The sequence below is a fragment of the Mustela putorius genome, unplaced genomic scaffold, assembly GCF_011764305.1.
Source record: "Mustela putorius furo isolate JIRA1106 unplaced genomic scaffold, ASM1176430v1.1 tig00003850_pilon_pilon_pilon, whole genome shotgun sequence".
Taxonomy (NCBI): Eukaryota; Metazoa; Chordata; class Mammalia; order Carnivora; family Mustelidae; genus Mustela; species Mustela putorius.
In genome coordinates this window covers 4,558,968-4,631,056 of record NW_025422002.1, presented here as the reverse complement: position 1 = coordinate 4,631,056, position 72,089 = coordinate 4,558,968, and the positions used below count along the sequence as shown (strand labels likewise).

Genomic DNA, 72,089 nt, shown 5'->3' with positions numbered 1-72,089 from the left:
ACTCTTACCTGACAAAGTTTTCAGGGTTGGGTGGTGGAAGGTGCTGGCTTATGACCCAAGACTAAGGTGGTTTCACATTTAATCCTTGGGCTGGTGCTTGGTTCAGGTGTTGTCATGTAACTGACTTCTAGTAATAGCTAAGCTTGGGACTTCAACTCTGACTTTTAGGGGAAAAGAAGTACTTGATAGCATTGAAATTGAACCTAGTCACCCATCACCCATATTGGTGGCAGTTACCCATGTTGCATCATGTGGAACCTGAAAACTAACAGAGACAGGGCAGAGCATAGCCCAAAGGTGACATTGTGTTATTTCCTGAACTTAGCCTCTCCTGCCAGGCCAAAGCCCGTACTTTGCAGATAATTGAGTCACTGTTTTCTCTTTGGAAGATTCAGTTTTCTGTTACTACTACCAAAAGATAATATGAGATTAGGGCGCTTTTTTTTTTTTTTTTTTTTGGCACAAATGCACACAATCTCATTGAACAAGTAGTTTCTTCAGGATCAGGCCTTGAATCATCTTTAATTATTGTAGGAAATATATTATTATAGTGGATGAAAAGGTACCTAATTTGTCATGTTATAAAATATCTGTTAAGTGGTACAATGAAACTTAATGACTCTCTTTTGCCAGAAGGCTTCCTGATCATTTGCTTATTTCCAGAAGATGTTAATTGCTAATTGTCAATGAGCATTTCAGGAAAGTGAGCTGTTGCTTATGGTGTCTGTTAGCTCTACCTGGCAACTCATTTCTGTCCCCTCCATTTCTTCATGATTTTGAACTTTGAAACCAAAAATCATTTAGGTTAAGGCCGTATGACTTGATTGAATGAATTATTTCTGTACTTTTACATAAGTCATATTTTATTGAAAAATCACAGAATTTTAGGGTTGGAACAGACTTTTAAAGAACCGCTTTTCAACCCCTAATTTAGTAGATAAGGTAAATGGCAGGCAGACATTGGCACAGAGTCACACAGTAGTTAGAGGTTGTCACAGACTAGAATCAAGGTCTCCTGACCTCAAGCCAGGATGATTTTCACCACATGACACCACTTCTCCTCCCTGTCCTCACATATTACATGAATACAAACTACAAAAGCCCAAAAGACATGGCAAGTAAGTACAAGTCTGCCCAATAAGAATTCACCTCATTTAATCTCTGCATTCTCTATTCCAACCACCTCTATTCTTTTTTGGGACAGGTTAAAGGCAGCAGAAATGCCATTAGGGTACCCAATCCAGTCAGGAAGTCAATGTAAAGTATGGTACAATCTTGTGTATTTTTCCCCAGAAATTAAGGTTTTGTGCTCAGAAAAGAAAAGAATTTTCTAGAAAACCACTTATAAACCGATTAATTTTGAGTTTTCATTGGAGAAGATTTGATCTTTAACTCTGCTTGGGAATACTTTTAGAATTTCAATTTGTGTTATTAAATACCCTTGAAAATAAGAAGATCCCAATTATTCATTATATTCTATAAGTTTACCACTTTCTCCATTTCATATTCACTCTGTGCACCAAGATTTTAACCATGTAAGGTTTATTGCCAATAAGAGAGAATATTGAATTATTTTAGGATCATGGAATTCACTGCTGACTAAAGCCCCTTGGCAGTTAGTGAGATGCAGTAATATTATCCTAAGTTTCCATCATAAGGGATTTTCTTTCTTTTATTTTTCTCCCCATAGAAAGTTAATTTATCGACTGCTATCAGAGATTTGTCAGAAATAAAAAAGAAAAGAAAAGAAAAGAAAAACAGGGAGAATCACAAGGGAGACCAAAAGGAGTCTTAGAAGCTTTGAAACTTCTTTGGATTTATAGGGACAACTTTTGAAAGGTGGCTTTCACTTTAGGGACAGTAAATAACTAGAAGTCCCTGAGGTTGGTTAACCAGGGCATTGGCTGTCACAGTCTTTTGGAATGAGGAGGGACAGCTGCAGAAATTACCTTTTGAAAATGGACAGTGTGAGTGAAGGCCATTTTCTGTTGTTTCTGAAAACTGACTTTCATTGCAATTCATCAGTAGAACACTAAAAACACAGTTTGGGATCTTTGAAAATTCTAGCTTTTGATAGATTGACTTAATAATAGAAAGTGAGGGGTGCCTGGTGGCTCAGGGGGTTGAGCCTCTACCTTCAGCTCAAGTCATGGTCTCAGGATCCTGACTGAGATTGAGCCCTGCATAGGGTTCTCTGCTCAGCAGGGAGCCTGCTTCCCCCACCCTCTCTCTGCCTGCTGCTCTGTCTACTTGTGATCCTGTCTGTCAAATAAATAAATAAAATTTTTTTAAAAAGTGAAAACCTTGGTTCAGAATTAGAGATTTATAAAGAGATTTATAAAGATTATAAAGATTATAAATTATAAAGATTTATAAAGATTATATTTATAGAGATTAGAGATTTATAAAGCAAACTTTGATCTTTATAATAAAAATCACATCATAAATATATTTATTGTTAGTAGCATTAAGGCCATCAGAAGAAGAAAAGTAACTGGGAGATATCAAAATAAGACCCAGTATAATCTCTCCTATCATGGATAATTTGAAGGTGATCATACATTTCTCTTAAACAAAACAAAATGGTACTACTGTTCCTGATAAGCTGGATTTTGTTTCTTTTTAAGTTATTTATTTCTTCTTATTATTTTTTAAAGATTTATTTATTTGAGAGAGAGAGAGAACCCATGAGCAGAAGGAGGAGAGAGAATCTCAAGCAGACTCCACTCTGAGTGTAGAGCCTGATGTTAGGCTTGATCTTACAACCCTGAGGTCATGACCTGAGCATAAGCCAAGAGTCAAATGCTTACCAACTGTGCCACCTAGGTGCCCCCCTATAAATTGGATTTCTAAATGAAGACAGTCATCTTAGGGTCCAGTTCTATCTTATGTAAAAATTGTTGGGAGCTTAGTGAATGCCTTTTAAAAAATGTTGAATCCCTGTAAACAGTTCTGCCAAACAAAGAGGAAAATTTCCCACTCTCTGATAGCAGTAAAGCATACTTTATGGACTTGAACTGTTAAAGGTGAATGGACAAGTTCACTGCTAATATAGTGTCCTACTTCTGCCATTTTCTAAAGCTGTTCATAGTAAGGAAAGGAAGATCTATTAATAGGAATTACCCCCTTGGAGTCATAGTTGAGGATGGAAGGAGACCTGGAGACTGAGCCAGGATTTGGCCATTTAACAAAAGTTGGCTGGCAGGACGCCTGGGTGGCTCAGTCAGTTAAGCGTCTGTCTTTGGCTCAGGTCATGTTCCCAGGGTCCAGGGATCCAACCCTGCATCAGGCTCCCTGCTCGTTGGGGAGCCTGCTTCTCTCTCTGCATCTGCCTGCCACTTTGCCTCTTTGTGCTCTCTCTCTCTGGCAAATAAATAAAATCTTAAAAAACAAAAAACACAGTTGGCAGGTGTTACAAAGGTGGCTATGCTAACAATGTGAAAAGGCCCTCCAGAGCCTATGGTTCTTTGATTTCACAAAATCAGTATAACAAAATAATCACAGCCTCAGCCTCCAAGACAGCGAAAGAAGGGAGAAGAACCAGATGATAGGCCCTCAATCACATCTGACAGGCAGGCAACTCTTCTTGAGCACCCTAACATCCTCCAGGGCCTTTCAGGGTCCGTAGTCCTTCAAAACTAAGTCATGCCAGAGTTGGCCTTTATCTGAGGTCTCGGTAGTTGTGTGGACCCATATCTGAACCCTTCTCTAAGGACTGAGAATGCTGAAGTTTGAAGAGATCTACCCCTTCCAATTAGTTTTGAAGAATAAATAATGAATGAATTCTTCAGCAGATACTTACTGAAACTCTACTGAGTGTCAGACTTCTTTGTCTTAGAACCCAGAAGAGCTATTTATTTATTGAACAACAACTATATTCCAGGTATGATGCTAAATTGAAAAGATGAACATAGGTCTTAGACTTTTGAAGTTTTTGGTCCAGTGAGGAGATAGGCAGTAAGCAAAAAAACAAAACAAAACAAAACCAGATGAAGAATGTATAAATTATTGTAATTATAAAGAAATATATTATTGTAATATTATATTATTATATGTATATAAATATTATAAAGAAATAATTATTGTAATTATAAAGAAATATAATTATAAAAAAGAAAACAGACAAGTACAGTATAAGATAATAATAGGAAGAAGGAAAAAACTGGGTATGAAATGGATCATGACTTGTTCTAGGCCACTCAAGAAGTTAATGGTTGAAAGGAATTGCTTGTTGAATCAAATCCATAAGTAATTATTGATCCTCTACTATGTTCCAGGTACTGTTTTAGGCACTAGTGATATAGCACTGAAAACAAAACAGACTGAAATCTCTAACTTGATGGACCTTAAATTTTATTTGAGGAAATAGCTAATAAATAAATGAGCAAACAAAACATAGAATATGTTTGAAATTTCTAATTATCATGAAGAAATTTAGAAAAACAAAGCAGGGAAGGAGAATAGGGAATACCAGATGGGGAGTGACTTGCTATACTAAGTATCTTGATCAAAGAAGGGCTCACCAATAAAGTGACATTTGGGCAGGTAAGGTGAGAGGTGAGGAAAGGAGCCATGTAAGTTTGTCAGAAAAGAGCACACTACACAAGCTCTAAGAGTGGACACTAACTACAGATAGCAGTTTACATTTAAATTGATTAAAATAAATACAATTAAAAATTCAGTTTCTCAGCTGTGCAACTGTATTTCAAGCACTTAATAGCTACAGTTTTCCAGTGGCTACCATATTGAACATCACAGGTTTAGAACATTTCCATTGTCACAGAAAGTTTTATTGGATAGACAGACTTATCTGTACGTGAAGACCTTCAGGAGAAAGAGAGGGCCTGGAGTGTTTGAACATAAGCAAAAAGACTGGTGTGGCAGGAGCAGAAGGTTGAGTATGGGTGTAGGAGTTGGGGGAGGTCATGGTGGTAGTTGGGAGAGTGATAAGAGCTCATATTGAGCCTTACCGGCAATCGTCACCCTTTCACTCCGAGTGAGTTAGGAAGCCATTGGAGGATTTTGAGCTAAGGAATTATGTGCTCAGTTTTGTATTTCAAAAAGATAATTCTTGCTATTCTCTCAAGAATGGAGTGTAAGGGATGCCTGGGTGGCTCAGTTGGTTAAGCAACTGCCTTCGGCTCAGGTCATGATCCCGGCGTTCTGGGATCGAGTCCCACATCGGGCTCCTTGCTCGGCAGGGAGCCTGCTTCTCCCTCTGCCTCTGCCTGCCATTCTGTCTGCCTATGCTTGCTCTCTCTCCATATCTCTCTCTGACAAATAAATAAAATCTTAAAAAAGAAAAAAAAAAAGAAGAATAGAGTGTAAGAGGCAAGGCCAGGAGCAGAGAGGCCAAGGAGCAGACTCTCGCAGTCAACCAAGGAAGTGATTATAGTTATTTGACTCAGGTGAGAACCAGTCAGGCTTCAAATATTTTTGAAACAGACCCTATAGGATTCTCCAATAATACAAGTAAGAGGTGATGGTGGTGTGGATTGGGTTTGTATTGCTGGAGGAAGCAAATGTAGCTGCATTCTAATTTATATTGAAGGTGAAGCCAATGGGTTTTGTCAGTAGAACATGTAAATGAAATGAGAGGAAAAGAGCAGTCTGGGATAATTGGAGTATTGAGGTTTGAATGAATGGAGGATGGAGTTGCTCTTAACTGATATGGAAAGCTTTTGGGGTACAGCATGTCTTGGAGGAAGATTCAGAGTTCAATTTTGAACGTTCTTAACTTTAAAATGCCTGTTAGGCATCAGTACAGAGATGTCAAGTAAGCAGTTTTATGTTGAAGACTGGAATTCAGTCTGAACTGGAGATGAAATTTCAGAGCGATGAATGTGCAAGTGACAATTTAAGCCCTGAGACTGGAGTGTGGATGGAAAGGAGTATGAGAACTGAGCCCTGGGGGTACTCCATTTTTTAAATTAACATATAAGGTATTATTTACCCCAGGGATACAGGTTTGTGAATCATCAGGCCTACACATTTCATAGTGCTAACCATAGCATATACCCTCCCCAATGTCCATAATTCAGCCACCCTATCCCTACTCCCCCACCCCCCACCAACCCTCAGTTTGTTTTGTGAGATTGAGTCTCTTATGATTTGTCTCCCTCCTGATCCCATCTTGTTTCATTTTTTCCCTCCCTACCCCTCGCGACCCCCAACCCTGCCTCTCAAATTCCTCATATCAGAGAGATCATATGATAATTGTCTTTCCCTGATTGATTTATTTTGCTTAGCATGATACCCTATAGTTCCATCCACATCGTTGCGAATGGCAAGCTTTTGTTTCTTTTGATGGCTGCATAGTATTCCATTGTATGTACGAACCACAACTTCTTTATCCACTCATTGTTGATGGAAAACTAGGTTCTTTCCATAGTTTGGCTATGGTGGACATTGCTGCTATAAACATTCAGGTGCCCCTTTGGATCACTACATTTGTATCTTTAGGGTAAATACCCAGTAGTGCATTTGCTGAGTTGTAGGGTAGCTCTATTTTCAACTTTTTGAGGAACCTCCATACTGTTTTCCAGAGTGGCTGCACCAGCTTGCTTTCTGTACTACATTTTGAAGAGGTCAGGGAGATAAGGAGAAATCATCAGCAGAGACAGAGAAGGACTTGTTATGGAAAACCAAGAAGGTATGGTGCTGTGGAAACCAAGGAGGAAATAGTTTCTGGGAGTGGGAGGTGATTGTTAGAAGGGGGGTGGGGGAGGGACCATAAAGTATCCTTCAAATGATAGGGTATTTTGAGACTGAAAAACCAAACAGGCAACTAACTCCACACGGTTTACACAGTTCTCTTCAGGGCAATTTACTGACAGAGAGGGTCAGAAAGCTGTACAGTTGTTCTTTGTAAAATCTGGACCATGGTCTGCAGATTTTATCTAGCAAGAGGATATATAGGAGGATGTTGTGGTGAGGTCAAAGGGTCTGCATACACTTAATTGAGAGCTCACATTTAATGGACCTCGTGGTGCATCTGTGTGTCAGGAGGAGGGCAGGGAGCAGAAACTATATTATCTCTAATAGTTATCTGAACAAATTTAGAGAAGACCTAAGAGTAAGCCTCCCTGTATTTCAGTCAGGGCTTACACTAATCTCCAAGGGGGCTGGAACATGTAGCCCTGAAGGAGGTCATTGTGTGGACATGGACAGGGCAGCAGGTCAAAGATGGAGTTTCTATTGTCAGCATTCCTACAGTGGTCAACTATGTCAAAAGTTGCTCACTATTTAGGTAAGAGGAGATGTTAAAATCAACCATTTGATTTAGGAACATGGAGGCCATTGTTGTTTTTTGTCAAGACTAATTTCAGGGAGGCAGATTCAGAAGAGAATGGGAGAAAGTAGAGAGGAGTTTTGCTGTAAAGTGCAGCTGAGTGAGAAATGAAGTCGTAGTTTTCAGGGGGATGAGTGGGTCAAGATTGCTTTGTTTTGTTGAGAGGAAAGAACTTATAGCAAGGATAATACAGTAGAGAAGGAAATTTTCATAATGCATGAAAGATGGAATAATTACAAGGACTATTATCCAAAAGTAGGCAAGAGGGGATCTATACTATACGATTAGAGGGAATAAATTTAGGTAGGAGCAAGGAGAGTAATTCCAGGAACCAAACGGGAGTAACATGAGGAAAAACAGAGCATATGGACACAGATGCAGATGGGTGTATAGATGTGGTGGTGAGAACATAATGGAGTTTCTCTTCTGATTGGGTCTGATTTCCCTGCAAAATAGGGAGGAAGGGCATTAGCTAAGAGTGAGGGAGTAGAGGAGTGTGGGAATGGGCGAAGAGAGAAAATAAAAAATACAGTAGGATTACAGGTGACCACCAAGATCCTTTTAAGGGCCTGTACTTTGAAAGGAAGGTTTAATATGCAAAACAATTTCCAAAGACCTCTAGGTCCATAAGACTGACAAAAAAGAGAGGAAGGAAACCAAGGAATTAAGATGTTGTATGATTGGAAGGGTTAACACATATGGATATTAAAGTCATCAGGAATTATGATAGGAGTTGTATTGGAGAAAGTGATAAGTGAGTCAGGACTTAAAATCTCCAAGAATAATAGAGAGTGACCTGAGTGTCTGTAGAAGCCAGTAACAAGAAGAAGTGGTAAGTGGTATAGCCAGATGTTGGGGTATTTTATAAAGGCAGGAAGGAAGGAGAATGGTCTTTAAGTAGAATGAAGCATCTACCACATCAGAGCCCTATTCTTTTATGAATGCTTGTGTCTTCACCTAGTTCCCATAAATAAGAAGTTCCTTCTAGGTGAAGGAAAAAGGCTAGGTTCTGCTTCCCACCAGACAGAGTTGGCATTGTTCATGATTTTTGTCAGTTGAGAACAATAACTGTGTGTTATACATTCTTGGGTCCCAAGGTTAAATAAACACATGATTGTAGGAGACGTTGGAGGGAACACAGCCCATTGGTGAAAGGTTTCATTTCCAGAACTAGAGAATCCTGTATTCAAATTCCTCTTTCTCTACTTATTAACTATTTGACTTTGGGCAAATCACTTAACCTATTTTTGTCCTCCATGTTCTCATCTGTGTAACAAGAGTTAATAGTAGTATCTGCTTTATCAGATTGTGATGAGGATTAGAGGATCAAGTATTAAATCTAAGTTAAGGGCTTTGAATGTACTTTGTATTGGATGAGTTTTACTATTATTAATATTCAGATTATAATGTTTATTTTTACTCAGCAAGATTTATTTTACAAAATGCATTCCTAAATTGGGAATTGGTTCACTCCTTTCAAAAACTGTACTTGTAATTCAGGTAGGTGCGATCAGAGGAAGTGAGGGCCTATTAGATTTCCCAGATACACCTCCCCAGGCTGGCCTAGCTAATTATATGTCCTCTATTGAAGATTCAAGAATTCACTTCTGACTTTGAGCAAACCATTTAATCTACTGCACTTTAGTTTCTATGTCTGTAAATTGAGGTAATGACACTTCTTTTACCAAATACAGAATTATACGAAGAATCAAATAACAAGTGTTTATTACAAGGTAAACCATATTGTTCATGTAGATATGAGCTTTATACTGTTATTATAACACTAGTCCTTCACTCATTTTTAATGAGTTTTCCCTCAAAAATCTAACAAAACTAATGTTTTTATAACTTGGGTTGATCAAATTTTGCCCTTATCCTCATGTGAAAGCATTATGTAGATCTCAAAGAGACAAAAACTCTGATGGCAACCTTGTAGCTAACAGTTCACTAGAAGACAAGTGCCATGAGGACAGAGACAATGTCTGTCTTGTTCCTCATTTTATTTTTAGTGCTTGGCATAATATCTAACACATAGTAGGGGCTTAATAAATACTTGTTAAATCAGTCAATCAGTCACTAAACTGATCAGTCAGTTGCTCAGTACTTGGAGGAAACCTACCTTTTCAGCTTGCCTCTTTTCGCACTGTTCCCCATCTGGAAATCCATGCTCTTGTCATACCCGGACTATTTGCATTTCTAAGAACATACCATTTACTTTAATCCTTTTGTACTTTGCTTCCATTGCTCTATCAACTGGCATTTTACCCCAGCTTTTCCAAATGGCAAAATTCTACTTTGCTTTAAGGACCAATCATAAAATAACCTTTTTAATGTATCATGTGACTAGATGGATTTATTCAGACACTTTAAGACTTAACAATGACAACAAAAACAAAAGCTAAGTATAGTTTCCATTGTACCCAAGAGCTACAGAGGGAAATGGGGTGTAAAATAATATCTCTATGTGGTTGGCAGTTCCGCCTTTCAGGATTATTGATTGTTCCACTAAGTGGGTAATTAAAATGAAAACCTAAGAGCAGATACAAACAGATGCTTATTTGAAATTTCATAAAACAAAAACATTAAAACACCTATTCTTCAGCATTTCTTTGAAGGAAAAATGGGATTCTGAAACTTGGTACATTCCGCTCGTCAAATTTACAGACAAATACACGCTGCTCCTGGAGAGGAAAGTAACAGGGGCAGGAAGAAAAAAAGACAAATATGATCAGATCAAAATTGTGGGGCCTGATCATTTCTCAGAATTTTTAAGAGATTGGCTTGTTATTTTTGTTGCAACTATCATAGTTGAAGAATTTGTGTTGAAATTGTACAGTCCCTAAGCAATGAAAAAATTAAAGAATTTCCTGATTAACCAATGGGATGGAGGTGGGGACTATGACATTTAGAACAAGAAATGGTAGCCATAGGATTAATCTCCTTTTTGAAATATTCTCCATTGTCTTTATTAAAAGTTGTTCACTCCCTGCTTTCTCTCTCCAAGGTATTCTAAACATGCAGTTATGCTTGTATTAACCATATGTCATATTATAGTGGGGGAGTGAGGGAATAAGCATTTTCATTGTTCTTTATGAGCAAGATGAGTCTCATTATGACTGTATTCTCAGTGGTTAGTCCAGTCTAAAAAATACCTCAAAAGCAGTACACGCCTGAGAAATATTGGCTAGGTATACAGGTTGCAAGTAGGCTCTGTGTGGATTATTTTATATGTACTATATTTCACATTTTTACAGTAGTATCCTATGGGGGTAATTACTATTATTATCTTCACTTTTAAAATGAATGAAAAGACGCAAAAAAGTTAAGTTCTTGTCCAAGGTCTCAGTTAGTAAGTGGCAGAGCCTATATTCGACTCTAGATAGTTTGACTCTGGAGCCTCTACTTCTGAGAACTTTGCAATTAAAATGAACGTTTTAAATACAGCACTCTTGTCTTGAGTGTCTCAAGTTCATGTTTCAACTGCCAACTTTGCAGATCACTTTTGTGAAAAATAGGATTTGCTGAAACTGTGCAGTGCAGAAGTCTGCTGTCTTCTCTTACATGGCACAGTTACTGCTGCCTCTCAACTTTATTTCTATAGGCAAAATTGAGTCACTTCTTTTAATCTCTTCTTGAAAAGTTAATTTTCAACTCCCAGAAGTACTGTGTTTCTGAAGAGTCAGGGGAAAAAGAGCAAAGCATGAAGGAAAAATTAGAAGAATAGGGTAATTAGCATATCATGTAGCTGAGCCTGTTTCTATGTGTACAGTTTAGTATGAAGCAGATTCTAGACGGTCATAGAAGAAACTTGCTTGATGTTTTCTTTGCTGTTTTGAGGAATTTTCCCATCCATTCTCTCTGTCTTTGAATTACGATGTCGGAATCTAGATTACACAATGTAGTGTTTGACTTTGTATTTTCTAGATATTTCTTACCTGTAAAATTTTCTAAAATTCTAAAATTTTCAAGAGGGAGACTATAAGTGACTTGCCTAAGTTCATGTAGCAGGCAAGTGACAGAGCTAGAATTGGAAGACAAGTCTGCTTGTTGTTAGATGAGGAATTGGACCACTAGATCAAACTACCTCCTGCTTCCTCAATTCGATTTTTAAAAACCTCTTAAAATATTTGTTCTTGCATTTAGCTAACATTTATAGAATGTCTCCTATGTGCCATGAGTGCAGTAGATACTGAGGTACAAAGGATAAACAGTGGTGCCCCCTCAAAGAGTTCAGGTGCATCTTCACAGGTGGTGAGCATTAACAGAGATGTATACAGAATTCTCCCAGGGCCTCTGTGTGTGCCCAGACAATGACCTGAGCAGCAGTTTCCCAGACACACTGGGAGGTAAAGAACACTCTGGCAGAGGGATGGGCTGGCAGTGGTGTGCTGCATGAGAGGTTGGTGTGAGGATGTGGTGGGTCATCTAGAGGGGGGCAGCTGCTTGGGGAGTGGTAGACAAAGAGGCTAAAGACTGTGGTCAAGGGTCAGAATGTGAAGGGTGTAATATGGTATACCTAGAAGGACAGACTTTATCTTTAGTTACTGCAGGGTTTTAAGCAGGAAAATAAGATGATCAGATAATGTTCCCTTTACTGTTTTTAAAACCATCACATAGAGTCAGGTTGGTGCTGCGAATATAAAAACACGAAGCTAATGGACTTAAAAACAGAAACTAGATCCAGTGATAAGTTACCAATGATGTATGTATATTTTCTTTCAGGAACTTCTGGAAAATCAGATACTTTATTAAAATTAGCATTGTTTTTAGACAACTACAATGCATTACACATGTGGTATATAAAAGCCACAGACTTGAAAGTAAAGGCATAGTTCACTTATTCTCTCTCATTTTTTTATGTTTTTATTGAGATATAATTCATGTACCATAAAACTGACCCTTTTAAACTGTCTACTTCATTGGTTTTTATTTGGGTATATCCATAAAGCTGTGCCTCCATCACCACTAATTGTAGAATATTTTCATCAACCCAAAAGAAACCCTATACCATGAGCAGTCACACCCTATTCTCTGCTCCCTCTTCTAGCTCCTAACAACCACTAATCTACTTTTTGTAGATTTTTTCCCTAGAAATTAGCCTATTCTGGACCTTCATATAAATAGATTCATACAATATGTAGTCTTGGTGAATGGCTTCTTTCACTTAGGTCCAGCCATGCAGGAGCCTGTGTCAGTACTTCATTCCTTTTTATGGCAGAATATTATTCCATGGTGCATGTGTGTGTATGTTTGTGTATACAGTTGGCCCTTAACACAGGTTTGAACTGTGTGAGTGCACTTATACATGGATTTTTCATAATACAGTACTGTAAGTATAATTTTTCTTAAGTTTTTTTAAAATTAAAAAAATTTTTTTTTTAAGTAGGCTCCACATCTAGCATGGAGCCCAATGCAGGGCTTGAACTCATGACCCTGAGATCAAGATCTGAACTGAGATCAAGAGTTGGACTATTAACTGACTGCCCCAAGATCTTCTTAATAACATTTTCTTTTCTCTATCTTACTTTTTTTGGGAAGAATACAGTATGTAATACATGTTACCTACAAAATATGTGTTAATTGCTTATCTTGTTGGTAACACTTCCAGTCAACATTAAGCAATTAATAGTTCAGTTTTGGGGTTGTCAAAAGTTATGCATGAATTTCTTTTTGTGTCGGGGGTCAGCACCCTAATGCTGCATTGTTCAAAGGCCATCTGTGTGTGTATGTATGTACACACACACACACACGCCATATTTGTTTTATCCACTCATCAATTAATGGACATTTGGGTTGTTTCTACTTTTTGTCTGTTATGAATAACATCACATCTCTATATAAGTTTTTGTGTGGACTTATGTTTTCAATCTCCTTGAATGTGTGCCTAGGAGAGAACTGCTAGATCATATGCTGACTCTGTGTTTAACTTTCTGAGGAAATGCCCAATAATATTCCCCAACATCTGTATCATCTTACATTTCCACCAGCGACATACAAAACTTTGACTTCATTGTATCCTGGCTAACACTTTTTATTATTTTTCCTTCCTTCATATGCAGTGGTCTCCACATGGCACAAACAACAGAATCTTATTATAATACTGACCTACGTGCATGCACATAGATGAAGTAGAAAAAGACAGCAGGGATTGATTAGTGGAAAATGCTCACAAGGAACTTCAGGGATACATACTGAGCACTTAATAATCAGAGGATGACAGTGGATATTTCAAACTCACCTTGGCCTTCATTTCCCTTTGTGTTATTTCCTTATGTACTGCTTATGCTTATATCCTACATTTCCTTTTATAGATAGTGCCGTAGAGTAATATTCTCCAATTTTTTTAATTCTCCAATTTTTTTAGAATATTTTTCTAGAGTTCTTTTGTGATTATAGTATAAATTAAGATCCTTTATTTTTCTGGGGCTTGTTCTGTAGATGTTTTTCGTCTTATCTGTGATACTTGGATATTAAACATCACAGGGGGTGTTCCAAAGCTAGGTTTTATAAACAACATCAATGTATTATAAGCCCCTGTCCTTATCTGGGGCCTTTTGCAGATAACAGATAAGGCCATTTATCTCAAATTGCCAAGAATCCATAGCAAGAAAGTAACAGTCTAAGATGAGGTTCACAGAGAGACATCAAAGTGTGATTTTGCCTCTTCCAATAATAGTCTTCGTTGCTTACTTAATGATTGAATTGCTGTGGCAAAGAAGAGGGTGTTTGCTGCTCTGGGAGGAAATTAGGAAATAAGCTGCAGTTTGGTGATATAATAGAGGCCATTAGTGTTCCTCCTTCTGTGTTGGATGCACACCAGCCTGAGGTATAGATACCTATACCTATATCTCTTTGCCCGAAGGCTTTTCTCACCTTAGTTCACTTACCCGCCACCAGGCCAGAAATACTGGAGAATTAACACTCCAGGAATAGTCCCTAACCAGTGAGTTGGTATTATGTGTTAGTTTCCTCTTCCTGCTATAACCAATTACTACATACTCAATGGCTTAAAACAATACAGATTTATTATCTTACAGTTTTGGACATCAGAAGTCCAACCGTGGTCCCACGGGGCTTAAGTCAAGGTATCAGCAAGGCAGTGTTTTTTCTAGAGGATCTAAGGGAAAAATCTATGTCCTTACTTTTTCCATCTTCTGGAATTATTTGCCTTGCAGCACCATTTCATTTTGACCTCTGCTCCCATGGCCATATTTTCTTCTCTAACTCTGATCCTCCTGCTTTCCATTTATCATGACCCTTCTAATTACTTTGGGTCTGCCTGGATAATCCAGGATCATCTTCCTACACCACTATCCTTAACCTAATCCCGTCAGTGAAATCCCATTTGCCTTTTAAGGTATACAGGCTATGGGAATTAGGATGTGGATATCTTTGGGCGTCATCATTTACCTCACTGTATAAACATCCTAGTTTCCTCACTCATTGAGTGCGAGAACTCTAAGCATATGTTCTACACAGTGCCCAGAGTTTCCCAGTGGGATTGAACTCTAGCTATCCACGTTGGTTACTAGTTCAATGATAACCTCTTTTTTAGTTTTCTTCCATTTCGTGTTTCACTGCTCCCCTATTTCCTGGAATATTCTCTCAGATTCAGATACTTGCATTCAAGTCTCCTTCTTGTAGCTCAGTTCTTTAGCTTCTGTAAAACCTTAGGAGAATGAGTATCTTTGAATTCTCCAAGAATGATGGGAACAAATTAAAAGGATACAAGAAGAAGCTTGAAGGAACTCCCACTGATCAAATTGGGGACAAATGGAGCATTAAAATAAATATTGATCATAAAGGATTGCAACCTATTGATAAAATATGAATCCATGAATCCATTGACAAATAAAAGTAACAACAACAAACAAAAAGTGGAAACTCTTCATTATGGTCAAATGTAATAAATGTGAAGGGAGGACAGAATTATAAATCATTATTTGGCAAATGCAGTAATGACTGATTCAAGCAAGATTATTCAATAGATGCTAAAACCAGGGAGTGAAAGTGGGAATAACAGAAGTTAACATAAACTCACAGTATTTTCCTACAAGATCACTATAAAGGGTAAATGAGTAACTATATGGTGAAAGAACCTGTTAGAAATTACCTTAACCAAATGATCTGATTGTTTAAGGCGGTATATTCATAGCATGTGCCTTCTGATATAGTGAGAAGAGCTCAACATCTCTTCTATGGCATTCCAGCCCAAAGTGTGTAGCTTGGATCTAATCATGAAGAGAGGGATGTTTTATAAAACGTTCTATTCAAAATTGTGCGTGTCATGAAATGTAAGGAAAGATTAAAGAACTATTCCAGATTAAAGATGTGAAAAACTAAATGAAGCATGTGATCTTGGATTTTTTGTTTCGCTCTAAATAATATTATTAGGACAACTAGAAAAATCTGAGTAAGGGCTATAGATTTATAGTATTTTATCAACATTAAATTGTCTTGATTTTGTAAATTGGGCTAAGATCATGTACTAGAATATTCTTATGTTTCTATGTTTAAACTACCTAAAAGAATATTCTGATTTTTAGGACATGCATACTGAATTATGTAAGGATAGAAGAACATCACATCTGAAACTTAGCCACTAAAACAGTTCAGTAAAGGAGGGTTGGGATATAAAACATATATAATAAAATGTTCTCATTTGGAGAATCTGGATAAAAGTATCCGGTAATTCTTTGTATTATTCTTGCAACTTTCATATATGACTTAGTCATGAGAAAATTTTAAGTTGGAAAAAAAGTATAAGGGCTTTAAATCATTGAGTCATTGCCCTGCTTACCTGCAGGCTGCTATTTTGTCATTATAAATAAAATGTCCTCAGCATTCCTTTTTTAAAAAAAATATTTTAGTTTAGTTTAGTTTTTAAAGATGTATTTATTTATTTTAGAGAAAAAGAAAGAGAGAGTTTGAGCAGGGGGAAGAGCAGAGAGGGAGGGAGAAGAGAAAGTAAATCTCCAGCAGACTCCCCACTGAGCATGGAGCCTAATGCAGGGCAGGCCCCATCCCATGACTTGGAGATTATGATCCTGAGATCATGACCTGAGCTGAAATCAAGAGGTGGATGCTCAGTTGACTGAGCCACCCAGGTACCCCTAAAATGTCCTCAGCATTCTTAAGTCACAATGTTTCTTTCTTCCCTGTGTCCCAAGGATATGTTCACTGTTGAGTAGAGTTTCTGATACCTTTAACAGAGCACTGGATTTAGAATAAAAAACCTGTAATTTGAGTTCTGGCTCAATAGTTGTGAGACCTTAGAAAAGTCATTTTAATTTCCTTGGCTTCAAACCATGTCTGGAATTTTAAAGGTTTGAATTATGTGATTCTTCTTCATCCCTTCCAGAACACTCTATGAGTCTCTCATGTCCTTTGAATATTTAAGTAGCTGAATCTATTCTTCGGGATGTGGTTCATGATGACTCTGCCTTATAATAAATTCCACTCAATGTGGCTACTATGAATTTCCATCACAGGAATTTCCAATGTAAGGTTATTTGTTTGTCTGTTGTTGTAAGGAGGATAAAGCAAGCTGAAACATTCAACAAAATTATTCAGTTTGTGATTCCATTTTACTAGATTTCTCACATAGGAAATTTTATAAGTTTAGGTAAACAAACTTCATATTAATGACTATTGGGAACAATTTTCTTGGTGTAACAGATAAGCCCTTTTGCTGAGTTGGGATTAAGCTGGTTTGCTTCCAGAACCTCCAGGCATGCGTGAGTTGCCAACTTATGCTGAAGGATAGAATGAATATTCTAGCGGAAAAAGCTAGGAACAGGGGCCCTGAGCTCAGCTACAGCATCAGCCCTGGAGCTGCTTTGTTCCTTGATATTTGGCTGGTCATTGCCCTTCCTCTTTCTTAAATAGATGTAATGAGGCTTGAACCTCTCTCTTGCCTCTCAGGAGTGCTGCGGTGATGAATGAGCATGCCATCTGCAAACTGCTGTGAGTCCTTTGCTAGGGAGATATTTAAGTAACAAAGCATCCTCATCAGAGTACAGTTAGCTCTCACTACAAAGCCAACACCAAGGGATTTTTCATATTAGCGTGATCTAGATTGTACTGTAGCTAGTCATGCAGGAAGAAAGGAATGGACTGCTCTCTGCTACACCAGTTATTCTTATCTCAGTCTTTTTTTTCTTCATAACACATATCATATGTGTAATTAATTAACATATTCTTTAACTTAGTTATTCAACTCAGCTTTGTTCTTGTGTCCCCAGTGCCCAGCAGGGTGCCTGACAAATAGTAAGTGTTCCATAAAGACTTATTAAGTGGTCAGTGAAAGAATTATGTAATACATGATACAATCTTGCTATTCCTTTACGACAGGATTTGAGCTTTCACATTCCAATAACCAAATAGGCAATTTCCCATTTCTGTGGTTTTAAATATACTAGTTATGAACAAGAAATAGTTGACACATGATACCTAATAAGTGGGCCTCTCATACAGCTGTGGGAACCTCTTGAAGAGCTTTAGCCTGTATAGTTGGTAGCAGTAAAATGGATAATACAGAACGTGGGTTCTTTTTGGTTTGGAACGTAATTTGTATTATCTCTATTTTTCGGTGAAGAGGCTCTCAAATTTTATTTTGTTAAGTTGCTATAAAAAGTGCATCAATTTTATGTAAGTTTTGATAAGCTAAAACACTACGGAAGGCAGAAAGGTGGTGAGGAAGCAGTAGGGATACAACTTGGGATTAATCACTTGCCCTGGATAATTCCCAACCAGTACGCTTCTTCTATGGGTGATTGACTTTTGCTTCTATACAGCTTTAAAAGATGAGACAGTCTGTGTGTTTAACCTTTTAACAACCACCTGTGAGGATTTGAGTCATCTGTCCCTATAGCTTTCATTGTTGTGGTGCCCAAAGCCTGATGACCTGAAGCCATGCATGAAATGGGGGTGAGGAAAGATGGGGGACTCTTTTAGTGACTGCATCAATTCCTTAATGGTAGCTGAGACTGGGAAATAGCCGTTGTTCTCGAAAGCTGTACTCTCTGTATAAATTCTAGGGAGATCTTTTTGTATTTATTTTGGACACACGATATATGGTCACAGATCCCTTTGTCTTCCTGAAGAATGATGTTAATTATGACATTTTCATTGTTCAGAACCTTTCACAGCTCTCCCACACTTGCAGAATAAAGTCTCAGGCTTTAACTCTGGCACTCAGTTTTTCTCCTAATCAAATTTTAGGATAGTGCTGTGGTTATGAGCATAGATTCTGGAATTAAATATCTGATTCTGCCTCTTGGGCGACCTTGGGTACATTGCTTAACCTATTATCTCATGAGAAAATAATGGAACCCAGCTCATGGGGTTGTTTTGAAGATTAAATTAAATTATGCATATAGAATGCTCACTATTGTGCCTAGAACACTACAGAGGCTCAATAAAAGCTCATTTTTACCACCTCTCTCTCCTGATCCAGCAACTGAACTAATTACTGTGGCAAGCACTATTGCAAGTACCCCATAATTTACATTTTCTTTAAATGTCTTTGCCTCATGCTTTTCTTTTCTCCTTCCCCATTTTCCAAGTTCAAGTGTTCTTCATTCTCTGATGCCCTGTCACAGTGCTGCCTTCTCTCTAAATGCATCCACGCATGTAATTCCTACTTTTTGCTCTCCACAGTTTTAAGTGATCTCTCCTTTCTCTAAATTCCCTTGACATTTTTTTCTGAGTTTGAAAGTGGGTATCCACTTGAATCAAGGATGCTCTTCTGGATTCTCACTTAGGTAGTTGAAATCTGGAGCAAATTTCTTCCTTTCTCATGCATCTCAAGGGTGAAGTAATGTCAGTCCTTCCTAGCATGCTACTTGACCCTAACTATAAACACACCCTTCCTGTGATCATGTCCAGCATATAGTACATGCTCAATATGTATTCAGGGAAAGGATCTTATGGAATGAAAGGAACTTTTTGGGGCTATTACCTGTACCACTCCAACAGAAGATCTCACTTCAGCCTAAATTGAAATTCCTCAGGAAGTGTGTATAGTAAGATTCTGAGAGCCTTTGAGCTTTGAGCCTGGGAGGATTTGGTGACACGTCAGATACAATTTATGATTCATGAATTTAAGTTGGTTTTGGGGATTCAGTATGAGAGAGCTGAATCTTTTTGGATTAATAGTTCTTTTCTCTGTGACAGCTATCATTTACAGTCATGGCCCAGGGTAAAAACCACTGCATGGGAAGCAGAGGGCTTTGGTATTTGAAAAGATTATGATGGATTATTTCTGTCTTGCCATCTTTTTCCTTCCCAAGATGGCAGAACAAAATTAAGTCCCCCTGTATTTTGAATAAATGTCTCTTTTTAAGAAGAATAGAAATGGCCTTAGGGAGGTGCTGCCTATGGTTATGCTTAGCACACTGATTTGCACAAGATGTTGAGGTAAAAACAGAAAGAAACGTTCCACATATAGTATAGGAACCAAAAGTAAGATTTTCATAACAAGGACTATATATCACTGCAGATTATTCATCCTTGACAGACTAAATTAAATAAACCTGAGGCAATTATCCTGATAATGCAAGGTAGGAAGATCTGGGGGCAAATCTTGGTTTTCCTATTTCTGAAATTCAGTTTCAGTTTTTCCACTTACTGGTTGGGAGATCTTGGCCAGGTTGATATCTTTTTAAGTTTCTCCAACTATAAGAGAAGGGTGTTAAAACTAAATTGTCTCTGTTCCTTGAACATTCATTTCTCACTAAGCCTCCATGAGATGCCATCAGGTCAGAGGCACCCATTTGATGAAAGAGGAAAGCAAAACTCCCTTTATATGTCATTGGGAAGAAAGAGTTCATAGTGACAGCTGGCTAATTGTATGTACCCATCTAAGCAAGCCTCCCATCCATGCAGGACTGTTGGGAGCTAAATTGTATACCCCCCAAAATCATATAGTGGAACCTAACCCCCCAGTATACTTCAGAATGAGTCTGGATTTGGAGACGGGGTCTCTAAAGAGGAAATTAAGTTCAAGTGAGGTCCTTTGGGTAAGCCCTAATCAATTCTGACTGCTGTCCATATAAAAAGACAAAATTGGGACACGGACACACAGAGAAAGAAGACCACGTGCCTAAGTGCTCAGTCCTTGACACAGAAGTTGGACATATATTTACTCATTATTTGGTTGGGGAGGAGAGGAGAAAACAGCCATGAAGATGCTGGAGGTTCACTAGTGAGTAAGGGCAATGTGATCGCTCCCCTGTATTTATCTTCTGGTGGTACGTGAGGCCAGCAGCCTTCATGATTGCTGAGAAGGGAAAACAGACCAATGAGAGAAGGCATAGCAGGCTGAACTAATTTATCCCGAGGGTTTGGGGAAGGCTTGTCTAAAGAAGCTGCAAGGAGAGAGGGAAGAATAAGTAAGGAAAGAGGAGGAGGTATTTAAGGCAGGGAGAGGCTATCCTATGTGAAGGTGGGAAGGTTTGACCAAGGATCTGAAAAGCAGTATAGTGTGGCGCAGTGCTGAGAGCAAGAAGCAGGAATGTGAAAGTTGAATCTAGTGAGTTAGAAAGATCAGCAGCTTAATGCTTTTTATAAGAGGAAGAATCCCAGACTGCGGGCTCTTCTAGACCCTATCATTCATTCTCTAATCTCTGAGAGGAATAGCCAAGGGATGCTCATGCCAACCACGTGCATTTTTATAGAATTCATGGGGAGAACTTTTGCTCTGGATTTTCCTTTTCATATTTCCTGGGGAACTGGCTGGTGCAACTTAAATGAAATGTAAAAATTAGGAAATTTCCTCCACTCTTCCAGGTCTGACTTGAAGTTCTCCCCACTCCCCAGAGTACACTTTGCCTGTGAAGGATGGTATCCAAATGAGAGAAGGGTTAGAAGTAATTGCAGGAGCAGTAGACAGTTTTGTTTTGAGAAAATGAGAAATGGAGAGGGAAAAGATCAGTTTAAAAGGCTCTTCTTTCAGGCAACTTTAAATTGTCCTTTCTCCAGTCCTGCCATGGTTGCATGGTACAGAGTTTTTAGGGAGGGAAGAGGGAGGGAGGTGTCTGTCTGCACTCTGCCTCTACAAAGCTTTCTGTTCCTAGTGTCTATCATTTCTGCAGTGGCTACAGGGTCTTTTCCCCAATTCCTCCCTTAGTATCATTACTCTTCCCAAAACTCCTCCCCAACGGGGTCATTGGCAGTTATGGAATGTGTGAGAGATTGGGTATGAATCCCTGCTAGTCTTTAAAGTGCAAAGTTTTTCTGGGGGAAAACAAAGTGCTGTTGTGAATAAAGCTTTCAGAGTTTGGGGATTGGGAAAGTGTATTTCACTAAATTATAAAAATATGCATTCATCTGCATAGGGAGTATTTGAGGCTACCATACCTACTGAAAAATTGTTAGATGTCCAGAAAATGTGAACTGTTGTGTCGTGTGTTCAGAATAGCACCTTGGGGGCCAAACACAAATCCCAACACAACATTTGTGGATCATTAGGAGTGGCTCAGCCCCACCAGATGTCCTGGGTTACACGATTTCCATAAACTTGGACTGAAGTTAGGGGAAAATTTCCCAGGCCTCAATACAGAAGGAAAAAAAAAAAAGGAAAGATGCTGTTTCTCAAATCAACCCAATGCCAGCTTGCTCTCTGTAGCAGTCTAAAAATCTATTACTAGACAAAACAAAATCTAACTAGAAAGATGAATCTGCTTCTAGCAAAAACTTGTTATTCACTCCAAAGTCAAAGTTATGAATGACTTCATTCATTCAATAAAGCTCTATTGACTTTTGGATGGTCCAGTGTTTTTCATTGTCTACAAAACGGCTTGTCTCAATTTATGTTCCTAGTGGGAAGCTAACTGTAATTTACATTGTCTGTCTGGGGAAATGGAATAGAATGCAGATATCTGTAGAGTGGTTATTTGAATCTTTGTACAGAGAGAGACCAATACTTCACAGGGTGGACTGATGGATTCTGAAAACAGGCTTGGACAAATCTCCCAAAGGTAAAAATGGCACCAATATATTCTTGTATGTTAAAAGCAGAATTAGGAAAAAGACACTTTTGTACTAGTTTCTTCTTGCTACCATGGATTTCTATTCTCAGGAATTAATCAAATTGAGAATCCAAAAGAAATCCTGTAGGAATAGATTCTACACTGAGAAGCACTTTGTATTAGGTTACACTACCATGTCTTTGACCTATTTTACTTTTGGGGACAAAGAGGGCGCAGTGTGTGAGTTTGGGAGTAGATGCATCAAAGTATGGCTCTTCCTTTATTGCTGTTCCCAATGTAAGATCTTGTTATACTACTAAAAAAGTCAGATTTTTTTTTTCCAAGTAAGTGAACCAGAAATATTTGTATTTAGTAAGCAAGGAGCAAGTGAAACAGAGGATTAATTTGTGCTTTAAAACTTCACATTATCATCAGTTTCCATTTTCTAACCATGCACTTCTTATTTTTTGGACACTACAGATACCAAAGGAAACCTATACTGACTGCAGCCCCCTGCCTGGGGTAGATGTAAGCAATTTGGGCAATCTCTCTTCTGTTTACAACTCAAGTTTTACATATTACCACAGCTGGGATTCCACACAGAGGCCCCAGGGCTTGGGAGGTTTATCAAATGGCTCTCATAAGCTTGCAAGCTTCGTTTTTCTCACCAGGGTGGTACTTCCCCAGAGATTACATTGAAAGGCTAGTAAATAAATAAATAAATAAATAAATACAATTGGGAGCAAAGTGTTCTGGGACCCCTAGCCTCCTTGAATTACTCAGCCTCTCCCTCCTGTCTTTTCACAAAACCATGCTCTATCTTCTCTTCTGTGTCAGCTTCCTATGTAGTTACTCTGTATTTTTGGTAGTCTCTTCCCTGTCACAGGAATGTCTCCAGAATCTCCAGTTTCTCTGGGAAGATTTCTTCCATGTCCTCCAAAGCTCTGTGATCAGGGGTATTTGCCCCCTCTGCTCAAGATGCCTCCCTCTGGATGTTCACTTGGTAAACACTCACTTCATCTTTTAATCCTGAGCTTAAATTGTGAGATTTGAAGTTTGAGTTCTCAGCCTGACCCCATTCTTCTTCCTTGTGGTTTCGTGCCACCATTTCAACCTTTTGGTGATGCTTCACATCCTGGGTGGTCGTTTACGGAGTTGTCTGTCTTCCTCTGTGCTCTGGAGAGCATAAGCACAGTAGGCTCATTTTCATGCCCCTAGTTTTTTGACATAGAAAAGGTAAAATGTCCCTGAAAAGAAAGAATTGTTCAATACTGGATATCTACGTAAGTAGATAACATTGTGCTTTCCAAGAATTTTTAATAATATGGAAAAATGGTTATTTTTTGTGCGTGACAGAAAAAAAACCCCACTATATAAAACTATATATATCAGGATTCTAATTCTGTATACATAAAGACATCTATTTTTATAACTACATGTATATATACATATATAATAACTATATGCACAGAGAGATAAAAGACTAGAAGAAGATATACCAAAATCTCACTTGTTTTTTTTGGAATTGTGGAATTATGTGCTATTTTTCTTAATACATATTTTTCTCCAGATTCTCTATAGTAAATATGTATTGCTGTTATAATCAGAAAGAAAAAAATAGCATTTCAAAATGAATGGCAGATAGGAACTGTCTTCTGATGTTGGCAGGGGAGCCACACTTAAACCAGTTAGAATAACATTAGGTGAAATCAAGCATTCTTTTAAGTGTGTAATGTTCTAACAAGAAAGAAAATTATATGGAATCATACACTTTAGTTAAAAGTCATAGTCTCCTTCTTTTCAGTTTCTTCAGTAGAATGGAAGATACTTAAACCAGTTTGCCTCTTAGAAAATAGAGAAGAATATATTTTTTAATTAAGGGCTATTGAGATCACAAAGATGCGAGATTAGGTATAAAACTTTCTGCTTTAACAGTTCTCTGGGGATTGTATCCTCCCTGTACCCCATACTCTGGAATGATTGACAGGAAAATTAAGATTAGATTAGATAAGAAATCAGAACAAATCTTTGCCTTGAATAATGTGGAATAGCTTTAAAATATAGATCAGAGATGTTATTAAAACGTGTGGCTAAGGATTACAAAAGAAAAACACCAAGGCAGCATTTTTCCTCTTACTTACGCCTATCGCATTAATTCCATGTTAACAAACGTTTTGTGGAAAGGCCCATGAAAGATCCTAGACAGGTCAGGAAACCTACTCTTTTCCATGCTTCCCACTCTCGGGAAAGAACTAAACGATCAACCAAATGAGAAGGCCAGCCCGGCCCTCTGAGAGCCTCTTCCGCTAAAAGAGTTTAGGGGTTGATTAATCTTGGGTCTTAGAATCCGACAGCCAGGGTTTCATCCGTAATGACCGGTGAACTGAAACTCAGCTTCTCCATGTGAAAAACAAAGATCTACCTGTTGTGCCCAAGGTACAACAGAGAGACCACCCAGGAGCCAAGCACCAATGCAGTCACTCTAGGGTTTATTTGACAAGCTTAAGCTTGGGCCCAAGTATACCTGACGCAGCAGAGTTGGGACTTGGACCCTGAACCAGACTACAGTCAGAGCTTTTAAAGGCAGAGTAGGGGTGGGCTCTGCAGTGGGTGAGAACAAAGGGGGATATTCACAAGGACTATCAGGGTAAAGAAGACTGTCAGGATATTGAAGGCCTGGTTACTATCAGGCCAAGGCCGTTTTTCCCTCTAATGAGGCACTAGCATGAAGACAGTTGGGAGTTTCCTGGTGGAATGTCACATTCCTCCTATCAAGCATCCTTGTTAGTGAGATTTAGCACTGGGACAGTTGTAAACGGAGAGAGACTCCTGTCTTGCAGGATTGTGATTTTTTACAAGGTAACTATTTGTTCACATATACTACCGAGAGGAGGGGAGCGGGTGGAGAAGGGGTACAAGGTGCCAGCTTTTGCTTTGTCGAGATGGCTGTACTTATGTCAGGGCTAGACTCAAGGTGGGTACAGCCTTGTTTTTCTTGGCCTCCACACTACCTACTCATAAAGTTATTAAAGTTTACATGAAATAATACAGGTCAAGTGCTTAGGACATCTGGAATATGCCTCGTGTTTCATGTGGAGCAATACATGATCTACTCAGACTCCCTCCCCCCCACCCCACCATTTTTAAACAATTTTTTCTTCTGCAGCTTCACTGTCTTCCATTGGTTTGTATGCAGATGTTGTCACAAACTTTGAAAAATTGTCCTCTGTTTTTCCCTCTCTTTGGCTTGCTGTTATTTCCATGTATTAATCTCAGGTTTAGGCCTTACATTAGACCCCTGTAACTCAGATGCCTCACTGCAGGCATCCCTCTCTGTGCTTCTTTTTCTCCCTTCTGTCTCAAGGGACAAACTTGACTTTTGGGGTATGTGTTCTACATGCCTGATCCAGATTTTGCCTGCAGACCATTTTATAAGTGAACAACTCTAAATTTTAGTCATGTAGACATCAGGTTAAAATTCTGCCACATACTAGCTGGTTTCAGGTAAGTTACTTCCATCTCTGAGGCTGAGTACCCGTTTTTATCATTCTCTAATGTAGGGACAATAAGATTCACCTCCTGGGGGCAATCAAGAGGATTAAATGTAAATGATCTATGTGAGGCTCCTAGGGGGGAGCTATATACAGTGCTTTTCCCTCCGTATTCCTTCAGAAGTCATTATGGTAAATGGTTTGTTTTCCTTCCCCCATGACTACCCCGTTTTCTGTTTATTATATTAGTGAGACAGGCTAATAAGAAGACTGATGCAATAAAATACCGCTTAATTCAGGACAGCCCCCTTATTAGGAATTCACAACCATTCTGTCAGGGCCCAGGCTAAAATTTACCGTGTCATTTAATCCCATGGACAAAGAGGGAGGCCAAGGAGGGAAGGAGAAAAGTGGCGATGTCTGAGCCACATTGTGCCTGGAGCTACTTCGGTGAGGTGCGGGAGACTGGTTTTGCTGCATAAAAAGTAGCATGTAACTGACAATGGGATATGTTGGGGAGGCTATTGCATTTATTAGGAAAGAAAAAAAGACAACTTTTTAATGTCCTATGGCTTCCAGATGGACTTATTGGAGGTAACATTTTCCTGAGTATAAATGTTCCACAAACTCCACAAGCTTGGTGACTGTACCAAAGCCTTTTGTTTCCAGGTATGTCACATACCACCCTTACAACTACCCTATTACATGAACTTCACATTTCCTCACATTAGCTTTTGAGCTAAACACCGAGTTTGTTAGTAGATTTTACATTCGCCTTCTCTGTTTTATTGCTGAGGAAAGAATGAGATTGGAATCTCCTCCACAGAATCTTTAAAACTTCCATTTTCTGAGCAGGTAACAGTAAGGAGAGTATAGAGGGAATTGAAGATTAGAATTAAAGTTTAGCCTGATGTGAACAGTTTTGATGTGTAGCCCACAGATCTCCAGCAAAGAAAGCTTCTTAACAGGGAGGAGAGAAGTGCATTTTAAGACATAAAGAAAGCTTCCAATGTCATCGCCCATTAGCTCTCCTTGGCGTTACTTATTCTGCCTTATCCACATGCCCTGTGACCTCCAGCCTCTGCCCTCACTGTTCCTCTCTCCACTTTAGGAGGATCCTGGACAGAGGAAGAGGAAGCTAAAAGTGAAGGCCCCTTAATGGTCACCCAGTTACAGAGCTTTATGGTGTCAGGCAAATGACTATTCCTAGGGACTTTAGTTATCTTATCTGTAAATTGTAAAGAATAATACCCAGTTCACCAGAATTGTTTTGGGGATCAAATTAAATCCTCAACTTCTCAGGATCTGTAGGATGTAATAGTACTGAGACACACCAGTGGTGAATGGCTTTGGGCAATGCTGTTGACTTTATGTGAGTGCCATCAAGTCTCTGAGGAATTCTACAATACAAACAAAACAAAACAACCATTTGGTTCTGTTAACATGTGCTGGACAATGCCAAACCAAGTACAGAAACAACGAGTTCCATTGTCATCTCCTTATTTTTATCCTAGGCCCCAAGTTTCTGACTTAAGAGTTCAGAAAGAAGGAGCCGATCTCAGTGCATGTGGGGGCAGGTGGGGAAGGCAGAGAAAGCATGCCCACCGAGTCCTACAGAGGTTTTAGGTCAAGATAATTCTATAGCTCTAGAGGGTGATTCTAAAACTCCTCTTTTTTCTTTCTTTCTTTTTTTTTTTTAAGATTTTATTTATTTATTTGACAGAGATCACAAGTAGGTGGAGAGGCAGGCAGAGAGAGAGGAGGAAGCAGGCTCCCTGCTGAGCAGAGAGCCCAATGCGGCGCTCGATTCCAGGACCCTGGGATCATGACCTGAGCAGAAGGCAGAGGCTTTAACCCACTGAGCAACCCAGGCACCCCTAAAACTCATCTTTAAAGAAATGTTTTCCCTCCAGTTAACCCCTTATGAATAAATAATACTAATAAAGTCTATCTGCAACCAGGTTATGAGTGAAAGGATGGAGGTGAAGAGAGCGCTTCCAGCTGTAGTTAGAATGCATCAGAAGTAGCTAGATTCCCCTTTTCAATGACTCGTGAAGCAGAAAGTATGGTTTTGCTGGCAAAGTGCTAGAGATACAAAGTATTTTTCTTCCCCCATTATAAAAACAGGAATGAAGAAAAGAAAATGCTTGGGAAGATGAAAGCAGAGGTGGAAAGCAAACAACAGGTAGAGTTGCTTGCGGTGTTTTCAGCAAACGAATGAATGAACACATGAATGAATGAGTAGAAAACCACAGGAGAGAAAATAATGGACCTTGGTAGGGTTTGTTTGCTAAAGAATGGAGATGATTCCTTTTTGCTAAACTAAACCCACAGCCAAATTAGAAAAATTGATATTCAAACATTGCATGTTTTTATATTCATGGCATCAGTTCAAATTATCATTAATTAAAGAGGCCAATTTGAGAATGCCCGTTTTAAGTAGTATCTCAAAAAATGACCTTGTAAAATCAGGTTGAAATACATTATATGTCCTGAGGGCAGCAGGAAGCAAAAGGGAAAATATGAAATTAGAAAATGTCCTGTAATTGTCACTTCACTGGTAAAGGTGATGTAACCTCCATTATCAGTCAGGAACTACTTTGATGCCTAATTTCACTGACTGTCTGACTTATCAAATTGAATTAAGCACAAATGAAGAAATACTTGTCTAGGGAAAAAAGTACCATGCCATTTTGCTTTCTGTCAACTGAAAACCAACCCAATTAGCACAGACAAGGAAAAATAAGCTCAAAATATTTTATTGGAGGAGTAAAAGTTTAAAGGGATTGTTTCTCCCGAACTGGCCTAGCAAAAGTTCGTTGACAAAAACACTGGAGTCCCTGACTGGAGTCTGTATCCAGAATTGAGAAGTGGTTGTGTTCCTTCACTTATTCCAGTAATATTTGAGTGATGATAATGTGCCAGGTCCAGATCATTGCTTTATAGGATAAACAATGCCTCCTTTTTCCTCCCTGCTCTAAGCCTGATGTTTCAGTGTCAATCTCCTTTCATTGTTTGCATAATTACCAAGAGTTTGCTAGATGGTGTCCTACTCTGTAGATATTTGAAGACAAGAATCACCCAACAGGAAACTTCTCCAAGGTTGTATCCAAAGCAACATCAATTCTGTTTCCTACATGTACTTGGTAATAACAATGTAGAAGCTTTTCTGACCCTCCGGTTCTGCCCTGGTGCTGAATTTTGTCCTGAGTAAATGAGAACTTGAAGATACAGAGCGTTTTTGAAGCAAGAGTGCTAGCGGTTGCTGAGGACTGTGAGCGATGAGCTCTGTATGGGAGTCCAGAAGACTCAGGACCCAGAGCTATAGATGGGAGTGCAGAGCTCTCAATGGGCAGGAGAGTCTAACCAGGGCAAGTTACCATTCTTCTCTGGGTACAGGTTTTTCTCAAGAAATGAGGGATGTGGGAAGAGATGCTTCTAGCTCAAATACTTGTTTTTCTGCTGCGGCTCATTTGCTTCAGCATATGAAAAAAAAATCCCCTTTAGAAATGGGAAAAACTAAATGATTCATGAAACAAGGAATTTTACAAAGAAAGAAATCCTTTCTGCTTGCCTCACCTGCGTGTTCTTTCTGCTCCCTTCTTCCTTTTGCTCAGCTGCCACCTGCTTGCGCAGTCCCTTTTTACAATCTTATCTTTCCTGGTATGCCTGCGTATCCCTGGTGGCAGGTGCCATCTGGAGCAGCTTTTCTTTATTTCTCTGTATTATTAACCTGCATTTTCAAATGCTTCCTTTTTCCTCTAAGTATATCTTCATCTCCCTCCACCTCCCCCAATACACATAACTTTGTGGAACTGACCTTCTACCCAAATCTTTTTTTTCCTGTCCAAAATTTCACACATGCATTTTCCAGTAAGCACTTAGTTCTGCCAAACTGGGTCTCTATATTTTTTGGCCGAAAATGCCAAATGTACAGAAGTTGTTCTGTTTTCTATTAACCATTTACTTGTCTCAGCAGATATCTTCACATGGATATATGGGCTAATAAGAGTCTAAGCAAATAGAATGCCATTTAAAAAGGAATAACATAATATATTGTGGAATACTGCCTAACTGTATGTTTTAGACTTTGATGGAGAGTGGGGATACAATAAAAAAAATCAGAATTTTAAGAAAACCCTTACAGAAAAGGAATGTGACATATCTATCTCTTTATCAATGTGTCTGTTTCAATTTTTTAACCACATTTAGTGATGCTTGGGATACAGTAATAGGCCTTTTTGTTCATAAGGATGTTTCCCTCCATTAGATCTCATCAGTAATATTTAAAATATAGAAATCCTTTTCATTAAAATATGTTCATGAAAATAGATATTTCTTCCCTTAGAAAAGAATTCAAAAGTTTTGGGGGCCTAGTTTTAAAAGCATCAAGCTATACTTGATTTATTTTGGTGGTTGTTTAAGGGATGTGAAATATATCACCACTGCAACTAGCAAGAACTATAAATGATACATTATTGCAAGTGTTCTAAAAAATCAGAACAAAACTAATTTATTATAGTTCTGTCTTCATTATACACCACATGTTGGTGAGTTAAACACAACAAAATTGTCTTTTCTTTTAAAAGTGTCTACTAAAGATAAAAAGAATAAGGTAACAATTAACATGTAGTTTGTTACATTAAAAAATCTGATATACATATTTCTATTGCCTGTTAGCTTATTCTAAGCCTCTTTAACTATTACAAAAAAAGAAATCATTGTTCAAAGGCAAACATTCAATTCAGTTGATACAACATTACAGTACAGTCAACTAACATCATTCAACGAAGGTAACAAGTCTAGCCTTGGCTTCTTGAGTTAAAAGTCTGTAGACCAGATTGCTACAAAAGGTTCAATGCTGCTTCACACTGTGTGTTAGCTTTTTGGAGGACATGGTACTTTCTACTGATGGCTTCAGAAGAAGGGGTCATGCTATTGGTAAAAGCACAGGGGAACCCCAACCTGTCATTAATCATTTTATTGAGCATTGTAGTTAGACAGCATTATTGAGTTTAGCACAACAACTAAAACAAAATAATAATAATAATAATATTATAATAATAATCATAATCATAATAATGATAAGAATAAAAACCAAACACAAACTGGAAGCCTAGAGGTGCCGCCAGCCGTGTCAAATCCTTGCGATACGCTATACTAAAAAAATTTGAAATATCCACCCGTCCTCTCCACTCTGCCACAAACTAGCAAAGTCAAAATACAAAAGTCTTCAACTTGTTACTTTTGCAGAATAAAGCAAAAACGTCTTTGTGCTCCTTACTACCAGAAGCAAAATGTCCACTGAGTTACCACATGTAATAGCTTCTGGATGTGTCAACCTGGGTTGGCTTGGTGTCTGCAGAACCATCTTTGTCTTTCTCACTGTCACCTTCCCAGAGGTTAATGAGTGGTGGGTACAGCTCATTTAGTGGGATTGAAGAAGTTTTTTGCATATACTTTTTTAATGAATGGTGGTAGTTTTTCCTCTTAAACCTTTTGGCAATGTACACAGCAATGGACGCAAGGCTAATGACGGCAAACATGGACCCCATTACTGCAGCAAGGGCCGTACTGGTTTCTTGGTCAGAAATGTCCAGTGCAAAGGCGGCATTTTTAGTTGTGACATTGACACACGACTTTTGAGTCTGCTGATGAATATTGGACACTGTGAGACATACTTCATAATCTGTGGAAGGCTGCAGATGTGTTAGGTTGTACTCATGAACATCTACTGGGACCCTGGCAGTGTATGTTATGTGAGGATTGTCAATCTTCATGGTGGCAGAAGACCATTTTAAGTTTGATGTCATGACATTAGAATTAACTTTCCAGGACACTAAAATAGAATGAGATTCTGTCTGCTTGACATATATTTTCAGCACCTGGGTACCATCCAGAAGGGTTCCATTAACCTTAATTGTTACCACACGTGTGTCGGCCCCTTCCACATTCTGGGCAACACAAGTGTATCTTCCTGAGTCTTCAATTTGTATGTTAGATATTTCTAACGTACCTTCACTACTTAGCTTGTATTTATCTGAAAGTGTATCCGCAGTTATCTTATTTCCAAGAGGAGTGACCCAGTAAATTTCAGGTTCTGGCTCAGCCATGGCCCGACAGTCTAGGAAAACTGTTGTGCCAATATCCATGTTTAAATGATTTGGGAATGTGTCGTGAGATATCATTGGGAGGCACTGTTCACTTGAATCCTGGATTAAAACTTCCTTTACCTGCTGCCCTCTGTATTCAGGTGGCATGGCACAGAACATGGACAACGGCTCCATGAATCGGATGTTGGTCTTGTTGGAATTAATCCAGTGGATGACACAATCACACCTCAGAGGATTGCTGTGGATACTAATCTCACGAAGATTGGGAAGGGATTCTACTGTCTTTTGGTAAACAGCATTCAAGGCATTGTTGTTCAACATCAAGCTTTCTAGGGCAGGAACACTTCGAAAAGCCAAGCGGTGGATATAAGATAATTTGGGGTTATTGGTAGCTTCTAACTTTGTGAGTTCAGGCAAGTTATCAAGGGCATAGCGATCCACAGAAACAAGTTCCCCCATGTTGTTGATGCCCAGTTCTTTCAGTCGAAGCATATTTTTGAAATCCCCTTCTTGGATTTTGTGAATGGGGTTTTTGTTGAGGTCTAAGAATTTTAAATTTGGAACTTTTTGCAGAGCAAGCTGAGGAACCTTGACCAGTTTGTTATCATAAAAAGACAGGCTTTCAAGGCTATCCAAGCCCACCAAGGCATTTCCAGGAATATCAGTGAGATACATTCCTGCCAAAACCAGGCTTCTCAAATTTGAGAGGGGTTTAAAGTTCATATCTAGAATTCCAATCACGGGGTTTTCCCCAATCATGAGTATTTCCAGGTTGGGTGTTGAATCAAACCAGCGGCTATCGATAACTTTCAATTTATTAGAGTTCAAGTGAAGCCTTAAAAGATTTTTTAAGCCTGAAAAAGCATTAGCAGAAATAGTGCTAATCTGGTTATGGTTGATATAGAGTTCTTGAAGGTTGCTGAGGTCTTGCAGACAGTAATCAGTCATTTCTGTAATCTGATTTTCCTCCAGATGTAGAGTAGTGAGCTGGGTTAGGTTTGTCAGCCCTACCTCCTTAATATTTGTAAAGTTGTTCTGGGAGAAATCTAGCTCAGTCAAGTTGAAAAGCTGCTGGAGCTCATCCACGGTCTTTGCGATGTTATTGCTCTGTAAGAGAAGCACTTGGGTATCACTAGAAAGGTTGCTGGGAATCCTTGTTAAGCGGAGATCATTACAATCAACAGTAGTAGCTTCTCTGTATGTTGACTGCGGGGTGAACCAGGGCCTAATTTCACAAACACAAAGTTGTGGACACTCATTATTTTGTAGGGAAGACCCAGTTAATGAAGTCATTAGCAAGCCCAGCACCAACTGGCAAGCTGCTAAAACAAAGCTCATCCTAGCCATGCTGGCTTGCCAAGTAAGCTCCCGACACCCCTATGTTTTAACAAAAGGTGAACACTAGATAGTGTGGTATGTAGGACAGCAAGCAGAAAATGTAAACATTCAAGCAAAGTCCTAGTAGAGATGTGTAAAATTCCAGAGTCCGAAGAGATGATTTTCAGGAGTTTTCAAAAGGCAGGAAGCAATTGGGAGTCTTTTAACTGCTTCTCTCAATTCCAGGCATGCCCACAGCTCTGTGGTATGTTACTTCAGCCAAATCAAAGACTGGAGATGTGCCTGAAAATTAGATTAGGACAGATGTTATGTTTTTTTCATATACTTTCTATATTATAGACTTCCTTTTGTCTACTAAAACGGCATAATCACAAATCTATTAACAGAATGTTCAAAGTAACTACACAAACTTTTAAATTACAGTATATTTTCTATATTCCACTTACTACACTAAAAATAGTTACCACTCTTGCTATTTAATTGGGTAAAATCATCAAATGCACACACATAATAGGGACACTCAGAAAAACAGATGTCATTTCTTTAAAAACAAGGTTGACTTTAAAAAAATGGAAGGCTCCAAGAAGTCAAAAGATCAAAAGCAAAACATGAAACACAGTTTATAAGAGACTCAAAGTTAATTCTTAGTTATTTATATTTTTATTATTTTTTTAAAAGATATTATTTATTTATTTGAGAGAGAGAGAGAGAGAAAGGAAGAGAGAGCACGAGAGAGCACAAGCAGTGAAAAGGGAGAAGCAGGCTGCCCATGGAGAAGGGAGCCCGAGGCAGGACTCAATCCCAGGCGTCTGGGATCATGATCTGAGCTGAAGGCAGATGCTTAACCAACTGAGCCACACAGGCACCCCTAGTTATTTATATTTTAAAGAATAACTTTTTATTTCTTTTCAGCAGTTCTTTTTCCAGATTCCAAAATACAGGATTATATATTCTGTAGACATATTCAGCCAGTGCTTTTCTAGCTCAGTTATTCTTATGCAAAAAATTAGTTTAATACAACTACAGAGAGAAAATATGAGTTTTTCTTATATTCCAACAATCATAGCTAATCTTGACTGAATAAAACAGTCAAAGGATTTTATCCTCCAATTATCACTGATTTTGATTTTAATGAAAAACACAAACATACTTACACATGTTTAATTTCAACAATCTTATGGGAGTCTCAATGGCCACTTAGTAGCTATAAAGCATGGATATATTGGATATGTTCTTTTTTGGGGATATGTTCTTTTGGGTTCTTTATTATCTTAAAGCTTCAGCTTCTTCAACTATATAAGATAGGGTTGATCCTTAAGAGAATTAAAGGAATCTATATAAGGCTCACAAAAGTTAATTATTTGTATTGTCATCCTCCCCTCCCTCCCCCCAACTCCCGACTGAGGGGCAGAGGGAGAGGGACAGAGAGAAAATCTTAAGCAGGCTCCATGCCCAGTGTGAGAACCTGACGTGAGGCTCATGACCTGAGCTGAAATCAAGAGTCAGACGCTCATTCAACTGACTAAACCACCCAGGCATCTCTATTCTCCTCTTATTATATCTCTCATCCATATTAGTTTTAGCTGAATAGTGGTTATTAGAGAACAAGTAAATGAAGGAAAACTGGGGCATTTATAGTCATTGTCTGTTGGTTTTAATAAGGTCTTTTGAGGTCAAATATGTATTGCTCATCTGTTTATAAAGACAGTATTAGCAGTTAAGGTTCTAGTTCCCTGGATTCCAATCATGTTTAAAAAGGCACTCTTGGGGGCGGCGGGGGGGGGGCGGTGGGGGTGGTGCGCAGAGAAGCCACCGTGGATTCATGGTCTATCTTGGTTTCTCAAAACTAGGCCTGTCGCTTGCTAAACTATGAAAAGTTGAGCTATATGTTTCTTTTCATTTCTCTTTCTGGAATGAACTTTAGCTTTGAGTAATAAAGGATCTTTAGTAACTAGTGTTTTCTTCACCCTCATAAAATTACTGTAAGGGTTCAATAAAACAGAGCATATAATGCACCTGAAATCTAGTATCCAACACATAGCAAGCTTTCAATTCATATTTGCTGCTATTACTTTGTACTATGCAAAACATAGTCATCCTTGTGATTGACCAAGAAGCAAACTAATACAACTAGCCAGACCTAAAAGTTCTATATTTATTATATTTTAGTAGAAAGAAAGAAAAGTCCTACATTTCTGTTGTTGTTATATAAAACATGCAAACCTGTTTCACTGTTTACTGTTTACTGGTCGAACAAGATGGTATTAAAAAAAAAAAATCACCCATCTAGATTTGGCAGTTGGAGGAAGAAGGAAATGAATATGTTGCATGCTGATGCTGGATACTTGCTATTCTTTGTGGGGAAGAAACACACTGGCATTCTCCTCCACCTAATCTGGTTACTTTACTGTATATGGTAAATATACCTAATTATAGGTAAAAATACCTAATATATATAATAAATATTAAAATATAAATATATAATAAATATTAAAATATAAGGTAAATATACCTAATCTGGTTACTTTACCATACCATATATGTATGCATAAAACTTTTCAAAATTATAAAACTACTCGACTCTGACTTTTATCAGGAAATTCCATAAAATAAGTACATAATTTTCCAACTATTACTGCCTCCACAAATTTATTCCACTCTTTTTGTTTCCATTTATAATCCTAAAACACATACAATGACCACAGTAAATTTCCCATTAAGAAGATTTCTGCCACATGTCATTGCTTAATTTTAATTAAAAATAAAACACTAAAAAAATAAATCTATTTCTCATAACTCTGAGATGGAATTTCAACTAATATTTATGTTTTGACTGAATTAAGGAAACATAGCAAAAAGTAAGTATGCATTGAAGTTGTGTGAGACTCCTAAAACCGTATGTTGCCATTGAAAAATATCTTTTGTGGAGCTATACTTCGGATATTTTCATGAGTGATGCTTCCATTTTGGTTTAAAATATATGATGAGGTAATTAGATTGCAATACTCAAATTTCAGTTTGACATACACACTCCTCTTTTAACAAACAAACCACACAAACTGAGAATGTTACTCAGAAGACATTTTCCTTTCCCAAACCTGCATTTGGCTTCTTTGGGAGTGGAGAATGAACCTTTCTTGACACAAAAGGAGATGTTTTAAGATGTTTCTAGTTGTATGCCATTCTGAATTCTCATTAGCATATTTTCCAGCCTACTTTTTGAATATGACATTATACACAGAACAAAGCTTCAGAGTGCTTAAACCATTTTGTATGTTTAAAACATAAGGCATGCCTCTGAAGTTATTCACTAACAGTTTTAAAAGTAAATCCAATGTCCCTGATGAATACTGATGCAAAACTCCTCCACAAAATACTAGCAGATTGAATTCAACAGTTTATTAAAAGGTTTATATACCATGACTAACAATGGATTTATACCTGGAATGCAAGCATGGTTCAATATATGAAAATAATTCAAAGTAGTACACCATATTAATAGAATGAATGAAAAAACCCACATCATCATCTCAGTTGATGAAGAAAATAAACTTGACAAAATTCAACACACTTTCATGATAAAAACACTCAATTGACTAGGCATAAAAGAAAAACACACACACACACACACACACAAAGCCCACAGCTAAAATCATAATCAGTGATGAAGGAGTAAAAGCTTTTCCCTGATGATCAGGACCAATGTAAGGATCCCCATTCTAGTTACTTCTATTCAACTTAGAACTAGAAGTCCTAGACAGAACAATTAGATAAGAAATAAAGCATCCAAATTGGAAATGAAGAAGCAAAATTCTGTTTGCAGATGGTATGATCTCACATGTAGAAAACCTTAAAATGTCACAAAAAACCCTTAACTGGGATCAAGAAGATGTGGTATATATACACAATGGAATACTATGCAGCCATCAAAAGAAATGAAATCTTGCCATTTGCGACAACATGGATGGAACTAGAGTGTATCATGCTTAGTGAAATAAGTCAAGCAGAGAAAGACAACTATCATATGATCTCCCTGATATGAGGAAGTGGTGATGCAACATGGGGGCTTAAGTGGGTAGGAGAAGAATCAAAGAAACAAGATGGGATTGGGAGGGAAACAAACCATAAGTGACTCTTAATCTCACAAAACAAACTGAGGGTTGCTGGGGGGAGGGGGTTTGGAAGAAGGGGGTGGGATTATGGACATTGGGGAGGGTATGTGCTTTGGTGAGTGCTGTGAAGTGTGTAAACCTGGTGATTCACAGACCTGTACCCCTGGGGATAAAAATATATGTTTATAAAAAATAAAAAATTAAAAAAAAAAAACCTTAACTGTTAAAACTAATAAACAATTTTAACAAAATTGTGAGACTCAAAATAAATACATAAAATCAATTGTGTTTTTGTACACTAACAGTGACTAATCCAAAAAGGCAATTAATAATCCCAACTTACAATAGCATCGAAAGACAAAAGTACTTGAGAAATTTAACCAAGCAGGTAAAAGACTTGTGCACTGAAAACTACAAAACACTGCTAAAAGAAATAAAACATACAAATATATAGAAATGTATCCCATGCTCATGAATTGTATTGTTAAAATGCCCATACTATCCAAAGTGATTTACAGATTCGTTGCCATCTTTTATCAAAAGCTCAATCACAGTTTTTGCAAAAATAGAAAAAAAAAATCTTGGATGCCTGGGTGGTTCAGTTGGTTAAGTGTCTGCCTTTGGCTCGGGTCATGATCCTAGAGTCTAGGGATGGAGTTCCTCATCAGGCTCCCTGCTCAGAGGGGAGTCTGCTTCTCCCTCTCCCTCTGCTGCTTTCTCTGTCAAATAATAAAAATCTTAAAAAATGTATTGAAATTCATATGGAATCTCAACAGACCCTAAATAGCCAAAACAGTCCTGAAACAGAACAAAGTTGGAGGCCTCACACTTCATGAGTTCAAAACATACAATAAAGCAACAGTAATTAAGATGGTGGGTTACTGGCATAAAGACAGGAATATAGATAAATGGAAGAGAGAACACAGAAATAAACTCTCCCATATATGATGAAGGGATCTTTGATGAAAGTGCCAAGACAAAACGATGAGGAAAGAACAGTCTCTTCAACAAATAGTGTTGGATATCCACATGCAAGGGAATGAAGTTGGACCCTTTACCCTCTAACATATACAAAATTTAACTCAAGAAGAATTAAAGACCTTAAACTGGAAAACTCCTAGGAGAAAACATAGGGGAAAAGCTTCAGAACATTGGATTTGACAATGATTTCTTGGAATATAACACCACAAGCACAGGAATAAAGCAAAAATAGCAAATGTGATTAAAGCACACTTATAAACTTCTGCACATCCAGAATCAACAGGCTGAAAAGACAATCTATAAAATAGGAGAAAATATCTGCAAATCTTTATTATTTGATAAGGGACTAATGTCCAAAATGCATAAGGAACTCCCATAACTCTATATAACAGCTACAACAACAAAAAACCAAAAATAGTATGATTAAAAATTATGCAAAGGATTTAGATAGACAATTCTCCAAAGATATGTGAGAGAACAGTAAGCATATGAAAAGATGCTTCACATCACCAATCACAAGGAAATACAAATCGAAACCAGAACGGAATCTGACCTCACATCCATAAGGATAACTACCATCGAAAGAAAAGAAAGTAACAAGTAGTGGGAATATAAAAATGATGCCTCCGCTCTGGTATAGAGTATGGGAGTTCTGAAACAAATTTAAAAATAGAATTACTGTATGATCCAGCAGTCCCACTTCTGGGTGTACATCCAGAAAAATTCAAAGCACAATCTTGAAGAGATGTTTGCAAACCAGTGTTCAATGTAGCACTATTCACCATAGCCAAGAGGTGGGAACAATCTATATGTGTATAGGTGGATGAATGGAAAAAGAAATGGCGGCATATACACAAAATGGAATATCATGCAACTTTAAAAAAGGGAAAACTTGTTATATCTACAATGTGGATGAACTTCCAGGACATCATCCTAGATGAAATAGGCCTGTCACAAAAGGACAAATACTGTATGATTCCACTTACATGAAGTATCTAAAGTAGTCAAAACTACAGCAACAGAAAGAAGAATGGTGGTTGCCAAGGGTTGTAGGAAGGGGAGAGGGAATTTGGGTTTAATGGGTATTTAAGTTTTACAAGCTGATAAAACCTGGGAACTCTATTGTACAACACTACTGAATTTTACACTTAAAAATGGGAGCTGGTAAGTTTAATGTTATTTTTTATCATTAAAAAAAACACAAATCCATTATAATTCAGTCCAACTTTTATCACTTACATACCAACTGATTAACTTAAATTCTGCAACTAATAAAAAATGGCTAGCAGATTTTTTTCTGAAAAGTGGAATTGCTTTGTTCTAGGACTTACTTGACTAAGTTGGTCAAATGTGAGAAGAAAATGTCCTAACTATGCGAATGATGTTCCATAAACGGGTCTGGCTGTTTAAAGAAACAATCCCTTAAATAAAAACCCATAGCTTTAAAGGCCCAGGGTTGGCAAGGGATGCATTTGAAAGAGGCCTACAAACAATTATATAATTACATTTGATGCTGCTTCTTCCAATAAGATATGTTTAGGACACTCTGCTCTGAATATGAAATCCCAAAGGAAATAGACTGCATGGTCATCACCATCAGTGAATTTGGCACTGATCCCCATTTTCCCCATAGAATCATAGGAGATGGGATGTTATTTTAACAACATCACAGTATTTAATATGACTTGGAGTTGGATCCTTCCACATTATAAGTTCTTATGAAGTTGGGCGAAAGAAATAAGCAATCACAATAACAGGATGATTAAGTTAATACTAGTTACATTAAAACCCAGATAGCTCTCAGTTTGTAGAAAGAATTCTGTCTTTCTATGAGGGGAATCAAAGGATCTGTATTCAGATTCTGACTTCTTCACTTATTACCTTATATAAACTATGGAAATTCTGTCTCAGTTTCTGTGTCTAAATTAAGTCTAATTATACATACTTCATATATGAAAATTATGATAACTAAAGAGCCTGGGAAAGAGTCCAGCACAAAGTGAGCCCTCAGATACTTATTTGAATCTCTGGATTAAAATAAGTTTGCTATTAAATTTCATTTTCACCCTGCAGGAGTATTGGGAGGTAATGAATAAGCAAATCTCTTTAAGACCTTTGGGCATGACATGTGTTTGGAAAAAAATCATGGTTATTTTTTTACCATTTCCATTTTATTTTCAACCGGTACTATTGGAATTAAGTGTTAGAAATCCAGAGACCAAATATGGCACTGTGCTAAATTAAAATCCTATGCAGGCAAGCAAACTATGGAATACAGTTACTAGTTATAGGAATGTAGGAAAACCTCCTAACCTGGAATTAGCATCCTTCCATAAACCTAGTAGTCATAGCAGTGAAGAACTAAATGAAGAAAAATGCCTTCTTAGCACATGTGCTTTTATGCATACTGTCTTTGGTGGCCAAATTCACACTATGTACATGTTTAGGAAACTCCGTTTTTTAGCTTTACTGGTCCCCAGATAGATCCAGAGCTAATGCAGCATTCAAATTTGCTTATCTTCTTTTAGGGGGCTTAGTAATGCGGACAATGGGATTTTTGTTCAGTGAAGCTTTCCTTCTGGTTAAAAAATGCAATGTCTTGGGGCACCTGGGTGGCTCAGTGGGTTAAGCCGCTGCCTTCGGCTCAGGTCATGATCTCAGGGTCCTGGGATCGAGTCCCGCATCGGGCTCTCTGCTCAGCGGGGAGTCTGCTTCCCTCTCTCACTCTCTGCCTGTCTCTCTGCCTACTTGTGTTCTCTCTCTGTCAAATAAATGAATAAAATCTTAAAAAAAAAAAAATGCAATGTCTCAATGCTAATTTTCCCTGTAGCTGCTCTGTTGTGGGGGATGGGAGCATGGTGGGGCCAGGCTGCTTTCATTGGATTGACCTCACAGATGGAATTTCCTGGGCTGAAGGCCACCTTGACTTCTGCTGCAGGAACAAGTGGCTGATTGTTAGGCTCAAACGGCTATACATTTCATTGCTATTATTTTTTTTTAATTTTTAAAAAATATTTTACTTATTTATTTGAGAGACAGAGTGAAAGAGAACATGAGTGGGGAGAAGTTCAGAGGGAGAAGCTAGACTGCCATGGAGCTGGGAGCCTGATGCAGGACTCCATCCCAGGTGAACTGAAGGCAGTTGCTTAACCAACTGAGCCACCCAGGCACTCCTTGTTTTGTATTTAAAGATTTAATGTATTTGAGAGAGAGGGAACACAAGAGCAGGGGTGGGGGACAGAAAAGGGCAGAGGGAGACAGAATCTCAAGTAGATTCCCCTCTGAGCACAAAGCCCAAGGCCGGCTTCAGTGCCGGGCTCGATGCAGAGCTTGTTCTCATGGTCTCATGACTCTGAGACCATGAACCTAGCCAAAACTAAGAGTTGGTGAGATTGTGACCTAAGCCAAAAGCAAGAGTCAGTGCTCAACAGACTGATCCACCCAGGCACCTGGCTGTAAGCTTTTGTAAATAGGAGTTTAGCATGTGATTTCTAGAAAGACAAACCTGGTTTCAAGTTCAGTTCTGTGACCTTGGCCAAGTTACTGAAGCTTTCTTTCTCAGTTTCAGTTAAAAATTTTTTCTTTAAAAAATGGAGATCAGGAGTGCCTGGGTGGTTCAGTGGGTTAAGCCTCAGCCTTCAGTTCAGGTCATGATCTCACGGTCCTGGGATTGAGCCCTGCATCTGGGATTGAGCCCTGCATCGGCTCTCTGCTCAGCGGGGAGCCTGCTCACTTCTCTTTCTCTCTGCTTGCCTCTCTGCCTATTTGGGAACTCTGTCTGTCAAATAAAGAAAGAAAGAAATCTTAATAAAGAAAGAAAGAAAATGGAGATCATAAAACCTACTTTGCAAAGGTGGTGAGAGAATTAGTTTAAGATGTTAAATGTAAAGGTTTTTACAGAGGGCCTGGCACATAGCAAGTCCCCAGTAGATGTTAGGTATTATTATTTACAAGTTTGTTGTCTCATTGGACCTAGTCTTTTCAATGGGTATTGATTATGAAAGGAAGAAGTAGGAGTTTGAAATCCGCTAGAGGGTACCTTCTGTGGTATTAACAACTATAAATTCTGAAAAAAGCCTGGCCAGAGGCCTTCTAACAATGCAGATGGCTAGTGTAGGTAGAACCAGAAAGAGACAGATCACAGCAAAGTCTTTCTGGAGGGTATATTTTATTTTCCTTGGGAAGGAAGTAAGATCTTGCAAGTACATTGCAAAACTGAATTTGCATGGGCTATTTCTATTTTTTTTATTATTATTTTTAAAAAATAATCTTCACCCAGCATGCGGCTCAAACTCTTGACCCCGAGATCAAGAGTCACATGCTCTACTGACTGAGCCAGCCAGGGGCCCCTGCAGGGATTATTTTTAAGGACATTAGTTTCTTGGACTTTCGTCTGGTCCCCAGCCCTTTCTGAATCTTAGATTCCTTTCTTCAACCATTTCCCCAAATTATGTTCCTTGTTCACACATTATCTAAAGCAAAACACCCTGTAGTGTGTGTTAGTGATCACAGATGGAGGGTTGGTATGGGAGGAAGAGCTATAATAGTCTCCATAACGCATTAAGGAAACAATAAAGTCTATCCCCTTGCAAGGACATAATAGAGCTTGCCGAGGCTCTTTTGCATAAGGAACTGTTCCTGAGAGCCCACATTATTCATCAGCAAGCCGTGTAGCAGCATGTCTGAGTGGGCTGAGCAACAGAATGAGGACACCAGGGAAGGGATTCTTAATTTTGGCTTCACCAAAAACTTCCTAAGTGACCTTGAGCATGTCTAGTAACTTTGTGTCCTATTTTATCTATCTTATAGTAAGTAGGTTGAGGGGAAATGTAGTCACAGCTTTCCAGGCTAAGAGGAACCTCAGGAAGTCATCTATCAACCCATTCTCCTGGTGTCATGCAAAACTACTTCTTAGCCATTTTCTGAGAGGCAATCCTTCTCTTCTTCCCTTCCTTTTTAAAATAAAATTGCTATGGAGGCAACAAGCTTGATGATGCCAAGATCTCAAATTCCAGGGCTTTCAGGGGCTAGATAGGTGAAGTCAGCTGCATCTAACACAGTCATGTAAAAAGCTGGAATGTGCATGGACTCCAGAAGTGTCCAAAAGTGTTAACTGTGTAGGCCAGACAAAAAACCATATGCTTTCCAAGGCCTTTTATGGCCCGTGGCCAGTTTGCAACCTCTGAATGGTATATAAATATAATAATAATCATGTCATCTATAATGCTGAGTTAATGTTTGATAAGTAGATGATTAAATATCAATTTTAAACTATTATTGGCAAATACTCCATATGTGAAAGCCTATAATTAGAGGCTCAGTATATTACAGTGTGAATCTTTGCTCTGAAGAAAACTTTAGTGGTTTAAAAAGAAGTTTTGCATTTACAAAAAATTCATCTTATACTCTTTTCTTTTGGAAGACCTATTTTTAAAGGCAGGCAGAACCTTATAGATCCCCTAGGTGATCCAAGATGACCCAGTTAATTAGCAGAGAAACAAAATAAAACCCAAATGCCTTGATCCCTAATTCAGCATTTCCTAATCTGATCACTTTAAATGTTTATGGTTTTCCTGGTTCCCAGAGAAAAATGTGTGCATTCTCTAGTTTTATTTTAGTTTCTTCTTGTATTTATTATTATTATTATTAATTAATAAAGTCTCAAAAATCCTCTGGTATACTTGGGTGGTATAAATGCACTACTGTGCAAAGAAAAGGGTAAACACAAGTGATCTTTTGATTCCCCCTCATTTTCCTTCCCCTTTCAGTCCAGGGCAAATCCATCACACTGCAGGTGCAGTGTCGGCCAGCATTTCTGGGAAGAACCCAAAGGTGCAGCTGGTCTCCAAACTGAGCATAGAAGCTGGGGGTCACAATTCATTCAGCTTCTAAGAGGAATGGGGCATGGACAGCACATTAGTTCTTGCAGGAGGGTTGGCCAGGCATGGTAAACGGCAAGACCAGCCCAGATGGACTAAGAATTACAAAAGAAACCATAAAAAAAAAAAAGAAAGAAAGAAAGAAAGAAAAAGAAAAATGAAGAGCAAAAAAGCCCAGACACAACCAGCTGGCATCAATCCAAATTCAAGAGGTGGCTTGGCATGGTGGGGAAGGGTGCTTATGGAAGAGCCCTTGGGAAGAACTTCTACTTCAGTTTCTCATTTGGCTTCAACGGATCAAAGGCAAAGAAAGCTGATTTCCCTGCGAATTATGAGACACACACAAATTGCTTAAGTTGGAAAAGGCCTCAGAGATCACCTAGCACATCTTAAACAACTTCTCATTTTATAGAGGATACCTCAGAGAGGTGATGTTACATATTTGAAAGCCAAACTTGACTCCATCCTACTCTCCAAACACATGAACCCCACAATGCTTCACTTAGTGTAGGGTTAGTTGAAATTTATATTCTTGATCACTGGGCAGGAACTAAAACTCTTTGTAGAATGTTAGTCTCTAATGCTCTATTAATCAGTTACCTTTATTAGAAGCATAAGAAAACATCATTCAATTTAGGGAGTGAAATGGCTTGTTTAATAACCACCATCTTGACCTTTGATTAGGTTAAGTCAGGGATACGGTAGACAGCTCAACTGATCATCCTGATGGCCAACTTATTCCAAAAAATTAAGTCAGGTGAGCTTAACCATGTTCATTGATTTTTTTTTTTTTAATGTGGCAGTGAATTGATCATAGTTGATCTATTCTACATAAGCATGGCCAAATCACAAATTTAATTTTTAGAATGTATAAATTAAACTTCTCTTAATTTGACACTGGATAATGTGTCGCAAACTCTGTGAGGGCATAGAAATTCAAATGTAGGAAATATAAAGTGGATTTGAATAATTAGTAGGAGTTGGGAATGGGCATTCAAGATAGAAGAGGACTTATGAATAATATACTACTAGGAATATAGCTAATTTTAATAACAGCTTTAATTTAATAAAAGACTTACTATGTATTAACTGCTATGGTGAATGACTACAAGTGTATGGTGCAAAGTATAGCATCCCTGTTTTTCACAGAGAAGTTGTCACTTGTTCAAGATCTCAAATAAGATAGCAAGTCAAGAGCATATGGCCCCATGCCCTAAAGTGGTCTAACTTAGAATCCCTATCTGCTTTTGAGGTAGTTTGAGAGGTATAGCAGTACAGAGACCAAAGCACTGGACCAACAGTGAGGGGATCCTTACCTCTCTAGTTTTGCCTCCAACTCAGATCTTACAGGCTATCTGCCCTATCTCTAAGTGTTGAGGTTAGGCTAAATCCAGATGATGTCTTAGTGCTTCTCCAGCTCCAGGATTTTAGGCATTTGATTATTCTTTTCTGGGTTTCTACTTTTAAAGGCACCCATGTAAGCAGCAGTTCTTATGGCTGGGAGCAAAACACTTGCTCCTGGCTTTTAAAAAGACTAAAAACACTGTTTAGCTGCTGTTGTTGTTTTAAAGAAAAAGCATGATCTCAAGAAGCAGACAGAGCTAAGTAAGTCCATATCCTGGCACTACCAATGGTGCTTTGGACAAATTGTTTACCTCCCTAGGTCTTGGTTGCCTTATCTGTTAGGAGATGGCTCTAGATTTTCCTCATGAGAGAACAAGGCTTGAGCAGTGCTGGCACAGAGTAGAATCTCAACAATCATAAATCTCCTTTGGAGTTCTCAACTTAGAAAATTAGGGTCCTGCTAAAAACCCAAGTTATTATGTGTTCTTCCAACAAGGAAATTAATGGTTTTCTTGAAAAGTATCTGTAACAAATATCCTTCCCTTCCTTCTGTTCTTTCTCCCCTTCCCATCTATCCCTCCCTCCCCATCATCCTACCTTCTTCCTTCCTTTTAAACCCAACACGCATCTGGTGCCATTTTTTTTTTAAAGATTTTATTTATTTATTTGAGAGAGAGAGAGAGATCACAAGTAGGCAGAGAGGCAGAGAGAGAGAGGAGGCAGAACATTCCCTGCCAAGCAGGGAGCCCAATGCGGGGCTTGATCCCAGGACCCTGAGATCGTGACCTGGCTCGAAGGCAGAGGCTTAACCCATTGAGCCATCCAGGCGCCCTGGTGCTTTTTTCCCTCATAACATCCTTGGCAGGAAAGCAATAGAACTGTCCCTTTTCACATTAAGGAATTATGCATAGAGATAATAAGTAACCTGCTTAAGACACGTAGCTAGACAGTGATAGAGCAGGATTCAGATAGCCTGGCTCCAAAGCCCGTGCCCTAAACACTATCTCCCAAATGTCATATGGTCATCCCAAAGAACTCTCAATTTTGAAATGGATGAATGAAACTGTCAACAAACTATCAGAAGTAGAGATCAAGTGGTTGGGAGCTTTTTTAACTCTTGAAAGCAATGCAGAGTCTTTGACTGGAGTTCAACAAATCACAATGAAGGCCTAGGGATGGTTCATCACTGCCAAATAGCTTGGTTACTAGCGAGAAATCCTCTGTCCCTCAAGTAATGATAAAATAGATTTCTAGAATATGAGAAAGGTTTTACAGCAAAGACACAGGAATATTTCTGCAGTTTGGTTTGCCATGAACTTTATAGGAGAATCTGGTAGGTCCAAGATTTTTATTTTAATATGATATTCAGGTACATAAGCAGTTGTCCTCCATCAGACAAACAATGCTCAGGGCTCAAAAAAATCTCATACTGCAAATGCAAGTATCACATGCCTTCAAAGTTCAATCCCCCTCCTTTCCAACTCATTTCCAAGATATTTTTTCAAAGGCAATGTCATTTTTGCAAGAAAAAAGTCACACATTTATATGAATGAGATGATGTTAATTAAATCTTTGCATGCTAGTTACTTAGGATTTCAATTTTGCAGGCTGATGGTAAGCCTCTTTAAAGGATTCTCCTTTGCAACTATGTTAAAAAGCACATACTTCTCTAAGAAAGGTTGGATGACACCCAAAGCATTTCTGTTTCTAATTGTCTTGGAAAGAAGTGACCCAAATGAATAAAAACCTACACCAAAGAAACATAAAGTAAAACACGGATGGACATCTTGTAACACTTTTCAATCTTAGTTACTCTGGGTGGAAGATATAAACAGTAAGCAAAGGGAATTACATTGTTTGGCCAAAAAAGATAGGAAACATCCTTTTCAAATAATGAGGAATTTTCTAGCCATATGAACACTTCCCATTATTTACATCTAATGTTGACTGCAGGGTCGTCCTGGCTGAGTAGTAGTCTTAAGAATAGCAGGTAGTACTGACTAATAGCACTTAGTTCTTACTGTGTAGCACACATAGCACTGAGCACTTCATACAAATTTTTTTACTTAATGCTTACAACTGCATGAGGTGGGAAATATTATCCCCCACTCTTTTTACCGAGGATGAAATGCAGACTCAGATATAATGAAACAATCTGGTTAGGGTCTTGGAGCCAGGAGAGTGGTGGAGGTTCTATGTGAATGCAGGCATCTAGGGCCAGAGTCCAAATCATGCTCCTCCCGCCCCAGCCTGTCGGGGCAGGGGGAATCCTTGCCAATACTTTCATCTGCCAGAACTAGAATGAGTATCACAGGGCAGGGACCCTATTTCTGTTTTGTTCACACTGAGTCATCCAGGGCCAGGCACTAGCCTGCCATCTACCTCGTGGGCACTCAAGAAATAAATAACCAAATCAGTTAAAATGTGCTTTCCAGGTACCCAAATAGAACAATAATTTTAAGCACAAATAAAAACCCTTGCCATTTAAGCACATCTGCTTAAACCTATCTGCTCCCCATACATCCTAATCCTTGTGGTTTAGGAAAAACCTGGTCTCTGGTTCATTCTTTTCTCCAGACTCCAGTGAAATCTAGACTCCGACTAAATGCAAAAGAGGTCCAATAAACTGCTGTCTAATTTCATTAGAGTAATTGAATGCTGATTGGGTGTTTACTGTGTTACCAGAAAGAACAGGACCAGAAAGAACAGACCCTACCCTTAAAGAGTTTATAATCCTTTGGGGAGAGAAGACAAATAAACAAGTGACTCTGTAAAAGAAAATAACATGTCAAAAGGGAGGAATGAATGAGTAGGTATATGGATCCTTGGGAAGGAGAGCAGAGTTGCCAACCTGTGCTGGCTCCATTGGCACTAGCCAGTGCAGCTCTCTGCGGTGACAGCAATGTTCTGTGTTGACACTCCCTGACTGCGTAGCTCCTAAGGACTGAGTACTTGAAATGTGGCTGGTGTGAATGAGACATGGAGTTTAAAATTTCTGAACTGTGAGATGATAACTATCTGCTAAGCCAACCAATTTTTGGTATTTTGTTGCAGCAGTTTTAGGAAATCAATACAGTGCTCCACGTGCATCAGCTACTCTCCTAATTATTTTTATATGAATACTTATTAAATACTTAATGGGCTGACTCTCCTCACCCCCCTTCTCCCCACTGCATACCTACTACACATGAGAACTGATCATGAAAGGAGATGTTTTCTACTGTTGCCTGTAATCTTATGGAGGGTTGGACACCCATTTCTTATTTATTTATTTATTTATTTGACAGAGAGAAAGAGAGAGAGAGAGAGCAAGAGAGAGAGAGAGAGAGAGAGCAAGAACGCACAGCAGGGGGAGTGGGAGAGGGAGAAGCAGGCTTCCTGCTGAGCAGGGAGCCCGATGCGGGGCTCTGTTCCCAGGACCCTGGGATCATGACCTGAGCTGAAGGCAGACACTTAATGACTGAGCCACCCAGGCGCCCCCCATTTCTTAATTTTAAAAGCAATGGTAAACTTAATGATCTTTGCAGCTTCTTCTTCTAGGACCTAAAAAGCAAGACTAATACTTTTTATGAACTATCTCAGAGCTAGCCAAAATAATTTTTCCTTCAATATTTTAAAAGTCATATACCAGATATACTTTGAAGAATTCTTGAACTTGTGGTCTTTCAAATCCTTTTTAAAACCCTGAGATTCTGTGACATGCAAAGTAGGACCAAGAAAGACAATCCTTTTTTTTTAATCTGCTAATAATCTTTATTAACTGACATTCAAACATTTTTCTTAAAAATATTAAACATCCAGTGTTTTTTCTGTTTAAATCACTTATAGGATCAAGAAAACTTTTTTTTTTTCTTTATAAGAAATTAGCTTTTGCATTGCTGGAATCATAAAGTAGCAATTTAACATTACTGAACTGAGAAACTGACAGAAGGCATGAACAAAGCATGAACCAACAATTGGGCTACTTTTATTGCTCCCTTTTAGTACCAGCAAGTGTAGTGATATAAAAACTACTATGAAATCAATTACTTTTATTCTTTTTACAAATTATTTTAATTTTCCTCCCATAATATGTCTATATGAAATAATTGCTTTGCAATTACAGACATGATTAAACGTTAAATAAATGTAAAATCTTCAGTTTGGCAGCCTTAGATGCCTAGAAGGCTCAGTTTCATTACTTCTTTTTAAGTACTTCACATTATATTGCTTGGTATTTTCACTGCACACATAGATTTTACCATACCACATTAATAAATGTTGCATAAGGAGCCAGTTGCTACAATGGCTCCTGATTATACATTCAAAACTACAGATAGACCAATGAAATAGCAGACTTATCATAGTTGGTACTGAAAGTGCCCAAATGTAAGCTGCTAATACCAGTACAGTAGATTTTTGGATGCTAACCAAGTTCCATGAGACTAGTATCAGACTTGCTTTTGCTCCCAGACCAAATTAAAGTTTAGTTCATAATAGTGAAAATAACTTCTCATCCAGAAAATGGCAAACATTTTCACATCCTTCACACCCATTCATTTATTTTTTGCATCTTTCTTTGCTCAAAAATAGTTCTATACCATCTTTTGTTATTTTTTAATCTGCTAATAATCTTTATTAACTGACATTCAAACATTTTTCTTAAAAATATTAAACATCCAGTGTCCTTAAGATGAGAGCCTATATACTTTTAGCTCAGATCTGATGATATTTCTCTAAAGAGTCTGATTGCTTAGCATTTGCCAATTAGAAGCCTAAGTGGCTGTTTAAACTTTAGACAGAGAAAATGTCAAAAACATATCCCTTTTACATTGAAATGTTCCTTTAACATGAGGAGACTGATATCTGGAAGTGTACATATATTTAGCATTAAAGCTCCAGCTGCTCAAGGTTAAAGACAGCCCTGTTCGGGTAAATGACAGTACTTGCCCTTCAACTAATAGACCTCAAGCACATTGTATTTCTAAAGACTGCCACCTCTTTTTTAAAATAAAGCCATCTGCCCCTCACCTCTTAAAATAAACTTGGTTTCCAGTTCTTTTTCTCAAATTTTTTTGGTGACTGTTCTAATAAAGGAGTTCAAGATCTTGATTTACTTCAACACTGGGAGAATAAATATAATGAAGGCCCTCTGAAGGCTTGGGGCCACTTTGGCTCTCTAAGGAAGTGTCACATGGCCAAAGGACAGGAATAGAGAGGATATAGAACAAAAGAGGTAAGCACCATGGAAAGTGCTTTCCGTTCTCACAGCACCCAGTGGAGGCAGATGGGTTTATTCTCGTTTTATAAAGGACTTCAGGGCTCAGAGATTAAGTGACCTATCAGAATTCCCACAGCTAATTGGTCAAAGAGCAGAGATTAAGTTCAAGTTTGTTGTGTTCTGAAGTCAAAGCCTTTTCTGCGATACCACCTGCTTCAATCGTCCTATTGGAACTCCAGAAAGATTCTGAGTGCATACAGCATTCTCTTATGTACACACAAGAAAACTAACTTTTAGATTAAAACCGGGGTTAGCCAGAAGATTAAGAAAATTTGCAAATTTAATTTTCTGGATAGCTGGAAGGTTTCATAGAAAGCTTTTGTTTCAATCTTTAATATCCACTTTCTTGCTTTTGGTAAGGGTAGAGTTATGCTTTAGGTTTTTTTTGTTTTTTTTTTTTAAAAGGACATTTTTCTTCAAGCCCTGATAATGAATGCACATGGGAAATCTTTTTTTCCCAAATGTAAAGTCTTGGTTATTAACTTATTTTCTTCCAATTTTCCCTTTTCTCCTAAAAGTGCACTCCAGAGGAAAAAAATCCTAGTTAATTAGAATTTTTGGTAATCGGGTTTTAAAGCTGTTTTGGTAAATGAAGATCAGGTGAGAGCTACCTCCTTGAATTCGAAATTGTTTCTTATTATAGGTTCTTTTTGATGCCAGTGCATTCCCCTATGTTAGTATGCATTTGAAACTAATGGTCCAATACTCAAAGTGCTCAGATCCTTGATGACCTGGACACCATAAATCCAACAGAGCACATTAGTGGGATGGTCCTTAATTATACAGTTTAGGCTTTGTGTAATCAAATGGTGCAAAGGAACAGCTGAGAACATTAAAATGCCAGCAGGCGTTATAAATCATAGTGCTTTCTATAGTCTTTCTTTAACTCATGTGTTTTGTTAAATTGAAAGTAAAAAGAATATTTTTAGTTGAATATCCGTATGTCATTTAGAGCCCTTAAAAACATAACATAATGCAACACTATTAGATCATCTTTATTATTTACCTCTTAGTTGTCTAATAGAAATTGTAGTTATCTTTAAACTTTAAGTATAGGAATCATTTTTGTGAGTGAAACAAAACTGAAGTTATCTCTTAGAAAGGTAGACGACTAAGTAAAAAGGCTATTTCTAAATATAATTTAGATAAATTGAAGTGGAATCTTACCTATGTAAGACTAATAACATGCACCTTAAAAGTTTTCTGTAGAGTTTTAGGTTTAAGGGGGCATAATTTAAACTGTAGAATCTTCAAATTGTTATAATGGACAGGAAATATATTTTAATGGTGGCTTATTACTTCAAATGATATCTAAATGAGGATAATGAAGACCATATTTGAAAACAAGCCCAGCAAATGAGATTCATTTTCTTGGAGAATTAAGCAACTTGAAGTAGTAAGCTTCGGCAACTTAGCATAAAATGCGTAGCTTATATTTGCTTCAGGGCTTTGAAATCTCAAAAATCTAACTAGCACCCATGTTAGCACTCAAGAGAAAATTCTAGGTTAAGCAGTATTACCATCAGCATGTGGCTGGTAATTCAGTATCATTCTAAATGCCCACAGGAGTAATAGAAATCAATCAGAATGGCTTACTGAGCAGGAATTCTGTGTAAGGTCCTGGGAGTCATGGGGCAGGAAACAGGGCATTCTTGGTGAAGGGGAAGGTTTATGTGAAGCAGTGGTGTCCTGAGTCTACGGTCAGTATTTCTTTCCAAATCCAAGTTCAGATACATCATGTCAATAGCTTAAAATTGGTCCTGGTGGGTGCATTTATGCCCCGGAAATTGGTGAACATTACAAATGAGGGCTTCATGTTTTTGGAGAACTGGCTGTTAAACATTTACCAGCACAGCACAGATGTAAAGATACCAAAGCAGCAGAGCTTGAATAGGTACATGGAGCAGGAACGATTTCATTTTGAATGGAAGTTAAGATCTGCCAAGCTAGGAATGGAAATCAAGACAGAAAGGTTGGATGGGGGATGCCTGCCATGCCTGCCTTCAGCTTGGGTCATGATCCCAGGGTACTGGGATCAAGTCCCACATCAGGCTCCTTGCTCAGCAGGGAGCCAGCTTCTCCCTCTGCCTGCTGCTCCCCCTGCTTGTGTTCTCTCTCTCTCCCTGAAAAATAAATAAAATCTTAAAACAAAACAAAACAAAAATAAAAATAAAAAGAAAGGTTGGATGGTACTTAGATATGGAGGGGCTTCAAGGCTTCACTGAGGAGTTTTTGTTTATTTATTATCCTTGTTTAAGTCCTAGCATAAAACAGATGCTACATTGAAAAAGGAGTGACTAAAGCAAGTTTTAAAAAGGGACCATTTATGAGGCATGGACAAGGTTAAGGAAGGCTCACAAAGGATGGCCACACAGCTCTGAGCTAGCTGCTGCAAGAAGCAAAAGCCAACAAGAAGCCAGGTGGCAAAGGACCCATTGATGAAGTCCATTTGAATCTGATGCCCAAGTACAAAGAAGAGTGGAGAAGGGCAGGATGGGTCTGGAAAGGAATCCCACAGCAAGTGGGGACCACTAAATGTCTTGTAGTGGAAATTAAGGGCTCATTTGTATAATTTACAAAAATTTATCCATCAGCTATGTTTAAGACAGACTGGAAAGGGAATATGATGGATACAGGGAAGCCCATTAAGAAGCACTCCCATAAGCTAAGTAAGAGGTAATGGAACTGGGATTGTGGTGACAAGAAAAGAGAAGGATCATATTCAGGAAACAGTGGAGGCTTCCAAGTAGAGAGGTAACTGTTAGATATTATACTTGACTAGATGTAGAAGTGGGGAGGGAAGAGTTAAAAATAATATCAAGGTATTCAGCCTGTTTGACTTTGAGGATAGTGGTTGCCAAAACAAGTTAGGGGCATGCAAGAGCAAGAGTTTACTTTGAAAGTGGGCGGGTTTCCATTTTTGTGATTAGGGGGTTGGAAGAGAAAGGTTAGAGTACACTTTCCTCCAGTCTTCTCCCTGCTGGGCCAGTTTATGGTGGCTTTGTTCCTCTGCAGAAGGCTATGGTATACTCTTACGTACCCATAGCTCATTCTGGATCCTAGAAACCACTGCATCCATTTAACCCTTTGGTGATGTGATTTTAGGGTGAAAATAACCAGCAGGCATTTGGAGTTTGGGAGTGAATTTACAGAAGTTGGATGTCCTTCTCATGAAGGGCTAGTATAGAAGACTTAAGATCTCAAGAGGCATAGAGAGAAAATGAAAGGGCTCAGGCGAACCAGAGATGTACTACCATAAAACACAGTACAAGGTGAAGGTTAACTCTGCACCTTACTGAAAAGTAAGTGATAATCTCCACCATTTCCTTTGATAACTACTTGGTGATAGTGTGTGAATTTAGTTATATGTCAATACAAAGATGGAGCTAAAACAAACTGTTACAGGGACATGCATTAGCAACTTGGTGTTGAAATGATCTCTGCATTATGAACCCAGATAATTGAGATGAGGTAGAAAAGTAGATCTCTCCATGGAGGACAAATCAATAACAACTAGGTTTTATGGTCATTAGTGCCCCAATAAAATTACTTACCATCTAAATCTCTTGGAGGATCTTGAACATTCAACATCCATTACCTCTTTCATGTTAACACCAGCCAGATGTGGCTAAGTGCAATTTACGTAACAGAGATCATGAACAAAAATAATAAATCCTACATGAAGCATTTGGATGCCAAACAAGTGGGATTTTTAAAGATATCCCCAAACTAGTATTTTTAAAAACTACATCTGTGGGCAACACAGGTGATATTCTATATCGTGTAGCCAGGACCTTAATCAGTGGTTCATCTACAATAAAGGAAAAATGTACTACAAGGGGGTTAATAAGCAATAGAGAGCAAATAATGAAAGAAGGTAAACTAAATTAGTAGACATTATGTGCCACTTTCACATACATTCTATCTTTAACTAAGGGTCACACAGAAAATGAAGGAGAGCTTTTCTTCCTAGTGTGCCCTTTAGCTCCAGGAGGCTGGCATCTGCCAGTCCAAACATACCAGGCACTAGCATGATACTCACCCAGCCAAGGCCCCTGAAACCTTGCTTGTGTGATTCGTTTCTCCAGACATTCAAGCCTTCTGTCATCTTCCCCCTTCCATGACTAGATTCAGTACATCTCCTCACTTCCAGGCATAATGCACACTCACCTTTTGTGGAACTTCCTACTAATTAGCAATTCTGTTTTCTCTGAACTCCAAGTACACTTCGGAGGAAGGGGCAAAGGAAGGTTTGAGATGAACAGATCTCCCATTTTTTTCTATTCTAAGCCACACTGGTCTCTCTGTTCCTCAAACCCATCAAGCTCCTTCCAGCGTCCAGGGCTTGGGTTGCAAAGCTCTTCTGCACTCCCTATGCTTTAAGTAACTCACTCATTCTTGAGATTTTGACTGAAATGTCATTTCTGTAGGAAGGATTTCTCTTAGTATACTCCATGTAATATTCTCTTCTCTTCTGGCCTTGTGTACTTTTCTTTCACTGGACTTAACATGACTGTACTTCCACATTTACTTGTGTGGTAATTGGATTAATGCTCTTACCCCCAACAGATGGTACTCCCCACATGGGAATGGACCACATTTCATCTGTTTTGCTCGCTACTGTATCACCAGCTCACAGAAAAAGATCTGTTGCTATTTGCCAAATGGCTGAAGTGAACAACTGTCATGTTCTAATAAGCACTGTCTCAAGTGCTTTCCCACATATTCACACAGCAACCCATTCATATTATTCCTCCATTCTATAGATGAGAGAGCTTGGGGGGGATCAAATAAATTGAGGCTTTTAGCCAAGATCACACAGCTGGTATGTAATAGAGGTGAGATTCATACCCAGGCCCATCTCGTCTGAGCTCTGTTTTCTTTCTTTTTTGTTGTGGAATTTCCATAGATGATCACTTAATTATTTTCTGTCTTGTTTCTATTCATTCTCTCTCCCCAATGAGTCTCAAAACTCATTGGGAAGGGAAGTAACACCATGTACATTTTTTTTCATCCCCTACATCACCCTTCTAATAGCACTTGATATTCTACATGCATTTAATGAATACTTTTTGATTAATAACACTTCCTTGGCATTAATATCATAAAAGCATCCCCAAATGAGTTCAACTTTCTCTAATAACCTTTCTAAAACAGTAATGCAGTACATCTCTGATATAATACAGATTTATAATCAACTCATTTCTACCAAACTATATAGGAAATAATTTTGTAAAATTTTTTTAGAAAAAGTAGTATGACAAAATGAAATAGATAGGATATGAAAACTCCTTCCTCTTTCATTCACTGACTATTTATTAAGTGCACTTTTTATGTGCCAAGTGTTCTTCTAAGGTGCCAGGGCCCAAGTCTAAGTAAGTCATAGTCTTCCCTTACAGAGCCGCTGTTGGTGGTATTAAGGACATGAAAATAAATAATCCTAAATTAAAATGACACATGCTATACTTGAAATGAGAACAAGGACATGTGGGAAAATCAAAGACATTGTGACTAACTCAGCCTGGAGGAAACCAAAGTACCTTGTCCTATATATTTATTAACTCTAAATATTAGACCAATTCCTTATCTCAGGTGTTTTTCATCTTTAAAGTGGTGATAATACCTCCCAGAGTTGCGTACTTCTCTCAGCATACTTAGAAAATGCTATTTACTGCCCTACCGAGTTGCCAGAGGTGACTAGCTTGGTTGTGGTATCAGCTGTCCCCAAGAGCTAAGAGTATAGGTATAGGTATCTCCAGTTACCTATAAATGCAGTCACCTATCAATGGGGGAACTTTGACTAGGAAGATTAAACAAGATAATGCAAATGAAGTGCTTTATACATAACTATCATTTCCAGCTCCAAAAAAATTCATAGAATAATGAGGCAGTTAATGCTTTATCTCAATGTTCTCCTTCATGTGTACATGAAAATCTGCTAGCTATAACAGGGTAGAGGCTAAGACTCCTTAAGCTTACCCAATTTAGCTTGCCTGGTGACCTTCTCTTGCTTCGTAATTGACCCTGATGCCAAAAGGACTTTTGGTTACACTGCACTGGGTTCTAATCTGGTCCCAACTGGGAGCCTTGCAATTTGGTCCAGAAGCAAAATAATGATGTTATGAAAATGACGATACAAAAAAACCAATAACAATCTTAGCAGCATGATTTACTGAGGCACTGTAGAACATTACCATTGTTCTAGGCGCTTACAGGCCCCAACAACTTTATTACATAACCCTGGATCCCTCAGAGTTGAAGCTTTTGGGTCTGCTAGTTTTGACAATGTCTTGAATTCAGTTCCTGTTTGAGGAATGGTAGCTCTGAACCAAATCAGAGAAAATGTGATTATATGAATTATATACATATATGAATGATATATGTATCATATATAATTCATTTAATCACATTTTCTCTGATTTGGTTCAGAGCTATATATATATATATATATATATATATATATATATATATATAATGACTATATGAATTACAACTTCGGGGCATTATAATACTTCCAGAGTGAGAAAAGAAAGTAGATACAGAACATAATGTAGAAACAAACAAAAATGGCTGTAATGTATTTATCTGTCTGCCTTTTAAAACACATCAGCTGACTTAAGATTTCTTGAATGAGTCAACAGAAATCTCTCTTGGGGTCCACCACAAAGGTGAAAACCATGTGAACTACGGACTTCACAAATATCTAGTCTGAATCTTGTCTCTTAAAATCTCTCCACTCTCCTTTGGGTGAGCATCCTTGAAATCAAACACTGTACATTCAGAAAGGTCAGATTTCAAAATCTACTAAATGCTCCTATTTACAAAGTACTTCCCTTGGTCCAGGAACTGTGCAAAGGGCTGTAAATTCATGATCTCATTGAACGAGTCTAATGATTCTATAAGGCAAGTTCTACCATTAACTCTCTTTTACAGATGAGGATACTGAGGTTTAATGAAATCACTCTCGACCACACAGCAAAGATGTAGTTTTGGAACCAATTCCTCCCAACTCTGAGTCCTATCTAGTTATTCACTTTCAGCCCTGCCCTGGGCTATGCATCGAGTAGCACCATGGTAATGACTCACATCGTTCCGATGTATGACTTGCATGTCAGAAAGATCCCTTACAGCAAAACAATCTTTAGAAGCAAACTCAAGTAGTTTTTAATATTGCTGGCAGTTTTAAGCTCTTGTAAAAAATCACTCAATACTTTTCATTGTGAGTCAGCAAAGTAAATTCTGCAAATATCAAAGATACTAACTTTTCTCAAAATTAATCATTTTACTCCTGTCTTTTTTCTGTGTAACAGAAAGATGGTTTTCAGTTTTTAGAAACCTTCTAAATTTAGACAATGATGATATAACAATATGCAGTGTGATGGTAATGGTTAGAAGAATGCCATCTTTATGCATTTCTATTCATTAAAATTTTTTTCATTAAATTTTTAAAAATCTTTTTTTTTTTAAAGATTATTTATTTATTTATTTATTTGTCAGAGAGAGAGCGAGCGAGAGCAAGCATAGGCAGACACAGTGGAAGGCAGAGTCAGAGGGAGAAGCAGGCTCCCTGCGGAGCAAGGAGCCCGATGTGGGACTCGATCCCAGGACGCTGGGATCATGACCTGAGCTGAAGGCATCTGTTTAACCAACTGAGCCACCCTAAATTTTTAAAAATCTTAAATATGATTTAAAACTATGCTGTTAATGAGACACCTGGGTGGCCTAGCTCACTGAGCATCTGACTCTTGATATGGGCTCGGGTCATGATCTTGGGGTTAGTGGTATCAAGCCCTGCATCGTGCTCTGTACTCAGCCAGGAGTCCACTTGCAACTCTCTCCCTCTCCCTCTGCCCCTCCCTCTGTGTGCACACTCACTCCCTCTAAAATAAATAGATCTTTAAAAAATATTCTGCTAATAATGACAATATAAATTGTTTAAAGAACAATTCAATGACGACTGGTTAAATAAAAATCCCAGGTAGATTTCAAAATTCAAATAATAAAATACATCACGTTTTATTCTATATAAACCTCACTTTAATAATGGAATAACAGAATTTTTAGGGCCAGATGGGCTAGGAGAGCTAGTCTAGTCCAATTCTTTTGTTTTATAGCTGCAATTAAAGATGAAGAAACAAAGACCCGGTATGTTAACAGCACAAGTTCAGAGTCAGCCAGACCCAAGTTCACCTCCTTGCGTTACCAGTCACCGGCTCGGAAACTGTCATCTACACTCCCAGAGCCGGTTCTTACAAGCGCCCTGCCTAGAAAGCAGGACTGCTCTAAACTGGGAAATAAAAGACTCTTTCCTCTAAAAAAGATATATACTCATTCATTTCTTTGACAAATATTGAGTACACACTACTAGTTGTACAACCTTGGGCAGGTTACTTATTTTGTGCCTTAGTTTCCTGCACTGTAAAGTGGGTATCCATATTAGAGTTTTTGCAAGGATTAACTGAGTTGATGCATATAAGATGGATGGTATGGTTCCTGACACAGTAGAAAGGCACATAATTTTGGGTATCATTACCTTTCCCCTACCGCTACTATATTCAGTAATATAGTGGGGATATAATTCAGGAGCTCTATGTAATATTTTCCTCCCAATTACTAATTGTGTTACTAATCTCTCACTCCATTGTCTCTCCTGAAGGTATAACCATTTGTAAGCTTCTTTACTAGGGTTCTACTTTGACAGTGCTATTCTTCATGCATGAAGAGAAAAAATCACCAGCATCTGCCTACATACTTTGTGTTTTTCTCTGAGATGACTTTGAAGACACTCAGGGTTTTTTTTGTTTTTTTTTTTTTAACCAGGTTTCCCAGGTGAGAAATGAGGACTTTGTAAGTATGTGAGGAGGTTGGCTGGGATTCCAGAGAGAGATTGTTCCCAAAGGACATAGCAGAACTAACTAGTCCTTTGGGGGGTTTTAAACCTTACATGTAGTCCTCACTGCACAAAACCATAATGAGCTGGAAGAACAAGCAGAGAAATCCAGTTAATTGCCACCCCAGTGTCTTTGGTGCATCTATCATGGTTGGATGAGTTACTGTGGATTCCATCGGTGTTCGGGAAACTCTCAGGACGTATACCGAAGTCCTACGTAACTATCACTCATGAACTTGGAAATCTGAGAATTGTGGTCATGGAGCTTCTCGGTTTTGCTTCTCACAAGGAAACTTTACGCTATCCCAGAGAAGTGAGAAGTTAGATCTTTAAGACCTTGAGAGAAGGCTCTTTACAAAGCTCATTTTGATAAATAAGTCTTATTACTGAAAACAAAAACATGAACTTGTTTTTGGTATGGAATCTGCCTCCCGTTTGTATATATGTGTGTGCACGTATGTGTGTACATACATACAAAGTTAAAATATCCCTGCCAAACAGAACCAAAAAACCATGCCACTATTGCTTCTCTTCTGTAAGCAGAGGACCCTCAAGTTCTTGCCAGTGTTCTGGGATAAATCATTTTCTTTCCTCGCCAACACTCTCCTATGAACCCTTCCCAGCTTGTTACAAGTATTTTTTTTAAACTTCTAAGATCAGGTTGAGGTAAGATATTAAAGAGAGAGAGTCTGATTGGTCTTTTGGTGTCTGGGAAACCCAGCTTAAATTTCCCTGCATCATACATTTTAATTGATACATCCCAGATCCTCACTCTCCTTAGTAACCCAAATGCTAGAGTGCTGAGTCACTGTCATATTACCTGTTCTGTCACCACAGTCCAGGAAGCAGGCTTGGCGCAGACCAGGAGCCTCAGGTCTCATCCCAGATCCAGTCTTATGCTAGATGTATGACCTTACATAAATTCAACTTACACTAGAAAAGTGAGAGTTGCAACCCTTCTTCTTTTACAGTGGAACCTTAGAAAGGTATTAAGTGACTTGCCCAAGGTCACACCAAACCTGTCCGAGGCTCTGGTCCCTTAGTTATTGAAAAAAGAGAGAAAGAATGATACTTGGTGTCTCAGAATGTTACACGTCAAATGAAATACATATTTAAGAACTCTGCAAAAAGTGAAGTTCTAAAACATGAGGCACTATTCCCTTTCTTTGTCAATGAAGCCCATCTTCTCCTTATGCAGCATGTGCTATTAAAGGTTCTTTACAACTGACCTTCATTCTCTTTCTAGCTTCCTCTACGGCTTGCTGGAGACACTGAATTTTAACCAGTTTAGAGGGGTCTACCCTCTCATAAGCAACCATCTCACTCATTTGTGTTCAATATGACTAGATTTAAAATTGTCCCCTGCCAACCACTTGTGCTCCTGGTGAAAGCCTGTTCTGTGAATTAACCCTAAGGTTTTTAAAAGCCTTTGCTGATGTCCAAAATCTGAATTAAGGCTCCTGCTTCTGTTCTTTCGTAGCTCACACTTTCACCACCACAGCACACTTTATTGCACTCATCACCCCTTTCTGTAACCCCTAATGGACTTTAAGTCAGTTGAGGGCAGAGCCAGTGTCTTTTAGAGCAGGGTTTCTCAAAACCTTGATACTATTAACATTGGACCAAGTAATTGTTGTGGGCAAACTGTCCTATGCATTTTAGGATGTTTATCAGCATCTCAGGTTTATATCCACTGGATGCCAGTAGCATCCTCCACCTTCAGTTGTGATGACTACCAGCAATGTCTCCAAATATTGCCAAGTTTCTCCTGGGGGGTGGGGTGGGGGGGACAAAATTACCCCCCAGTTGAAAAATCCCTATTCTTGATCCAGCAGACTGCCTTTTACACTACATAAATATTTGTAGAAGAATACATGACTGATGGAAACAAAATGCTTCTGATGGATTTAATGTACAAGCTGCAGAAAAATCAAGCTAATTTCTTTTGGTTTTAGTACCTCCTATAACGCCTCGCACACAGCTGGAGCTCAGTATATATTCATTGGGTGAACAAGTGTTCCATGATCATAAACAGCTTCCTGTATCCCAGGTAAAATTATCTCACTCAAGAAGACCCAGGTGAAATGATAGGGAACTGTCACATTAGGGGGAGAAAATTTTTAAAGGAACAAAAATTTTCTTAGCTGTGGGATTAGCAGCCAGAAAAAAATACCTTGCAGAAAAGAGCATCATGGCTATGTTCCCCCAGACCTTTGGCTCTCCATCTAATCATGGCATTTAGGGCAGAAATAAAATTCCTTGCAGTGGTATTGCTAGAAACATCTAGCATTCCTGCATCCTTTACAACAACTCAGGGACATGAAGCATCAGGAGGGTTGCAGGACATCTAGAAGGTCACACATTCAGTCATTAGTGTCAGAGCTGGGAAATGAGCCTATGCCTTCCTGACTCCCTGTACAGTACTTGATTACAGTGATTATTATGGATGCAAATTAAGACTTATTACTATTGTGAAATAACAATGCAGGTTAATGATATTCTTTATTGCCATGCTAACATTTTTTCTAGAGGGGAAAATTATAGGCATGAAACCAATTAAGCAACCTTTCTTTCTTTGCAAAGCTTTTTAGTGTTCCTAAATGAAGATTCTCTCTTTGTGCTTACTGCTTAATAGTGCAAACTGATTTTTTTTTTTTTTTGTCTCCTAGGTCTTACGGAGATGGATGCTAATACTGGTACTGTCTTTTTTTCCTATATGAATTGAAAATGGCTATGCTAATACATTATCTCTACAAAGGGCAGTCATAAATAGGAAGAGCAAATATTTTCAAATGAATATTTAATGGGCATTCTCCTATAGAGGTGATGCATTGTTGGAAATGCCTCCCTTGGAAATCTTTGTGAGCCAAAGTCTTGCAATTGCCCTGTCCTGGATACCAGTGAGGGACAGCTCTCATGATTGAAATGGTGGCTCCAGAAAACAATGGCAGATTAATTTACGTATCCCCCAAACTTTACAGTTGTCCTTCATTCCCAGTTCTACAAAATACAAAAAACCTTTCGCGCAGAAGGATGTCATGTCACATGTATATTGTTATTGTAACTATGGGAACCAAAAAATGCCACCAATGTGTCTGTTTCATACACAAATGAGGGGACAGCTGTGGAGTCCACACGTCTGCCAGGGGTATAATAGATGTGAGGAAGGATGGCCTGGCTCAGAAAATTACAACTCATTTATATTAATCAGAGCTTTCAAATAGCATTCCAAACCCTTGGCCATAAGGAGCATAAATGGAAGGCAATAAGCCACTGTAAAAGCAGTTTCATTCCATAACTTTCAAATCCAAGTGTGGTTAAGTCAAAGCAGCTTGTCTCAAGTCCAAGTTGACAGAATTTGGTTGTGTAGCACTGAAAGCTGATGCTTAGTTTCTTTGCATGTCAGGTATAATTTTCAGTCCAGTAAGTGTAATAGTTCCATCCAGGTTAAATGTTTGTTCGTTATGTTATGGAAGCACAGCTGCCACAAACCCTTTAGCAGTTTCAGTGGGAGAGTCAGTCCTCTCAGCTCTATCCACACAACACTATCCTGTTACAAAAGAGAAAACTTCGGGCTGGCGGGGTTATGAAACATCTAAGATAAGCCAGCTAGCACTAGATAGTAGCTTCCTTATCAAAACTAAATAATGAGTAAAATTGCTAATAATATCCTACCTTTGCTAGACTTTTTGAAAATATCCAAAAAGTAAAAAATTAAATAATATGTAACCCAAATGTTTCTCTTTAAAAAGTGTAACATAAAATAGCATATATTTTAATTGTTGAATAATATGCATAACAGTTCTATGGGTGCCATTGGTCCAGAAATACATATTATATTTTTTCTTACATATTGTAAATGCAATGTCAACTATTTATTATGCATCTGTCTATGTTTTAAGACTTAGAGGTCAAACCCTGTAATATATCTATAAAGTAGGCAGATGGTAATATGCTAAAATAAAAAATTTAGAAAGCAAACGTCGGTTAAGATTTCTAGAGCGAATGATTCCCTTGGATAGTAACTTTTGCATTGTATAGATAGGGTTTAATTTTTGTCTCCATTCTATAGTTTAAGGCAAAAAGAAGAGAGGACACATGTTTTCCTGACTTCATCTATATAATTATATTCTCACCCTGAATAAAATATTAATCAAAGCTCTATTCATGAGTCAAAGAAACTTCCATTGTTCCCAGAAGCCAAAATATGATCCTAAAATGGAATTTGCTTTATCTCCGGACTGGCTTAACCCCAAATTGATATTCAGCATAATAATTTTGAGAAATTAAATATAATATTTAAGTAACCTTACATTAGTGTTCAAGTGAATCATTCAAAGAACTATTATTTTGTAGCTGAAAATACATTTTAAGAAAGCATTATGAAAGTTTAGTAAAAAGTGACATGCAGATCCTATAATTTACTATATTTATTTATGGTACATGGCTTGTTTATGGTGGCATAAAAAGCCCACCATTCTATGTATTTATAGTCATACCCAACTAACTTGGAAAGTAGCAATAGAACGCTACAGAGACAGATTTTCTTTACGTACTACCAGTTTTTTCCCAGGAGTGTCCCTGCTTTAGGATATGTGGTAATTGCTCCAGCAGTTCAGGTCAAGAAACTAGCCTTTAGCAGCGCCTAACTGGAGAGAGATCAATGGCCGAGTTCTCCCTTGCTTTTTTTGAATCCCAGATACTATGCAGAGCTACGTGTATTATGGTTCAGGGCCACAGTCTGCCGTTAGATCTGGTCTAGGATTTTATTTAGCACAGTGATTTCTCAAAACAATAAGTACTTTATTACTTTTATTTACCAAGGAATGCGCTCTAATCTTCCGTTGTGAGAACTGCAGAATAAAGATTTCACATAGGCAGGATAATAACCAGAGTTTTCACATAGGTGAGGCTGTGGTCATTTGAAAGTTAGCTGGTTTGTTTCAACAATACCTAGATACAGGACAGTAAAATGGTTTATAGCCTGGTTTAGAAAAGTCAATTATTTTATAGTTAACCCTCAAGTCCATAATGAGGACAGAATCTCAGGTTTCCATCATGTTAGTGTTTATTATAATGATTTGTTACTTTCTGACTTCTTGATAGCTTTAAGACACAAAATGTAATTTTGGCTATCACATTTTCTTACTTAAACTTGACTCAATTCATGTCTCTCCTCCTGGGAAAATACTGCCTTATGTGTAAAAGTCACTGAACCGCAAAAATAACTTAAAGGAAACACGTAAAATAGCAGACTAACATCTGTTGTGCACCCCTCCCCTGCAAACACTAAGCCCACAAAACAATGTTGTCTTTTGAGGGGGGGACCGTATTTTAATGTCCCTTTCAGTATAGATATAGAAGACAGGGGCAAGCACTGTTTAGTCAATAGGTTCTTTTTCCCTTCAACAGTATTTCAGACTGACAAAAGAAGAGGCTAAAGGGGCTGGCTTGTCAGTAGGTATAATCCCAGGGCTCACGTGCAGCCCACACCACCGGCCTTTTGTTTGGTGGTCACACTTCTCCAGGAGGTAAGCTGTGCAGTGGTCTATTAGCTAATGTTAGACAAAGCAAAATTTCCCTAGTTTGGGGTCCAGTGCATGACTGCCTCCCATTCACTGTTTGGTCTTCTGACCCGAGAACCTCTCAGGTGACTAGGAACATGATGGTTTCATTACCATCTGCAAGTCTGATGATGCCTTAACAACTAAAATCATTTTGATTGAACAGTAAATATTCTTCACATCAGTCCACTGCAGCTCTTTTTCCCATTTGTCTATCTCTGAGGATGGAGAGCAAATGTGAGCAGGTGGTAAAATTACAAAAAGAAAAAGAAAAACTCTTAAAGTTAAAAGGTCAATTCAGTAATCACCTCAAACCACCAGAAATGGATTAAAGTTACTGCCTGTTTCATATAAACATTTTCCTCACTATCCAGCTCAGAACATCCAGCTTGAATGTCGCACAAAAATACTCAACCAGGTAAAGAGCAAGTAGTACTTTGAGCTTTCAACACAATAGCACTCAGAGAATTTGGCTCTAGAATAAAGGTGTCAGCAAGCCATGGAATTCCTAAACAGAAAAACTCACACTGCGCCTTTATTCCATTTTCTTAAGGTCTATTGTTAACTAAAGACTCCTCGTCTTTTCAAATTCCTTCCATGTGAATGGATGAGGCCAGACATCTGCCAGGATTCGCTCACATTTGCATGCAAATCAGAGACTTTGGGACACACATGGCCAAGGAACCAACAACACCACTTTTACTCTAGACTTAGACTGATCAAAGTGCCTTCCTGAACTTTCAACATCTCTAGTCCCAGCTCTTAAAAAAAGGAAGTAATGAGCACTTATTATATTATTTAGACCGTGGCAGCAAAGCATACTGCAAAACAGAACAACATATTGTCTTTCAGAAAATTCTACAAGCAAAAGCCCAAATCAGCAATACCTGTTCCCTCACTTAACCCGGCTTTTCCTTTATTATGTAGGTCTGGAAATGAAAATGCTAACGGTGATATAAGATTTAGGGAAGGATCCATTTTCTTGGACTCTTGGTCTTTGCCTGTGTAGTTCAAAAGCCTCAAAACTATTCACACCCTGCCATTCATTCGTTCATTCATTCACTCATTCCCAGGCACTGTACTTGGCCCTGGGTCTACAGCGGTGAACTCAACAGACAAGAATCCCCTCTCCCAGCTCAGCTACCACCGCGGAGTATCCCACTCCGCGTAGGTACCTCGACTCCTTCAGAAGGGTCCCGGGACGGGTTTTCCACCAGTCCTGGGTGCGTGGCTCCGCTCCCGTGGTGAGATCTTCCTACACCGCCCCAGCCTGCCAAGGCAGGGAAGCTGCCGCGGGAGGCTGTCGCGATGGGTCCCGGGGAACGCCGAGTCGGGGGCTGCCCACACCCCTCTCCACACAGCACAAAGGACACTCGCTGGCAAACTTTCCTTGTTCCGACCCCGGCCGAGCGGGGAACTCAGCACCGGCTCGGTTCCCGGAGCAGACGGAGGCTTCCCTGACATTTCAGCATCCCTGGCAAGCTTCCTGAGGCTGCTACTCCTGGACTCAAAACGTGTAGGGTGAGGTCTTTTCCCCCATTTACACTGCCCGGCAACTGAGTTTTCTTCTTAATGCTCTTTCATTACTCTCAACGCTTTGTGAATTGCATTCCTTGACCCTTTCTTTATCGCCGAGACCACCGCCAAGAAATCCCTCCTCTAACCTCTTCCCACTACCTGCCACCTTCCCTTCCCATCTCTTGGCTCTCTTTCCAACTCCCCAGGCCCCCTTTACGCGCTCCTCTCCGGCCCCGGCTGCCTCACGGGTTCACATCCCAGCAGCCAGCCCCTCCTTCCTTTGGATCCCCGGGCATCACCCTCCCTCGCCTCGGTCCCTGAAATTCAGCGGGCTTGTCTCCTGTCACTGCCTTTTGCCCATTTCTGTCTGGCCTTCATTCCTAACTACCGCTGTACCCCACCACTGTGGGGTTTTTTGGGAGGGTGTGGTGAGGAGGTAGGGAGAGGGTTACTAGATTCCGGTTTCCCCGACTTGGTCATTTCCCCCAGCTCCATGAGCCGCGCCCCCTCGTTCCCCGTAGGCCCGCGATCTTATCCCAACGTTCCCCAGACCGTCTCGGGCCCGCCACGCTGCCAAGTTTGCCTCGACTTCCCCCAGCTGCAGCCCAAACCTCACGCCACCGCCCGGCTACCGGAGCGCACTTACCCCGAGGCCCGGCTGGCGGGGGTGTGGGGTGCGCACGGACCCGCGGCGGCAGCAGCAGGAGGACGACGGGCTGAGCGGCGCCTCCCTCCCAGCCCGCAGCGCGCACTGGCTCCTTGGGGGGTTCCCAGCAGATCACCAAGACAGGAGGAGAGGCAACGACACGAGCAACAGCTGCTGCGCGGGCCTGGGCTCAATCCGACTCTCGGGGATCGGGCAGAGGCAGTCAGGATTGGGAAGAAGGGTTGGAGAAGTAGGGTGCAGAGGGCGAGACAGAGAGCCGCCAGGTCCCGAGGAAGGCACCCGGGGCAAGTAGGGATGCCACCGCGCGGATTCCGCCGCCTGGGTTAACGCTACCAGCCCCTCTCCCCAACCCGAGGGCGCTGCGGGCGCTGGCGCACGGGCCTCGCCTAGCTCCCCAGCTCGCTGCCGGCGCCCTCCGTGCGCCCCGCTTTGTGCTCCCCGCAGCCGGCGTGCACCTGGTGTAAGCAAAAGCGGTCAGCTGATGGGCTGCGCGCCGATTGGCTGCACGGCGGTCTCCTCCCCTCCCGCCCGACCCCTTTCCCGGCCTCCCCCTCCCGGCCTCCCGCCCCCGGCTCAGCCCGGTGCTGGGGCACCATCTGTAGCCCGCCCAACAAAGGCGCAGCACCACGGGTCTCGGGTGGCCTGGCCGCCCTGCGCCACCGCGACCGCCGCAGGGAGCAGTGGGCCGCCGCTTTTTGTTTAGGGGACGACAGGCTGCGGCTGGGTTATAGAGGCAAAGCATACCGCCGTTTCCTAGTAAAAGACATACCAAAAAAAAAAAAAAAAAAGGACCGACCTAGGTACAAAGGGGCCCAATCTCTGCATAATGTAGAACTTGGGCTCAGAGGCTAAAAATCACGCAAAAAATCAACCCAACAGAGAGCCAAGTTTCAGTATGAAATCTGACCTTTGTCTTAAAATGCATGGCGATTACTTGGAAAGCAGCTCTGCTCACCACTATACCACCAACGCAGCACTCAGGGTGATCACTTGGGTTGTGTGTTTGCATATCTAGGTGGCTGTGGAGCTGGCTCGTGCCCTTGTGGGAAGTAGTATTTGCGGACATTTAAATGAATGGTGAAGCCACTTCTGATTTACGAAGGCTTCAGAAAAAACGATTGCGAAACTTTGTAATTACAGCTTTCCCGTTTGTTAGGTGTGAAAGTGTGTTCAGACAACCGGAAGATTGGGAATGCAGTCTATTCAAAGTGGGGGGTGTCTGAGAGCAAAAGGTGGAAATGGGTTTTTGGAAACCGCCCATGAACCTGAATCTTAACTTCCAGTGACCAGTTTAGAAGCAAGCTGGAGAGAAGCCTTTTCACTGGGGAATCTGCTAGACAATTATTAACCCCTCATTACTGAACAGCTTCAGGCAAGAGTGTGGTGACATTTCCTCATGATGTCCAAGCTTAGAATTTTTGGAGAATTTGGAAGGATATATTATTGCAGAATCATCTTTGGAATTCCTTGAAGACATAGTGTAAATTTAATAACAATAATCTTCTATCTTGGTCTCTGTAGTGTTTCTTGATGTCCTTCATAGATGTCTGATAAATACTGATGCTACTAATGTTCATCTCCTTTATGTTATCGTGGAACTATTGTGGAGATACCAGGGGGTCACAGCTCCAGGGAAAGGAGATGTTAGGGTTTAGAGTAGAAGGTTGAAGAGTAGAACAGCTATGTAAAAAGGCCCCTTGCAACTGGGGTGTGAGGGTACTGCCTATAAATGAATAAGATTTAAGAACTTTCTAAGGGAGTGAAGTCTAGAAAATTGCCCAAGATTCGTATTTTTGTCTCTTTTCTGCTTTCTCATACTGATTATATGTAAGTTAGAGTTTATTTGAAAGAAGGCAAGCCTCTGGTAAAAATACACAACTTGGATGATCAGGGAACAATAGAACACAGTCTTCTTAGGGAGTCTCCTTTAGGTTTTCCAGCCTGTGTTTCTGGGAATGGAGTTGGGGAGTTGATGCTAGACACTGCATAGTGGTGTTTTACAGAGGTATGCCATCAGGGGCAGTTGAAGCAATTAATGGGGGGGATTATCTTTCTAGGAGGCAAGATTGATAATAGATAGCCTCCAGGTTTTGGAAGCGACTTTATGAGAATGGTATGAAGCCCAGCTAAGGAGAAACCAAATCAGGCACCAGCGGATGAGGTCAACACTGCTTTAAATCTCAGCACTGCTATTTATGAAAGGTGTCCCTCTGGGGGTGGGTTAGGTTCCTTGGCTGTAAAGTGCGGTTAATAACAGTACCTATCCCAAAGGGTTATGCTGATTGAGAAATATGCTTAGTGCAGTTCTTGGTATATAGTAAGTAATAAACAAATATAAGCAGTAGGTATTATTAGTTCAGATAGTGAAGACTAAAGCCAAACATCAGGTCAGACAGATGGAATAATTAATGCACAAAACTGACACAGGTGACAGAATATTTTAAAGACATTAGCACCACAAATGAGAGAAAAAAGACTTGTCTCACAACTCTTCAATTCATTTCTTTTAAAGTCAGCATCTCATTTACTCGGACTTATTTCCTTCTTCCCCAAGGCAAGAGTAAGAATGGAAGCTCTGCCTATTTCTACTCGACCAGTGCATTTATTTGGCTCCAGAGTATTATCATTATGAAGAAATGCATGTGTCAGAGATGAAGAGGGGTCTTGGACAGAAGGATGGGGAATGTTTTGTGTTGGAAAGATTGCTGTGGGACAGAAGAGGACAAATGTACGCATAGCAATTACAAAGGAATCTGAAATTTAGTCTAGTGGTTGGAAATTTAATAAATTGCCTGAATGGTAACTGGTCCAAGTTTTAGAAACTGCTGTTTAGTGAATCTGTAAAAGGGTTTCAGGATTATTTTACCTATAGACACTTAGAAGCCCTTCATCATTGGGGAAATGACGAGGAAATGCCCAGTCAATGGACCAGGAGAACTAAACCAAACTCACTTGTTTCTCTTTTAGAAGACTATCTGAGGGGCTCCTGGGTGGCTCAGTGGGTTAAGCCTCTGCGTTTCAGCTCAGGTCATGATCTCAGGGTCCTGGGATCGAGCCCCACGTCGGGCTCTCTGCTCAGCGGGGAGCCTGCTTCCCCCTCTCTCTCTCTGCCTGCCTCTCTGCCTACTTATTAAAAAAAAAGAAGAAGAAGAAGACTATCTGAGGGGCGCCTGAGTGGTTCAGTGGGTTAAAGCCTCTGCCTCCGGCTCAGGGGGTGGTCCCGGGGTCCTACTGCCCCCCCCAACAACCTCCTCCCACCCCACCTGCCTCTCTGCCTATTTATGATCTCTGTCAAGTAAATAAATAAAATCTTTAAAAACAATTAAAAAAGAAGTCTATCTGAATTACTCTTAGTGAACTCACCCAGTCCTGGGGTCCTAAATCTATTAGTGGAAAAAGACTTTATCCTAATATTTATTTGGGGCATTGTAGAAGATCTTGGAAGTTTGGGAGGACAGAGGAAATACACAGCAGGACCTATGAATTCCCAAGAAAGCCGGATCTTACTACTGATGTAAGGAGGAGTTCTTGCCCCGTTGAGACCCTACAGATTCCTCTGGGTTCCCCCAACATCCGCTTGAGGTTCTTTAGCTTTGGTTTGAAGAAACATTATAATTGGTATTAGCCTAACTGTACTGATCTCTGTGGTAACTGAGGGGAAAAAAAGAAAAATGAAACTGTAGATGGTTGATCATATTAGAATAATCTTCAAAAGAACATCTGTATTTTGAGAATGAAATTATAATATGCCATTTAAAATGACAGTTTTTAAAAGTTGAAAATATGTCTCTCTCTAATTGAAATATTAATAGAGTGCTGGTAGTCAGTGTTCTTTACAGCCTCTGAATTAATATTGTAGTTTTAAAACAAACACCACAAAGCTCTTAGAGGATAATGACTTTACAGCTCATAATTATGTGACTGATGTGATTATTGTTAAATTTCATACCAAAAGTGTTGTTTCTCTAAAAAAATTTTTTTAAGATTTTTTTTTTTTTTAATTTGAGAGGGTGGGGCATGAGTGAGCAGGAGGAGGGGCAGAGGGCGAGACAGAATCCCAAGGAGACTCCTCACTGAGCTCAGAACCTGACTTGGGGCTTGATCCCAGGACCATGAGATCATGACCTGAGCTGAAATCAGGAGCTGGATGCTTGACTGAGTCACCCAGGTGCCCCTGTTTCTCTAAAAAATTTTGACAATTGAGTGGGTTTACAACTCATATGTAATTCTTATTCTTCCAGTTTTGTTCTGCATATCAAGTCATTCCAACACAAAATCATTCCAACAAAACACAAACTTGAGGTTTCTGTAATGTATGTTAAGTCTTATAGTTTGGCATGGAACTAAGATGACCAACTGTCTCAGTTTGGCTGGGACTGTCCAGGATTTAGTCCCAAAAGTCTCACATCTCAGGAAACCCCTCAGTCCAGGCAGACCAAGATGGTTCTTTGTCCTAAATGAAACTCACATTAGTAAGTGTATGGCCCTGTTATCGTTTTAGTTGAATTATAACCTTGCAGATACAAGAACTAGGACGCCTGATGGGATCAAGTATCCTATTTTCACTTGCAGAACTTAATTGTTGCAGAGCATCTAATTTAACTTCCTTATTTTATAGATAAGACAACTAAGCCCTAGATAGAGCCTACACTAAAAAGCTAAACTGTAT

At 39.1% G+C, this 72,089-nt stretch overlaps 1 protein-coding gene across 1 annotated transcript; it reads right to left on the bottom strand.

Annotated features, from left to right (window-relative positions):
* Nucleotides 1-28,497: 28,497 nt before the first annotated feature.
* Nucleotides 28,498-67,530, bottom strand: LRRN1 (leucine rich repeat neuronal 1). The gene is made up of 2 exons (XM_004738407.3): nucleotides 67,400-67,530; nucleotides 28,498-33,487 (listed from the first exon to the last, which is right to left on the bottom strand). The coding sequence occupies exon 2, from the start codon at nucleotides 33,212-33,214 to the stop codon at nucleotides 31,064-31,066; it is 2,151 nt and encodes a 716-aa protein (XP_004738464.1). The 5' UTR covers nucleotides 33,215-33,487; nucleotides 67,400-67,530; the 3' UTR covers nucleotides 28,498-31,063.
* Between the last annotated feature and the right edge of the window lie 4,559 nt (nucleotides 67,531-72,089).

Coding starts and splice junctions, on each gene's coding strand:
- LRRN1 (XM_004738407.3), bottom strand. CDS start 33,214: ATGGCTAGGATGAGCTTTGTTTTAGCAGCTTGCCAGTTGGTGCTGGGC.